Raw genomic sequence first — 72,089 nt, 5'->3', positions numbered from 1 at the left:
TTGTGCTCTATCTTCCGGAGAATTCAATAGAGTATCAAATTTGAATTCGGCTAAGGAAATTTGGGACACTTTAGAAGTCACCCATGAGGGAACCAATCAAGTAAAAGAATCTAAAATGAACCATCTTTTTCGGCAATACGAACTCTTTCAAATGACACCCGATGAAACAATTGCCGACATGTACACTAGATTCACCAATCTTATAAATGGATTAAGGGGTCTTGGAAAACAATTTTCCAATAGAGATTTAGTGACTAAAATCCTTAGGTCCTTACCTTTGTCTTGGGAATCCAAAACCTCCGCAATCACCGAAGCCAAGGACATGAACACATTGAACCTAGATGAACTAATAGGGTCCTTGATCACCCATGAAATGATTTTCAAAACAAAAGCACCCGAAATCGAAACTAAAATCAAAAAAGGAAAAGGAATTGCTTTTGCTTGTAATGTAGGTGAAAATGAAGATGCAAAGGAAGACATGGAAGATGAAGTTGCCCTCCTAACAAGAAGGATCAAATTCTTGCAAAGGAACATGGGAGGCATGAGAAATAGAAGGACAAATCCCCCATTCAAGAAGAAAGAAGAACTTGGTGATGGGTCTTCTCAACCCCGATGCTACGGTTGCAAGAAGCTTGGACACATTCGCCCGGATTGTCCACTCAACAATGAATCCACTTCAAACAACCGCTTCAAGAGAAGAGAAGGCAAGAAAGGAATGACCGCCACGTGGGATGAAGAAATTGAAAGCGAAGGCGAACAAAATGATGGCGAAGATTGCTTGATAGCAAGGAACGTATGCTTCATGGCCTCAACAAACGACAACAATGAGGTAAACACTTTAAATGATGTTATTGTCTTAAAAGAAGTTCTAGATTCCTTACAAAATGCAAATGATGAACTTGAAATTCAATTTGATAAAATTGCATCACTTGAAAATTCTCTTGCTAACATGACAAAAGAATTTGGTTGGTTAAAAAAGGATCATGAATTTTTAGATGATGAAAATGAAAAATGCAAAGTAAAAATTCATGAGCTAAATGCTACCATTAAGACTTTGAATGAAAATCGACAAAATCTTTCTGTTGAAAATAACAAACTAAAGCATGAAAACGGTAAACTATCTTTTGAATATGATGAACTCAAGAAACTCTTTGAAAAATTTGAAAATAGTTCATTAAAATTGGATAGGCTTGTTAATATTCAAAGAATGTCAAGTGATAAAAGTGGACTTGGACACAAATGGAATACTACCATATCTAACTATAAAAACAAACTTGAAAAGGCTTCTTCTAGTGGTACCAAAATTTATTTTTATTGTGGTCTAGAAGGTCATTACAAGGTTGCTTGCTTACATGCTAAACAAGATAAAATCAAATTGAACTCTAAAGTAAAAACAAATGAACATAGCAAGATTAGGAAGATTTGGGTACCCAAAGGATCTCACTTGCCTATTCATATGTAGGTATACCTTAAAAGCCATAACAAGAAGAACACATGGTACCTTGATAGTGGATGCTCTAGACATATGACCGGAGACCTTACTCAATTCGCATCCCTATCACTCAAGGATGGTGGAGACGTTACCTTTGGAGATGACAAGAAAGAAAAAGTCAAAGGTGAAGGCACCATAGGTAACTCTACCTCTCACATACATGATGTACTCTTTGTTGATGGTTTGTCCCATAATCTTATTAGCATTAGTCAATTATGTGATAATGGTTTTGAAGTTGTCTTCAATCCCGATAAATGCATTGTTAAAAATAAGATAGATGGAGTAGTCAAATTCATAGATTCTAGAGACAATAACATTTACACAATTGGACTAGATGATCTTAGACTCCAAAATGTAACTTGTCTTAATGCCATTAGTGAGGATTCTTGGCTATGGCATAGGAGGTTGGGTCACGCCGGAATGGATCTCATTTCGACCCTCTCCTCAAAAGAAAGTGTTAGAGGATTGCCTAAGTTCAAATACATCAAAGATCACATTTGTAGAACTTGTCAATTAGGAAAACAATTGAAAAGCTCATTTGCACCTAAAAATATGATTTCAACTTCCTACCCCTTGGAGCTACTTCATATGGATCTTTTTGGACCAATGAAGACAAGTAGCCTAGGTGGAAAGAGGTACGTGTTCGTAGTTGTGGATGACTACTCACGGTTTACTTGAGTCATATTTCTAGCACACAAAGATGAAACTTATGAAAACTTCCTTATATTGTGCAATCAAATACAAAATGAAAAAGGAGTGGCTATCTCTTACATTAGAAGTGATCATGGAACGGAATTTGAAAATGTACATTTTGACACTTACTGTAATGAACATGGCATAAAATATAATTTTTCCGCACCTAGAACACCACAACAAAATGGAGTAGTAGAAAGAAAGAATCGAACTCTCCAAGAAATGGCTAGAACTATGTTGCATGAAAATGATCTCCCTAGATATTTTTGGGCGGAAGCGGTTAGCACCGCTTGCTATATCATAAACAGGGTATATCTAAGGCCAATTTCTAAGAAAACACCTTATGAGCTTTGGAAAAACTTGAAACCAAATATAAGCTATTTTAAAGTGTTTGGATGTAAATGCTTCATTTTGAACATTAAAGAAAATTTACACAAATTTGATAAGAAGTCGGATGATGGAGTATTCTTAGGGTATTCGTCACATAGCAAGGCATATAGAGTATTTAATCGAAGAACCCTAGTTGTAGAAGAATCCATGCATGTGACATTTGATGAAAGAGAGCCAACATCTCAAGAAATGCCACATGATGAGGATGAACCCATTGAACATCTTTTTCCTAAAGTGAGTGCTCCTCCTCATGCATCTACAAGTCATACACTACCTAGTGAGGAAGTAGAAAATGAAAATGATGACTCATTGCCTAGGGATAGGAGAACATTGGTAGATCATCGTGAATCCCAAATTTTAGGTGATGCCACATTGCCAGTAAGAACTAGATCATACTATCGTAGTGTGAGTAACAATTTGGCGTTCCTATCCGAATTAGAACCAAAATCCATCAAGGAAGCTGAAAATGATGAATATTGGTTGATGGCCATGCAAGAAGAGCTAAGTCAATTCGAAAGGAACAAAGTGTGGAGGCTAGTGCCTAGACCTAGTGATCATCCAGTCATTGGCACGAGATGGGTGTATAGAAATAAATTGGATGAAAATGGAATTATCACTAGGAATAAAGCTAGGCTTGTAGCCCAAGGGTACAATCAGGAGGAAGGGATAGATTATGATGAGACATTTGCTCCTGTTGCCCGTATGGAGGCTATTAGGATACTTTTGGCATATGCATCTCATAAAGGATTTAAACTATATCAAATGGATGTCAAAAGTGCCTTCCTAAATGGCTATATCCAAGAGGAAGTGTATGTTGAGCAACCTCCATGTTTTGAAGACTTCAAACATCCAAATCATGTCTTCAGGCTTGATAAAGCTTTATATGGATTAAAGCAAGCTCCTAGAGCTTGGTATGAGAGGCTTTGCACTTTCTTAGTTGAAAAGGGATTCGAGATGGGAAAGGTGGATAAAACCTTATTTATCAAAAGAGAAAATCATGATATCCTCCTTGTCCAAATCTATGTGGATGATACCATATGTGGCTCAACTAATCAAAAATTGTGTGATGAATTTGCAACCTTAATGAAAAATGAATTTGAAATGAGCATGATGGGAGAGTTAACCTACTTCTTAGGACTCCAAATTAAACAATACAAAAATGGAATATTTTTAAATCAAGAAAAATATACAAAGGAGTTATTAAAGAAGTATGGCATGGATAGCAGTAAGACATCAAGAATTCCCATGAGTACTATTGCTAAGCTAGAAAAAGATGAATTTGGCAAATCTGTGGATCAGAAATTGTATAGGGGTATGATAGGTAGTTTGCTCTATTTGACAGCCAGCAGACCAGACATTATGTTTACTGTCTGTCTCTGTGCTCGATTTCAATCGGATCCTAAAGAATCTCACCTATCAGCAGTTAAGAAGATCTTCAAGTACTTAAGAGGAACCCAAAGTCTAGGACTGTGGTATGAAAGATCATCTTCCTTCACTCTCATCGGATATTCAGATGCAGACTTTGCTGGATGTAGAGTAGATAGGAAAAGCACTAGTGGGACTTGCCAATTCTTGGGTAAATCACTTATTTCATGGTTTAGCAAGAAGCAAAATTCAGTAGCTCTGTCCACAACAGAAGCAGAATATGTGGCAGCTGGAGCTTGCTGTGCTCAAGTCCTATGGATGAAAAGCACATTGATGGACTATGCAATCAAAATGGAAAATATTCTCATCCAATGTGACAATACTAGTGCTATAAGCTTAACAAAGAACCCCATACAACACTCAAGAACAAAACACATTGAGATTAGGCACCACTTCATCAGAGATCACTCACAAAAAGGGGATATTTGCTTAAAATATATCAACACTGAAGATCAATTAGCGGATATCTTTACAAAACTCCTTAGTGATGATGGAATTTGTTATATCCGAAGTGCCTTAAACATTTGGAGTACGGATCAAATTAAAGAAATTGCCAAATAAATACTTTGTGCCTTTAACCAGCTTATCTATATAGTATTTATATATATAATCTTTGTTTGGTAGTATCTGCATGAATGAGATGTCAAATTTTTAATCTTAAAAATCACTCAATTGATATTCTTAGCCTTCTTAGTTTTCCAAGTTGGAGAGGTATCTTCACTTTAATTAAAATACCTAACATCTTGACATATGTCAACATCTCGATCATGAACAGGTATATGTGCATTACTTGGTTATATATTTTTATACCATAAGCATTGATTTATGGGAAGTTATCTACTCCTAAATTTTTTTTTACACCCTTTCTGTCGATGACAAAAGGGGGAGAATGTTTGAAATTGATTATCTATTCAAATTTACTATATGCACCACATGCTTATAACTTGTATCATTTATATGTGTGCATATATTGAGGGGGAGTTCTAGTATTCACTTGCCTACTATGTCACTCCACACACACCTCATAATCAATTTTGTTTGTCATCATAAAAAAGGGGGAGATTGTAAGCCCAAGGGTCTACTCTCCAATCTTGTTTTGATGATTCTAAACATAATTGATTGTGTCTTTGAATACTAATCAATTTGCTTTAAAGTGTTGTGTTTAAGATATGATTGATCGTTGAAGAAACCAACACTCAACTTGGTCATGCTTAAAGGTGTACCAAACAAGAGCCAAATGAGCTAAGTGTAGCTCACATCATCACTCAAGCAAGCATCCAAAGATGGAAGATCATTTGAAGACCAAAGCTAAAGAGGGATCGAAGATTGCATAGGTATCATTGTACATCCTTTCTCTTTAGAGTTTCAAGTCAAGGCAAAGTATTTTCAAAGTGTTTTCAAAATTGTTTTTCAAATAACACTTAAAGATCTTCAACGGTTTAGTGAATGCTTATGTGGTGGACCAACATGTTGGGACCCTCATAAACATTCCAAAATTATCATAGGAGTCAAGTTCCAAAAGCCAAAAATCACACATCAAAATATCAGATTTTTTAGGCTTCTCGGAACTCCGAGATTTTTCTCGGAGCTCCGAGACTGGAGCTCGGAACTCCGAGAGTTCCCTCGGAACTCCGAGAAAAGGTCCAGTAGCGTCTGGACATTTTCTCGGAACTCCGAGAAATGGTCCAGTAGAAATTTTATTTCTTCTGGCCGTTGTCTCGGAACTCCGAGAATGATTCTCGGAACTCCGAGAACCTTGCGACAGCTCAAAAAAGAGCCGTTGGGTTTTGATTTAAAAGTTGATTTTTGTTATCTACACCCCCAAACGGTCATATTTTGAGGAGAGACTATTTATACAACATCTAGAGGATTATTTCCTCTCTCTTGATCATTTGAAAAACCCTCTTAAGCACTCAAGCTAACTTGCAACCCTTTCAAGCTTAAGATTTTTGGTTTTTCCAAACTTGCCTTTCACTTGTGAACCTATTGAGTTTGGATATTTTAGAGCTATCACTTGCAAATCTTTGTTGAAGAGCAATCAAGGAACTACAAAGGGCATCAAGCTTTCAAGAAGAAGCCAAGCTATCAATCTTTCATATCTTGTATAGGTGGCTAGGGCATTCCGTTTTTTAATTCCCTAGAGAGCAACCGCTTAGAACTCGGCGGAGAAGGAGAGTCTTTGTAAAGGTGTAAGGGCATCCTTGTTTAATATCCCTTGGAATTGTAACCGCCTCGGAGCCGGGCATCGTGGAGGTCTCCAATAGTGGAATCCCTCAAGTACGACCTTGAGTAGAGTGGAGTAGGCCGTTGGCCGAACCACTATATATCGGTGTGTCATTTCTCACTCTTGCATTTCCATTATTGCTTGGTTTGGCATTTCATTTTGTTCTTCAATTATATTTGCACTAACCAAATATTTAATTAAGTGAAGAAAAATTCCAATTAGGGTTCATAGGTAATTTTCAAAAGGCCTAATATTGAGTTAAATTCAATTCACCCCCCCTCTTGTATATTTCAGGTGAAACCTCACAAAGTCATAGTGCACCTACAAGAGTCGGGTTTCAGGTTTCGGGTTTTTTTTTTTTGTTTAAACCCTATCCGACCTGGATTGAGTTGGGTTTTTCAACCTAAAACCCTACGCAACCCAAGACCCATGATTTCTAAACCCGACCCGGGTTATTTTTGGGTCGGGTCGGGTCAGGTAAAACCCGACCCAAGTTGCACTCTCGCTTTAATGCATAAGGGTATTGTCGTCATTTTCTGAGCTTTGTCACATCTGAGAAATTCCTGACAATTTTCATTTTAAAACAGGCAAGGTTTCCGTAATCTGGCCAAAAAGTTCTTCCAAGTGGGAAAAAGGAAAAAAAAAGGAAGAAAAAGCCAACCTAGGGTTTTCAAACAGCGGCCCTCATCTGACGCCGTTAATGACGGACATCTATAAATACCCCAGAGAGATAGAGAGAGAGAGAGAGGTGGGCTTGATGACTCTGTAACCACAAGGAGACACTCGAGATTTTCCTCTTTCGTAGATCGGGAAAAAATGTAAGAGATTTTCGACATTTTCTCGACCTTTTCCCTGTTTATTGTTCACGATCTAGATGATATATCTATGATTTGATGATGAACGAGTTGTTTCTCGATTAGGTTGCTTCCATTTTGATTGTTTTTTGTCGATCGATCTGTGGTGCATGGGGGATTTTGCTTGCATTTTTATGTAGATTATGATTGCTATGTGAATCAAGCTGAAATGGAGATTGTGCTATTTCTTGTTTGCATTTGATCTGCATTCTGTATTTTGCATTAGACACTGAGTGATTTTAGGTTTTTTTTTTTTTTTTTTTTTGAAATGGTGATTTTATGCTTTCTGTATTTCTTGTTTTTTCGCGTTCTTTCTTATGAATGAACTGAAATTGGTGTCCTTTTCTCTTCCATTTGATGCATGCTGTTTTTTTGTGTTTGTCTAAATCGGTTTCAAAACAAGGAAATTACTGTGCTTTTTTTTCACTCCTACAATTATTTGCTTTTTTAAAACTCTGCTAGTAATTTAGTGACCTTTTTCTTGCCTGCTGTCATTTTTATTCTGCTTTTTTGTTTTTAAACAAACGGGGAAATTGATTAAATTTCGCCCTTGCTTCATTTCCTTTCTGTTGTTATCTTTGGCAGAAGGGCAGACGAGTGAGTGATTCTTTGGTCTCAATTTTTTATTCTAGTTTTTTTTTTATTTTCTTCAAATCAAAATGAAAACAGTGATGATTTTTTTATTCCATTTTGTTTGATTTAGGTTAGTTTACTTGCCTCTTCGGCAAATGATGAGTAATTTCATAGTTCATGTGCCTCAATTTATTTTTTATCCTTTTCTTCTGCATATCATGAGTAGTTTTTGGTCAAATCTGTGCTCTGAAAATTGGCATGAAAATTTTCAATTTTGATCATCAGTTACTGTTCTTTTTAGAGCTCTTTTTGCTATCATTTGTGTTTTTTCTTCAGCCCTTTTATGTTTCCCTCTATGTGTATCTGCTGTATAAGAAACATCCTTATATCACATTTAATTCAATTAAAAATGGGTTTTGTTAACGAGTGCCCTAATTGGGAAAGGAATTTTCCAATCATTTTTCACGTCGTTTGAGAATTTTACAAATGTTTTGAGTCATTTTTATCAAAACATGTGTAGAATTCCTTTCCCAATGCACCTTAACGACTGCCCTTAGGGCACTCGTTAACAAAACCCATTAAACATTGAGTAATGCTAGGGAAACCGAGAATAGGACCCAAAACGGGACCGAACCAATTGATTCTTTCCACAACATGCTAAGTGACGTGAGCAAGCCCTTAGATTTAGGAAAATCTTCAAAAAAGCAATTTTTTTGGGACACATGGCATATTCTCATTGCAGGTCCCATGCTCGGTGGTACTCTCGGTCTCTATATCAATTTCCGTAAACATTATATGTCCATGATCTATCTTTAAATCATTTTTCCACTGTTTATTGCTTTACATTTTTTTTTTTTTGAAAATTGACAAATATATTCATACTAGCAAAATTACAATGGGGACTAGTAGTCCCACTAGATTTACACAGTATGAATTGCCCAAGAGCATTCTCCTTGGCCCAAAAGAAAAACTTATTACCCCTTACATTACCCAATAGCCTCAATTGAATCGAATCCAGCAAAAATTGCCATATTTGTGAGACCCTCAAAGTCAAGATCGTGACCTGCCCCGTCACACCGATTTCTCCACTACAATCTACTGGCAAATTCGATTTTCAAAAATCCCACTCGAAGGCCCAGAGCTATTGTGCGCCCTCAATCCTGCACGATAGCCAACCACCCAACATCATCATCCGATCTCCGGCGACCTCCACCTCGAACCACCACCAAACACCGACAGCTCCCTATTAAAAATATATCAAATCCTTCCACCATCGTCTCCAAAACCTACTTCTACTAACCCAAAAATCATCCCATCCAAAAGTATACTCCAAGCCCTAACCCTAAACCGTAACCCTAAAGACTATAATACTCCCCACCTCCTTCCCCATTCAACCATAACCCTAACAACCCTAATACTTCCCTCCCACTGAGTCAAACCTTATCCCTACAAGGTTCATTGCCGCTATCCACAACCTCCCCCACCTCCACATCCAACCTCCTCCTTTTCCCCTGAATCTGGACACCCTTTTCCTTACATCAGCACCTTCCACAACCTCTAATGACTCCCTCACCCACTTTCTCCATCAACCCTAACTAGATCCGGCCCTTTCACCATTAAATTTGGCCTTCTTGAGCTCAACTCTGGCCATTCCGCCCCTCCAGCCACCATCTTTGCAATTCCTGCGAGATCGGCCCATCTCCGGGCAACATTCGGCCACCATATATTCATATATATGGCCCTCGGCTTTCCATGACCCCCGGATCCGATAATCCACATCCTCTACGGCCTCGCACCGCCTATAGTTGGCCTTCCACGGCTCCAGGTCTAGCACCCCACGGCCTTTCACGGCGTGTATGGTCTCAAATCTATTGGGATAGCAAATTCTGCATTTTCATTTAATTGTTTTAATGCGTTCAAGCACTACGCCCGTGACCCGTCTTTATTTTGTTTCCCTACCTATTCCAATGGTTTTCATTTGAGTGTGGGGTTAGCAAGTGCTGCATTTTCATCTAGTTGTGCAAATAAAACGTTCAGTGGGTCATAACAGTTTATTTGATTATGCCGATGCCTTTTTCTTTTATTTTTTTTATCTGGCAATATTAATCTGTTAATATTTTTGTTAGATCATTTATATATGAATAATCCTTGGATCCACTTGGAAGTTTTTGTGAGCGTTAGATAAGCTTTAGTACATAATGCTGTGTACCTTAGGTTTTTCTTGTTCGTTCTTTCACTCCTTACATCTTTTAATTGGTGTTTACTAAAATTTAGTTTCAAATATTGAGGCCTATGTCATTTTAAAAGTTCTATTCTTAATTGATGCCTTAGGAGTTAGGAGATCGTGGCTGTTTTAGACATGCTAGTGTTGCTTCTATCAGTTTTAGATAAAGTTTTTCAATTGAATGGTTTGTTCTCTTACTCTTATTTGTGTTTTTAACTATTTTGAGGAGCAAAGAGCTTCCGTTTCAATACGTATCTTAAGTAAGCATGACGTTCTGTTTACTCGAAGGCCATTGACTGTCAATGCTAATTCTGCTCCAATTTCGAATATATGGAATATATGGTCTGGAGGACCCCATGTTGATTTTTTAAAATCCTTACAAATTTTCTTTTACATTTTGTCTATTAATGCACTTTTCTATTTGATTGAAAAAAAATATTTGCCTCCGTTTTTTTTGTTGCCGTTCGTTTGATGATAAGTGGACAAGCCAGTATCATAAATTTAGATTTAATTTATTTATTAATTAACTGAAATTGGCCATTTATGGCTTCTTGTGGAGAAATAAGAAGTATGAAAGACTGAGTAGTGGCAGTTTCAAGCGAATTCTAAGATCAAATATTAAACTCCAACTATGTAATAATTGATTGAGGATGAGTACTCTGGCAAAAATTTTGTAATTTGAATAGAGGCTTAGCACTGCATATTATTTTAGACTTTTAGGGAGTTTGGTACATTTAAATTACAACAGCTTTACTAGCCATTCAAAAAAAAAATTACAAAAAAAAAATTACAACAGCTTTACTAGATAAGAAGGAAAAAATACTTCATTCTTGAACGATTCTTTCTCCCAATTCAGATTGCTATGAACACAATCCCATACATATAAGACTTCTAGCAAGTAGCAACGTAAGTTCTTTCTCTAAGAAATTATCACAAATAGCATAAGAGTTGATGGTTTGGATCTGTACAATGGGAGAGTATTCATGTACAATCTGTCTTAATTCAATTCATTCTTGACTGACTGCAGATATCCTATTTATTGCAGTGCAATGGGGAGGGAAGTTACAGACATTTGTGTGGACCAGGATCATGGTGTAATCTATTCAAACGTTGATACCAAAGAGCCACTTAATGAAATTGCTCCTGGACATTGTCCACTTGCAGATTCAGATGAACATATTCAGGGGGATTCAGACCCTCAAACACTGGCAGGAAACACAGAAGCAAAGGAATATGAAGTGAAAGAATGCACTACAGACAATTCAGTTGAGGTTGATGATGTCTGTCCAGATGAAAATTATGATAAAGAGCAAGATGTAGCTTGTGTGAAAAATAATTTTGACAGTGGCATTCCTGGGGAGAAAACGGTAAAATGTGATACTCAGAAACCAATCAAGGACAAGAAGTTAAACTCTCCTGCAAAGTTGGCAGCAAGATCTGTGGCTGTTGGAAATGTTAGATCTAACTATACTGTTCCAAAGCCATTTGCTCTGGCCACTGAAAAGCGTGCCTTGTGTGGAGCTCGACTTACTGGAGCCGAAGTTGCTGCTGGCTGCGTAAACAAACCTGCTAATACGTCAAATTTGCAATCCCCAAACATAAAGAAGACTCAGGTGATATATTTTAGAGTTTAATTTTATGATACACTTCTCATATATTTTGTATTATATCTAGTACTATAATTTATTCGGATATGAGAACAATGAGGTGTTCTTGTAGTGGGTGTGAAACAATCACGCAATGGGTTTTTTCCTAATGATTATGTATATTTTGTACTGCTCAAGACTAATAATTAACATTTGAAATATTTGATTTCTTACATATCATATTACCACAAGCTCTCTGGTTGTAGAAGCCTATTTGGGTTATCCATCAAATAAAAGTCAAAGAAATAATTTTACAAGTTATATTCTTTTTAGGGTACTGTAACTGTAATTAACATTTTTCATCTATAATCTTATAATAGAACTCATATTTGTATTAAACTTTTCTATTTTTTTTGAATGGTTTGTATTAAACTTTTATGTTTTCTTTCCTCTAGAACCTAGGAGCTTGTTCACAGAATTTTTGGAACATTTCAGCAGTGAATTCTCTGAAGGTCCCTTGAAAAAAATTGGCCTTTGTTTTGGAAATGCACATTTTGAAGCACATATTGTTGGAATCTGTGAGCTGTTTTTAAAAACTTCCTACTTAGACAAGAACTTGCCCTAGGTAAAACTGAATCAACTCAGATGATTCAATGATTCTTGCAGCAAGAATTTTATTCACTCAGGTGGGCCAAAGAAGTTTTTTATTTATTCAGTAGGGGGCCAAAGAAATTTTGACTGCTTCAGTGGGGCCAAAACCAAGTAGACCAATGCAGCCCTAAGGTGGATTCTTTTACACCTTACCTCATGCATAGCTTGGTTGGGGCCTATCATTTTACAACACATGTTTTGATAAGGTGAGACCCACCATATTACACTCATCCATAGCATGGGTCGGGCCCAATATGTTACAAAACGTGTTTTGATATGGTAGGGCCCACCATCTCTACCCAAACACATGCATATGGTGGGACCCATGAGTGGGCCCACCATTTTATGGAATGTTTTGATAGGGTGGGTCCTACCATTTATACTCAAACCCATGCATCGTGTGGCACCCACCGTCTACCTCATGTTTTGATGGGGTGGGTCCTAGCATCTCCACCCAAACCCATGCATAGGATGGAGGCCGCCATTTTTCACCTCATGTTTTGATGGCGTGAGGACCATATTTTACACTAGTAGTCCTGGCCATTCTGAGGATGAAGTGGGAGAATTGGAGAAGATGAAAGTGGTTTAGGGTTTTGGGGAGAGCAAAGTCCAGCGAAGAAGATGAAGATCTTGATTAGGGTTTTGGGTTTTGCTCTATTGCGCAAAATGTGGGGTTCCTCTGAAGAAGAGAAGTCGATGGGTGTGTTTCTCGCGTTGACGAAGATGAAGAAGATGGGTTTCTGTGTTTCACGAGAAGAAGACGGGTTTCTCTACTTGTGTTAGGGAAAGTGTTTTACGCTATTTGCTTTTGCACAAAAACCAAATCGGCAGGACCCACTACTACACAACCTATGGGAAAGTGAATCTCGTTGATCGACCAGATCGAGCAGAAACATTTTCCCATGTGTGTGTGTGTGTGTGTGTTTTGGTAACTTGGTATGTAGCATCTAAGCATTTTCTCGAAATAGGTTTGGGAGTGCCACCTATGCATTGATTTGAAGGGTAAAACTTACGGTCAGTGCACAGGTGGCATTTCTCTCCTGAAAAAAGAGGGTCTGTGAAATCGGTTTTGCTAGGTGGCCTAAACACTAAATTATAGGAGTTAGTTTTCCATGATGTTTTTATATGTGAAATTTCTTGCAGCCAAACTCAGCTCTTATATCGAGGAAGCCACTGCAACCTGATAATACAAAGCATCCGGATGAAGAAGATGCTTGCTCTGTTGTTTCTTCGTATCCTTTGTTGACTCTGAGCCTAAATTCATTGTACTATTTCCTCTTATCTTATGTTCAGCAATTTCATTGCTATTCAAAAAAAAAAAAAAAAAGGTTCAGCAATTTCATTGTCATTTTCCTCAACTAGCATAGAATTGCGGCATCAGTACGAACATTAAAAATGAGGTCTAGTGTGACATCTGCACCTACCTTTAGATGCAATGAGCGTGCAGAGAAGCGGAAGGAGGTACCTTCTTTGGTAGACAAGCATATGTGAAGTTCTATATTGTACTTATTTGCCTCAAAAGCTTCATTGTTGATGTTTTTGCCTTTCTAGTTTTACTCAAAGTTAGAGGAGAAGCACCAAGCTTTGGAAGCAGAGAAAAACCAGTCTGAAGCTAGGACTAAGGTACTTGGCGACATTACACTTTCTTCTTCTTCTCTCTGATGTTTCTTTGTTAATATTTTGTTGAAAAGATTGTTCCCTTTACTAGGACTCCCCTCATGTATTGTCATAGGTCCCAGCCTCATGTATTGTCATAGGTCCCAACCATAGTTAGCAAAACGTGATTCGGCAATAAAACGGGACGGCAAAAATTCAAGTTTAATACGATTTTGGTTCAAAAAAATTATATAGTAAAAAAAATGAAACGCAAAAAAAGGAATGCATTTAAAGTTTTGTAATTTACAAAATATAATAGGGGTAAAGTTGGAAAGTTGGCCAAAGAAACTTGTTTAATACGTTTTAAATGCGTTTTAAACGTGTTTAAAATGTTTTCGTAAAAAGACGGAGTTTTTTTTATTGTAAAAGTTTTAAACGGCAAACAATTAAAACGACTTTTAAACTGCATTTTTTGGAAATGCAAATGCTGTTTTTGCTAACTATGGTTCCAACTATATGACACTTATACGAAGATTTGGAAGATCTTTCTGGGCCTCCTGCAACTGAAGCGCGCAGGCCTATATTAGTTTGTTACAAAATGTCACTTTTTCTCTTCACTGGCATGGGTGTGACAATCTGGGGGCAAACACATTTCGGTTATTTTACTCTACTTTTTTGTTAACCAATGTTCCTTTCTCAGGAAGAGCGAGATGCTGCTATAAAACAGCTTAGGAAGAGCTTGACGTTTAAAGCAAAACCAATACCAAGCTTCTACCATGAAGGACCACCTCCGAAAATTGAACTTAAAAAGGTATTCTGTTATCTTTCCCTGGAATCTGTATAGCGTTCGTTGTTGTCTCCAGAAATATTACTGTAAGTGACATAGAATCCAAATTTGAAAATACTCTCAATTCCTGTTTGAGATGAAATAATGCGGAAAAAAAGAGTTAAAAGTTAAAACCCATTTCTCCAATTTCCCATAATTAGCTGCTGTTGTTTGAAATGACTTTCTTTCTCAAATCTGATGCCACTGAAAACACTGCTCATTTAAACCAGGCATCACATTTCAAACCACATAAAATGAAACTTTTTTTTTCTGCAATGAGAAAGAAAAGACTGGCTTCCGTAGTTGTTTTACTTGGGTTTTGGGTGACACATCATCAAAAACCTCTGTTTAGTTGCCATTAGATGAATGAAATCCCTAGAGACTACCAGTGATGTCTCGTTGTCTGGAGACATGTCATCCTTGTCTCCTCCCAACAAAATCCAAGCAAAAAACTACAAATAAGTGGTTTTTTGCTTCGATTTCTTGGAAATGATGTTTTTCTCTCTCTTTTCTCTCTGTTTGTTGATGACACTTCCTACCACTACTCTACGAGGTTGACAAGTGACAACCAAACACTACTATATCACTATTCTACGAGATAAGTTCCAAGTAAATCGAAGGCTTGTCTACTCCCTGTTAGACTACTTACACCACCACTCTACGAGTTAAATACCTGCAACTAAACATGAGTGTTCTTGACTTGCTTTTATTCTTCAGCTGCCACCAACTCGTCCAAAATCGCCAAAGCTGGGTCGGAGGAAGAGTTGCAATGATGCAATCAATCCATCTCAAGGGGATAACAACAAGGTAACTTCTGTTTGGGTTAATCGTCACAGTCTGGGTAGTTACAAAGAAGATAACCATAAGAAGGATCAAAGCAATGCCATTTTCAAGGATACAGATGGCCCTAAATCTGTTAGGGTTCCTCTTAAGATAGCAAGGCAGAGAAATGTGGATATCCCCGTGCTGTCGTGAATTGTGAGTTAATTATTATTAATTTTTCTCCATTTTCTGTCTTGTTCTGAAATTTGCTTTTTCTTGCAAAAACTTGATGCAGTGGTTTGTGTGGTATATTTTGTAAATTTTTGTAAGTTATATAATATGAACAATTGATAGCTCACTGAATGTATGTTTATTGAAAGATTTTATATGATGCGACCATTGTGAAGTCTAGTGTATTTCGGAAAGTGCAGTGAGGCCCAATTCTTAGGATGATCCAAACCCTTCATTTTAATGATCCTTACCACATGGACACTGTAATTGTAAAATTTGAATGGTCAATATTCCTTCAACCGTTTTACTGAAACCCTAAAAAGCCTTCTATGTTCATAGTTATTATTGTAAAATTAATGTGACTTCAGGGCTATGGATCATTAAACTCAACATCTAAATGCGTGACCCAATTCTTTGGTACATGAGTTGGCTAGGCATCCTAATTTCTAGGGCTATTTTTATAAAAATTTCAACGCCCCCTTGGGCAGCAACGCCCTTTTCCAATTTCCATTGCTATTTTTTTAGAAAAAGATTTTTGCAAAAAGAAGCCTTATATTTTGCTTTATTTGCAAAAACCGTCCTCCAGTTTGACAATTTACAAATAGTAATCAAATTTGAGTGAATTTTGGTCATGCCATCAATTTGTGACCGAAATGCGTGGTAGAATTTTTTTTGGCTCATGAAAAAGGGCTGCCCTATTGCACGAGGCTCCTGCCATTGCGGGTCTGGGAGGGCTATATGTACACAGCCTTTACCCCTGTTTTGCAGAGAGGCTGTTTCTGTGACTCGAACCCATGACCAACAATTCACAATGGAGCAACCTTGCCATTGCACTCAGGCTCGCTCATGAAAAGACCAAAATGTCCTTTTACACCCATGGCTAGCATGCACTATGACCACGAAGATGGCAGGGCAGATGAATTGGGTGGAGTATAATAATGGCCCCAACAATCAAAACATGAGGTGTCCAATGGTGGGTCCCACCCTATGTAAGGGCTTGGTGGAGATTGTGGGACCTACCCATCAACACATGGGGTAAAATGGTGGGCCCCGCCCAATGCATGGGTTTGAGTTGAGTTGGTGGGACCCACCCTATCAAAACATATCATTGTGCGGTATTCTGGTCTTTTCAAGGTAATTTTTGACTTTTTCACATATAAGGACATTTTGGTCTTTTATAAGTCAATATATATATATATATATATATATATATATATATATAGAGAGAGAGAGAGAGAGAGAGAGAGAGAAAGAGAGAGAGAGAGAGAGAGAGTAAAGTGTTCTTGGGCAGCTGCTCAGATAGCTTATCTGAGCAGCTACTTCAAAAACTCATGTGGCCCCACATTGGATGATCCAAAGCATTCATTTGGAAGACCCTTCCATGGATAGGGTGTGTACAAAAAATGAGTCATTTAGGATCATCCTAACCCTGCCATTTGTGGAGGGAAAAAAATGGTCAGAAACAGTGTTTGTCTATTTTCCCCTCCACCTTTGATTGGGTTAGGATGAACCTATAGGGCTGATTTTTGGTACACACCCTATCCATAGAAGGGCCTTTCAAATGAATGCTTTGGATCACCCCAAAAATGTGGGCCACATGAGTTTTTGAAGCAGCTGCTCAAATAAGCTATCTAAGCAGTTGCGCAGGAACACTATTCTCATATATATATATATATATATATATATATATATATATATATATATATATATAGCAGAAGAGAAAATGAGAGAATTTTGAAAAATCTGTGAGAATTACACATCACCTTTTTTTGCTTTTGTTAACAAAGGCACCCATTAAAGGCCATATTTTCAATCCTACCCCCATCACAATACCTATCTTATCCTTCTTTATGATTTTTTTTATTATAGATTTTGTCCACAAAGTTAACATATGTGATGTTTTTTCTATGCAAAATTACGGATTTGGTGCATATGTTACATATTACTACGCATTTTTGTGAACATATTACATAATACTATGGATTCGGACACCATTAAAAATATTGACGAATTCTGGGCACCTTAAGAGGAACAACAATTATGGAGAAACCTCCATAGATTGGAGGGCTAGGATCAACCTATGGAAATGATTTTACGTGCACAACTTATTTATGTTGTGTTCCATCACATGGACGGTTTGGATCAACCTATGATGTGGTCCGTATAGTTCTTTGTCGGCCCATGCGTCGCACGGGGTTTTTTACTAGTATACTATATAGCGAGAGAAAATGAAACATTTATTTGAATTTCTTCCAAAATTCTAATAGAATTACGCATCACTTTATTTTGCTTTTTTTTTTTTTTTGGTAACAAAGGGTGTCCCCACCTCCTTCTGGGGTAGGACTATTTCCCTACGGATGCGCGCAATCACCCGGAAACCACGCGCATCGGGTAAGCAAGGGGGGTTCGAACGCTCGTCACTGGGGAGCAAACCCATGACTTTACGCCAAAGAGCCACACCCTTCCGGGTTAACAAAGGCCCTCATTAAAGTCAACATAGTGGCATTTTTTCTTTGCAAAATTACGGATTGGGTGCATATGTTACATAATACTACGGATTTTTGTGAACATATTACATAATAGTACGGATTCAGGACACCTTTAAAAATATTAACGAATTCCGGGCACCTTAAGAGGAACAACAATTATGGAGACCTCTATAGATTGGAGGACTAGGATCAGCCTATGGAAATGATTTAACAAGCACAAACTATTTATGTTGTGTTCCATCACATGGATGGTTTGGATCAACCTAAGATGTGGTCCGTATAGTTCTTTGTCGGCCCAATGCACTTTTTACTAGTATATATATATATATGAGGAAATGGTTTGTGTGTGCACAGATAAGCTTATCTGTGCATGGCTCACAAACCATAGGGGGGCCACATTTTTTGGGGATCCAAAGCATTCATTTGGAAGGCCCTTCCATGGATAGGGTGTGTACCAAAAATAAGCCCTATAGGATCATCCTAACCCTGCCATTTGTGGAGGGAAAAAATGGGCAGAAACAGTCCATTTTCCCCTCCACTTTTGATTGGGTTAGGATGATCCTATGGGGCTGTTTTTTGGTACACACCCTATCCATGGAAGCACCTTCCAAATGAATGCTTTGGATCCCCCAAAAAATGTGGCCCCCTATGGTTTGTGAGCCATGCACAGATAACTTATCTGTGCAGCACACAAACCATTTCCTCTCTCTCTCTCTCTCTCTCTCTCTATATATATATATATATATATATATATATATAGAGAGAGAGAGAGAGAGAGAGGAATAAGATTGTGCGGTCGACTGCACCAAGCTTAGGTGCGGTCGAGGGCCCCAAACTCATGTGGGCACACTTTGTTAGGATGATCCAAAGCATTCATTTGAAAGGCCCTTACATAGATGGGGTATGTACAAAAAATCAGCTCCATAGGATCATCCTAACCCATCCATTTGTGGAGGTCAAAATGGACAAACACCGTTTGCCACAAATCTGCCCATTTTTGCCCTCCACTTTTGGAGGGGTTAAGATGATCCAATGGACCTGATTTTATGTACACACCTTATCTATGATGGGGCCTTGAAAATGAATGGTTTCGATCAGCACAAAAAATGTGGGACCCATGTGTTTGGGCCCTCGACCGCACCTAAGCTTAGGTGCGCTCGACCGCACAGTCCTTTTCCTCATATATATATATGAGGAAAAGGATTGTACGCTCGAGCGTACCAAGCTTATGGTACGCTCGAGTGCCCAATCACATGTGGGCTCACTTTGTTAGGATGATCCAAAGCATTCATTTGAAAGACCCTTACATAGATGGGGTGTGTACCAAAAATCAGCTCCATAGGATCATCCTAACCCATCCATTTGTGGAGGGCAAAATGGACGGACCACAAATCTGCCTATTTTTGCCCTCCACTTTTGGAGGGGTTAGGATGATTCAATGGAGCTGATTTTTAGTACACACCCTATCTATGATAGAGCCTTGCAAATGAATGCTTTGGATGAACACAAAAAATGTGGGACCCATGTGATTGGGCACTCGAGCGTACAATCATTTTCCTCATATATATATATATATATATATATATATATATAGGGAAAGTGATTGTGAGCGGCCCCTCATATAAGCTTATATGAGGTGATCGCTAAAAACATGGTGGGCCCACATTTTTGGGGTGATCCTAACCGGTCATTTGATAGGCCCTGACTTAGATAGGGGGTGCCCAAAAAATCAGCTACATAGGATCATCCCAACCCTTCAAACTGTGGAGGTGAAAGAGGGGAAAATGGGCGGGTACAAATTTGCCCACTTACCCGTCCATTTTCCCCCTCTTTCACCTCCACAGTACGAAGGGTTGGGATGATTCTATGGAGCTGATTTTTTGGGCACCCCTTATCTACGTCAGGGCCTATCAAATGACCGGCTCGGATCACCCCAAAAATGTGGGCCCACCATGTTTTTAGCGGTCACCTCATATAAGCTTATATGAGGGGCCGCTCACAATCACTTTCCCCTATATATATATATATATATATATATATGAGAAAACGGTTCATACACATATGTGTAGATAAGTTATCTACACACTAGCTTAAAATACAGTGGGGGCCACATTATTTGGGTGATCCAAACCATTCATTTTTAAGGCCCTCACATAGATAGGGTGTCCACAAAAAATCAGATCCATAGGATCATCCTAACCATTCGAACTGTGGAGGCAAAAAATGGACTAATTTGTAAAGGTTTAAAGACATCCATTTTACCTCCACAAATCGTAGGGTTGGGATGATCCTATGGATCTGATTTTTTGTAAACACCCTATCTATGTGAGGGCCTTTAAAATGGATGGCTTGGATCACCGTGGGCTTCCACTGTATTTTAAGCTAGTGTGTAGAGAACTCTCTACACATATGTGTAGGAACCGTTTTCTCTCTCTCTCTCTCTCTCTCTCTCTCTCTCTCTCTATATATATATATATATATATATATATATGAGGAAAATGATTGTGAGCTTGAAGCTCATATAGCTTATATGAGCTTGAGGACCCAAACACATGTGGGCCCACATTGTTAGAATGATCCAAACCATTCATTTGAAAGGCCCTTACATAGATAGGATGTGTACAAAAAATCAGCTTCATAGGATCATCCTAACCCATCCAAATGTAGAGGGCAAAATGGACAGACACCATTTGCCACAAATTTGCCCATTTTTTCCCTCCACTTTTGGAAGGGTTATGATGATCCAATGGATCTGATTTTTGGTACACACCCTATCTATGATGGGGCCTTACAAATGAATGGTTTGGATCACCACAAAAAATGTGGGACCCATGTGTTTGGGCCTTCAAGCTCATATAAGCTATATGAGCTTCAAGCTCACAATCATTTTCCTCTATATATATATATATATATATATATATATATATATATGAGGAATAAGATTGTGCGGTCGACCGCACCAAGCTTAGGTGCGGTCGAGGGCCCCAAACTCATGTAGGCCCACTTTGTTAGGATGATCCAAATCATTCATTTGAAAGGCCCTTACATAGATGGGGTATGTACAAAAATCAGCTCTATAGGATCATCCTAACCCATCCATTTGTGGAGGTCAAAATGGACGGACACTGTTTGCCACATAATTTGTTCAGTTTTTCCCTCCACTTCTGGAGGAGATAGGATGATCCAATGGACCTGATTTTTTGTACACACCATATCTATGATGGGGCCTTGCAAATGAATGGTTTTGATCAACACAAAAAATGTGGGACCCATGTGTTTGGACCCTCGACCGCACCTAATCTTAGGTGCGGTCGAGCGAGCGCACCTAAGCTTAGGTGCGCTCGCTCGACCGCACACTCTTTTTCCTCTCTCTCTCTCTCTCTCTATATATATATATATATATATATATATATATATATATATATATATATGGCTATTTCTGTCACAAATTGATGGCATGACCCGATTTGCAAAATTCACTCAAATGTGATGACTATTTGTAAATTGTCAAAGTAGAGGATTGCTTTTGCAAATAAAGCATAGTAGAAGACTTCCTTTGCAAAATCCCCATATTTCAAGCTTATAATTTCTCAAATAGGATTACCAAAGTGAGGCATGCACCTTTTTCCCAATTACAGCTGCTCTTTTGAAAATTTCATGCTGAGAATTTGTATCACCAAAGCACCCATGAACGGCAACGCCCACGCCCTTTCCAATTTCTACTGTTATTTTAGTCGTGTTAAACTGAGGAATAGCATTACCAAGGTGTGGTACATGAGACCTAGCCTCTTACAACAACACTCTTTTCTAACTTCTAATGCTATTTAGGAATTTCAAATGGATGAATAACATTACCAAAATGTGGCACCTTTGTATCTATGGATTCTTAGGACCCAAGACTTGAGATAAAGGCTGTAGGTCGAAAAATGATTCACGAGTAACTGTTCATGGAGTTGAAGTTACCAAATTTTGAGAAGTCATATCAATTTATGCATGATTGCTCCTCTTAGCTCGTCGAACCATATTTTTTAAATGAACAAGACCCAATCTGAATTTATCTTGTAACATTTTAACATTTGAATGAATTTATCTTAAGAGATTCATATAGTCAAGGGTGTCCATTCCAAATTTCATTCCAATCAAATGATCCAACATCCGGCAGAAAAATAGTATAAATAAAAACGATAAAAACTTTCCATGAAGTTTTTTTAATCAGTCAACAATAATTTGCCTCTTTTTATAAATTGATGGATCTGTGAATTTACAAATTCATTTTGGACAATTGAACTTTCTCAAACTGTTTCTTTTGGCACCTACCCTCCGGTAGTGAAGCTATTTTTTCTAATTTTTGCTTTGTTTTTTAGAATTTCAATCTGAAGAATAGCAATAATAAGATGTGGCACGTAGTACCCATGCTCGAGCAATAACACCCTTTCTCAATTTCCATTTCTATTTTAGAAAGTTCAACCCGAGGAATGACATTACAAAAGTGTAGCACGTGGAACCCACTATTGGTTTTGTACAACGATATATTCATCCCGATTTATCTCCCCCACCCCAAATCCCAGTTTTTTTACTTGGGACAGCCCTCTCTAAGGTAAAAGAGTAATCATACATACACCAGAGGAGGGCTGTCCCAAGTAAAAAAGAGGGGTGAATATATTATTTCCCTTTTGTAATTTACTCAAGAATTTTATAATTCTCAAGATGCTCTCAATAGCCAATCATAAAAGTGGTTAGCAAAGTGAGAAATGCCATTATCAAAATAGGAAGTGTGGATATCCTGTTCAAGTAATTATGCAAGTGTGGTTATCGGGGTTGGGCCTATAGCTCAATGGTTGAGGCTTTGTTTCTTAAACTTAAGGTCGCATGGCGTTTCTAAACTTGATAAAATCCCTAAAAGACAAAGATTGCTATGCTTAAGCTTGCTAATTTGAGTGTAGCCTTGCATGTTTAGAAACCTTTCATGTTCATAGCGTTATATCTTAACTTTGGAAACGTTTGGTGAAGGAAACTAAGCTCAAATATCACTTTCTATTTAGAGTTTAATTGCCAAATGAATTTGGACATTTTAGGAAAGCTTTATGGGAACTTTTGCTAGTAAAAGAGACCCTGGGTCCCTCTTGCCACACACCACAACACTAGAACTCATTGAGAGAGAGAGAGAGGGAGAGAGAGAATTCACTTTTGAGAGGTTTCCCATAGACCTATTGGTGTGCAAGGTAAGAGAAGAACAAAAGGCATTTCTAGGCCTTCATTGTGGTTAGAAAATATCGAAGACTCGTTGGATTTCAACCTTCAAAGTGGCGGCCATGGTGAAAGGTACATCAAACCCATCTCGTTAAATTCAAGTTTTTCTTGGATTTTCATTGCCCAAGATCCAAAGGGATTATTAAGTTAATGTTTAGAATAACATTTGGTCAGAGCTAAGGTTATAGGATTTGAATTTCAAAGAAAATTGGTTTTGTACAATGATATATTCATCCCGATTCATCTCCCTCCTCCCCGCCCCCCCCCCCCCTCCCCCAAACCCAGTTTTTTTACTTGGGACAACCCTCTCTAAGGTAAAAGAGTAATCATACATACACTAGAGGAGGGCTGTCCCAAGTAAAAAAGAGGGCTGAATATATTATTTCCCTTTTGTAATTTACTCAAGAATTTTATAATTCTCAAGATGCTCTCAATAGCCAATCATAAAAGTGGTTAGCAAAGTGAGAAATGCCATTATCAAAACAGAAAGTGTGGATATCCTGTTCAAGTAATTCTGCAAGTGTGGTTATCGGGGTTGGGCCTATAGCACAATGGTTGAGGCTTTGTTTCTTAGACTTAAGGTCGCATGGCGTTTCTAAACTTGATAAAATCCCTAAAAGACAAAGATTGATATGTTTAAGCTTGCTAATTTGAGTGTGGCCTTGCATGTTTAGAAACCTTTCATGTTCATAGGGTTATATCTTAACTTTGGAAACGTTTGGTGAAGCAAACTAAGCTCAAATATCACTTTCTATTTAGAGTTTAATTGCCAAACAAATTTGGACACTTTAGGAAAGCTCTATGGGAACTTTTGCTTATAAAAGAGACCCTGGTCCCTCTTGCCACACACCACAACACTAGAACTCATTGAGAGATAGAGAGAGAATTCACTTTTGAGAGGTTTCCCATAGACCTATTGGTGTGCAAGGTAAGAGAAGAACAAAAGGCGTTTCTAGGCCTTCATTGTGGTTAGAAAATATCGAAGACTCGTTGGATTTCAACCTTCAAAGTGGAGGCCATGGTGAAAGGTACATCAAACCCATCTCGTTAAATTCAAGTGTTTCTTTGATTTTCATTGCCCAAGATCCAAAGGGATTATTAAGTTAATGTTTAGAATAACATTTGGTCAGAGCTAAGGTTATAGGCTTTGAATTTCAAAGAAAATTGGGTTTTTTTATTTTTTGTGCAAAAGCTAATTTTCGAAAAAAGCTAATTTCTGCTAGTAACCGGCGATATTTCCAGCGGACTGGTGATACCGGCGTGTTCCCCTTTGTCTGCCGAGCATACCCTTAAATTTTCACCATGTTTTGACGATCGGATTACCAGATATATTACTCCAAAGTCCAATGGCATTTCTGTAATTTAAAATACATGCCACTGGTTTTGGAAACCAGTCCCGTGAGGCGTGGAGAAGACGATCAATTTTTAAAAAAAAACTGGTTGTTTAAAATATAAGTCTCATCCATTGGTAAGTTTTCAACTTCGTAAATCTTATAGAACCGCCATTAGTTGGTAGATTTATAAAAAGTTATATGAATTCGCAATTTTACAAAAGTTGAGAATTATTTTTTTTAAAAATACCCACGACACCCTTAGTGTGACACAAATAGAGGGGGGTGAAAATATCCAAGAAAGGGGGATGGTTTTATCCTGAACAAATTTGGGCTGAACCGGTCCGATCTTTCACCGGCTAGCTCGACTCTTTTCTGGCTGTTTCTTGGCGAACTGAGACATGTTCCTGGACCCTTTAGCTCCCTTCTACCTTATGTAAAAAAATTTCAGGGCCACCGTCTTCTGTTTTCTACGAAATCAGAATTTTTTTTCCATATTTGAGTTCCCCTACTACTAACCTTTTGGACTCATTTTTGGGATAATTTTTACAAGAAAGACTGTTTCCTAAAGTTTTCCTGTGTTCCGGATCCATTGGCATAGGTTTCGAAGCCATCTAAGGATCGGATCTTATAGCTCCTGTGTAATAGTGCTTGTAGGCCTCCCTTTGTGAGTGATTTTTGACCCTTTAACGTTTTAGTTTTCGGTTTCTCACAACTGATACTTATTTTATCTTGCTTAGATGCATTAATTGCACAAATTAGTTTTTGTTGTGTGCATGCTTAGTTTACTTTTTATGCACCTAAACACATATTGTGGATCTTCTGTATGACCCTACTTTATCTTTTAACCCTTTTGATTCCTCGTTCTTGAGGTCTTATGGCGTACTATTAATTGGGTACATCTTAATTTTATTATTGGACATGAATCTAATATGAAGAGGTATTTTTAGGCTCTTTTTAAATATCCAACTATATTTTACGTGTACTTTTGTGTTTGGATTTAGTTAGATTACTCATGAAATATTTGTGCAAGCTTTGTGAAGGAACTTTGGATTCATGAAAAAAGGTTTTCAAAGTATTCCTACTATCTTTGAAGCACAAATTATAAGCCTAGTATTTGTAAACATATAGGGATTGAAATCTTGTGAGTAGCATTATTAGTTGGTCATGGATAAGCATCATTGTTGCACTTGTATCTATTTAGTTTCCCTTGTGCACCCAACTACAGTTTCTAGATACTCATTGTTCACATAAAAGGTTTTTGTGATTATATGTGAATGATTATTTGGATTCAAGCAACAAAGTTTCCAAAGGATCCATATTGGTCGTGAGGCACAAATTGAGAGGCTTACATATGTATGCACACTGTGTGAGTTTGCAATCTTGAAAATTACATAAGGGCTTTGATCGGCCCAATGGAAGGTCATTGCTCCTATGTAATTTTGTGTATGTGATTGCAAAATTTCATAATTGCAGCCTGTATGAATGTGATTTATGTTGCATTTTCTAAGATAAATACTTCGTTGCATTTTATCTTCTATGGCCAACTTTAATGATGCAATCTCCTTAAATTATTGTGTGTATTACAATCTATTTTATGAGATCGTGTTCAACTGGCTACCACACAAGCATGAAAAGGTTTAACCCAACCAAGAATGCTTGTTCGCGTTGTTTGGGTGGTATAAGGAAGTTGCAAATGAATAACCAGGTTTGAATTCTATTCTGCCCAACAGTGATGGAATTCCTAGTGCTAAGTTGTTTATTTTCACTTGTCTCGTTGCGAGAGCCCACTGTGTGTCGTGGTTCGGCCCAACGGAAGGGCCATGATAACACGACGGGTGTCTCTACAGGATGACATAAGGATATTTTGAGTGATCTTGTAAAGATCTAACAAATCATGGAAAATAATAGGTTTTAAAAGTAGTGAGCTTATTAGGAAATTTAGGTCTGTGACATTGAACCTTAAAATGTATCTATTTTGGATACCTGATTGTAGGAAATTGGTTGAAGAAAACTTTAGTGGCTGATATAACGGATTGATAAAGTTCCAAGCTACATGGATAGACAGCACATTCCTAAAAGACAAGCCCACTGAATTCACGTATGAAGAAAACTTGTGAATAGTGGGAGTGCACTAATTGTATTAGTCTAAGAACTCCATCTTGACTGCAATCCGAGCTATTTATTCTGACTTAAAATGCAAAGGAGGTTATGAATGCAGCCGATGAACTTTTCAGATGATCGTTCAGGAGACTCATAAGTACCCTCAGGATGAGATTGGATAACTCTAAGGTGAATTGACCAAAGAGGTCTATAAGAGCATATTTTGAAGTCATGGAGTTTGCACTCTTGATAATGCTCACTCAGAGGTCATTTCAAAGGAAACATATCGAGTCTGATAGATATAATGACCTAACAGGGTCAATTGGTAAGAGACTAAGATTTGGTATTTAGTGTCGCTTTATGCTAGATGAATGACACATTAAGTATCTATACCTTGGGTATGAGATGGCTGTAAAAATGTTATAGGACCCTATTTTTCCAAGTAATCCAAGAAATAAATCGATGGATAGATTCAGATCTTACTATCCATATTTAAAATTTCATGTGAGGATTCTTATGAGTAGATTCTATGTAGAGGAAAACTGTATCAATACATTAGGGAATGAGAATAAAGTATAGATTGAGGCCGTTATTATTTTTTGTTAATTTCTGAATATGAGTTTCATTAGTTAAAGAAATTTAGTTTCAGGAAACTTGGTTATTTCAGTTATGAATTATAGTTCGGAAACATGGCGGGTTCTTTTTAATCTTTCATTCTCATTCAGTATGTAAGTGATTCTTTTTCAAGACAATCCATGAAGATTCGGATTGATTTCTTCTTATGACCAGACTCGAATTACCTTGTATGATAATGAGATAGTCAGTAATGCTGAAAATAAGCATATCAAGTGGATAAGAGCTTATTAAATCAGTAGCTCAAACATTAGGCCACATGTCTGTTTGATGGTTGGTTGAAAGGAAAGTTCCAAATTCATTTGATTAAACTGATTCCAGTGTTTGTATGGGGTATATTAAAGGAAAACATATAAGGGTCTAAGGGTGTCACTTAGAGTATCGGTCCACTAAGGATCATTTATGATAAGATCAATAGACCTTTTCTCACTATTAAGGTTAGTGAAAGAGATAATTAATCTCTAACCCTTATAGTTTAATTATTTTAGCTGTTGTTGTTTGTCTCTTTAAATGATGACTAGAAGCTATGGTCTAAGGGTTTTTGTCTTATATCTGTGAGAGAACAGTATTGCTGAAAAGCGAGACCGTACTTTTATGTACAAGATGATGAGCATGTTGTGCAAATCATCTTTACTTGAGAGAAGATGCCTTAAAGACGGCGGTGCAAATCCCAGCTCGAATTTCCTAGTATAGTTACACTTGAGACCATTTTAACCTCAGTATGAAACCAGTGTTAGGGTATTTGGACATATGAGGATTTATTGGCCGAGGCTAAATTCTACACTTTTCAAATAAGGAAAATTGAACCCTAAAATAAGGAGTTGATATTTAAGTGGTTATCTTAAGAGGTTTAAGGGGTTTTGATTTTCTTGTCCTACAGATAGTACTTGTATCTTAAAGATTAGATATGCCGAGCTTGGAATAATGACGACCTTTGTGGGAGTGCCATGATCCCCTCTTTTTCCATCCAGCCATAATTGGTGATCATTCGGCTCAGTGGCTTGACGCCATGAAAGAAGAGCTGCTCTCGATAAATGGAACCAAATTTGGAAATTCAACGAGTTGCCAAATGGAGTCAAGACAGTTAGTTATAGGTGGATCTTTAAGATCAATGTTTGACTCCAAGGGTGACATTGAGATGCATAAAGTAAGATAGTGAAAGGCTACACTGAGGATGGGGGTAGACTTCGAAGAGACTTTCTTTCTAGTTTCAAAGAAAGACTCTCTATGGAAAGGCATGTCTTTGGTGGCTCCTTTTGTTCTGAAATTGCACCAGGTGCCTTAGTAGTGGTACTTAAAGTTTTCACATTTTAATAATAGGATTTGGGTTCAATAAAGATGTCATGGATAAATGAATATATCTTAGGGACAGTGGAAGTAATATCATCACTTTAGTATTTGTGAGTTAATGGTGTACTACACTCTACTAGTATTATTTTATCCATGTTGTATTGAGACCAAGCAAGCGCAGGCTCTTGGCCTGGGTAATTCTTCTGCCCAAAGGTGATGAATTATTCTAGTGCCATGTTGACTGTGTCTTGGAAGGAAACTTGGTATAAAAGATCTAGGTGGAACATTTTAGTCTATGTTCACCTAATTATGATTCAAAGATTACTGATATTATCTCAGAAAGCCTATAATGAGAAGGTCCTTGAATTATCAACATGGATAAGTGCCACACTAGTGGTTCCTCTTGTGGTTAATGATGATATATTTAGTCAAGTTTGTAGGTCCCAAGATCAGGCATGAGCAAATAAAAGAGAATTATATATAGTTCCGCATTTGGGAATCTCATAAATGCTTGAGTTTGCACCTGTCTCTACATAACTTATATGGTGGGCCAACTTAGAAGGTACCAATATAATCCTACGAATGGATTATTGGAAAGCTGCAAAGAAAGTTGTGTAAAAGGGACTGAAGACTCACATACGGTAGTTCTGATGACCCTAAGGAAATTGTTTGATCTAATTCCGACCTTGTAATTGTCGGACACCTAGAATTCAGTTTAAGGATATTTTGGCAGAAATTTTCGAATCGTGGAAGAATGTAAGATATACACCATTAATTGCTTCCACATTGGGTTTAGAATTCATGGTGTATTACAAGGCCTTAAGCTATGCCTTGTAGTTTCAGAATTTTGGCTCATGTTGTTACCTTGTTGATAATCAACAAGTTAGTGTGAGTGTGTTGTGATAATTCCGTTGCGGTTTTTTCTTTTCCAAGAACGACAAATAAAGTAAGGAGTCAATGTGTTAACCTATTGTCGTGAGGAAGATAATTCATGACAAGTTAATGTCTATTGAGTACACAAGTACCACGCTTATGTTAGCAGATCCAATAAAGAAAGGCTTACCATTTGATGACATCAATGACCATAAAGCGCGCATAAGGTTGGTGGGTAAGGCCGATTACATTGATTGGTGGGAGTCTGCATAAAGGTTATAGACATTGTAATGTGATCACTTTTGAGATTTTGATGCTGATAAATAGAGTTGTCTGCACCATTATTTGTTTTGTGCACATTGAATGGATATTTTGTAAGCAGAATGTCGGTAATGACATAAAGTGGATCAAGCTTAATTCATGTTGGTAAGTTTGCTAGCATTGTGACCGTGGGGAGGTCATTAGATAATTTAACTTTCCAATGATTACATGATCCATTGTTCGTACACTTATTGAACGGAATATAAGGTTGTTGATATGAAAGGTGTAAGCCCAAGGGTTCCCATGGGTTCAATCATTCACCTTACCTTCTTGTTTTGATGCTAGCAAACACAAATTGATTAGCATTGTCAAACTAATGTGTTGCTTTGAGATATTGTGCTCTACACAGGAATTTGATATGTTATATTGCCATTACACAACTCAACACAACACATGGCTTGCGGATCCACACTCACATTAATCAAGAGCCTGCACCTACAATTGAGACATCCTCATTTGAAGATGTTCAAGTCATAAAGCTCATCATGAAGATCCTACAAGTTCCCAACAAGTGTCAAAAAAGAAGCTTGGAGATGTACATGCCTTGATGACTCCTCATGCACCTCTCAACATGATTTGAAGATTGGAGAAAGTCACAAGAGCCATGACAAAGTTCAAGATGTTCACTCAAGCAGAAGAAGTCCAAGGAAGTGCAAAGGAGCCAAGACATTCCAAGAAAACTCAATGGTATACACTATTAGAATGTATTTGGAGTCCTCTTGATTTTATGTTTAAATGCACTCTCAAAAGGTTTTCAAAATAATTTTCGTACTTAACATTTTACATCTTTGAAAAACATCAACACATACCTAGGAATGTGTTTGAAAACCTTGGACTTAAGCCCAAAGACCATAGCCCAAAAGCCCCTGGTTTTTAAAGTTAAAAATGAAATTTTACTCAGGGCCGGTCGATCGGGCTATGGTGGGCAACCGCGGGATGCTAACTGGAATTCCAGGACATCTCAAAATTTATCGGGCCGGTTGACTGGGGTAAGCCGGGCGACAGCGGATATGTTCTGTTTTAGACAGAAATAATCTAGTATGGTGTGGGCGGTCGACCTCCATGGGTCCGCTTGACCACGATAGTGTTTTTTAGCCGAATTTTTATTCAAACATATTGCCCTCGTTGGGCAACCGCCATAGGGCCGGTTGACTGCGCCGGTATGAAATTTGGAATTCAAATTGAGAGCCCGATAAGGGCGGGGGGGGGGGGGGGGGGGCGACTGCCGTGCCTCGGTTGACCGCCACGGCTTGGAAATAGATCCGTTGGGGCTTTCGCTGGTTGACTTTTTCAACCCTGTAATTTACAGTTTTATCTCCAAACGGTCAAATTTCCTTGTGGGCTATATATACACTATCTAAACCTTTCTAAACAACCTTTTGCAAGATCAAATCACATCTTCTTGAACATAAACTTTTATATGAAAGGTTAAACCTCTTTAAACTTGTATTTTTACATTCTATCAAGAGGATCTCCATAGGCTTTACATTTGTATCTATTTCTTGGAGAGTCTGTGAGCTTTAAAATTTGTAATCAACGTATCAAGAGGTATTGAGAGTTCTTTCTTTTTATTTTTTCATTCTATAATTAAGGATCTCCGATTTGGCCCGGAAAGAAAGGTAAATCATTTGTAAGAGGAAGATGTCCTCGGAAAGGCTTCGTGCAAAAGGGTGTGATCCCTTGAAAGTTGAAGGAGTTGGTGTACGGCTTTAAGATTCGCCCGTTGAAGAATCTTATTGGTTAGTGAAGAATTCCAAGGAGGAAAACTTGGAAGAGTGGAGTAGGTCAAGTCGTGACCGAATCACTATAAATCTTGTGCCTTGTGGATGCTTTCTATTCTCCTTCTCTTTGCACTTGGGTGTTTGGTAATCTTTACCTTTACTTATGTTTTATGCTTGATTGATTAAGGGTTAGATTTTTTAAGGCTTAATTAATAAATTGATTTTAATAATCCACCTAATTAAGCCTCAAATTTTTAATTGGCCAATTCACCCCCCCCCCTCTTGGGTTGTCACCTGTTATTTCAAAAGGAATAAAGCCCATGTAGGCCAAGTGGGAGACTGTTGGAAAGTTTCTAAAAAGTCTAGTGTTTCTAAACTTGATAGAATCCCTAAAAGACAAGGATTGCTATGTTTAGGCTTGCTAATTTGAGTGTGGTCTTGCATGTTTAGAAACCTTTCATGTTCATGGGATTATATCTTAACTTTGGAAACGTTTGGTGAAGAAAACTAAGCTCAAATATCACTTACAATTTAGAGTTTAATTGCCAAACGAATTTGGGCACTTTAGGAAAGCTCTGTGGGAGCTTTTGCCTATAAAAGAGACCCTCTGTCCCTCTTGCCACACACCACAACACTAGAACTCAGAGAGAGAGAGAGAGAGAGAGAGAGAGAGAGAGAGAGAGAGAGAGAGAGAGAGAGAGGTTTCCCATAGACCTATTGGTGTGCAAGGTAAGAGAAGAACAAGAGGCGTTTCTAGGCCTTCATTGTGCTTAGAAAAGATCAAAGACTTGTTGAATTTCAAGCTTCAAAGTGGCGGTCATGGTGAAAGGTACATCAAATCCATCTCATTAAATTCAAGTTTTTCTTTAAATTTTCATTGCCCAAAATCCAAAGGGATTATTAAGTTAATGTTTAGAATAACAATCACTGCCCTATGTTTAATAGGTATAAAGAAAGGGAAATGTTATCAGCACTATTGTAATTTGATGATCGCACTCCTCACTTTATTAAAAGTACGGTATGGTCTGCACCATAGGATGATCCAAACTGTCCATTAGATGGGCAACACCCTAAATAGGTTGTGCCCCAAAAATCATTTCCATAGGTTAATCCTAACCCTCCGATCTGTAGAGAGACTCAATTATCCTAACCCTCTATAGATCGGAGGGTTAGGATCAACATATGGAAATGATTATTAGGGCATAACCTATTTAGGGAGTGGCCCATCTAATGGACGGTTTGGATCATCCTATGGTGCGGGCCATACTGTAATTTTACTAAAGTGATGAGTGCGACCATCAAAATACAGCAGTGCTGAAAACATTTCCGTAAGAAATTTAAATTTACAACTACAGTGGTTGGGGGTGTAGGAAAGGGGCTCGACGCTTACATGTCCCTATCATCAATCTTGGGGAACAATTTAAGCTTCTCCCCTTGTAGAGACATTCCTTATATCGTAGCCATCGCGACTGAAATTGCTCACCAATCATACATGTGGCAAACGTGTTTGGAGAGTGGTTGGAACCATTTACAAGGTGGGCATTGACCCAATTGTAATAGCCTTTAAAAACTAACTAGAAATGCATGGAGAGTGGAGTGCCATTATCAAATAAGGAGTGTCCATATCATTTCATTTATCCTTTTTTTTTGTAGACCTTGACTGAAGAAATAGGAGTGTCTTTTGGGGAGGGGCTAGGGCCCAATATGTTGCTCATTGTTGGCCCACGGGACCAAGACCAGTCTCATAATGCTCTACATGATCAACGGCCTTGAATGGTCTTGATTTCACAACCCATCTGTAGGACCTAAAATTTGTCGTTTTTTCATTGATTGTAAAAACGACTGTCTGGGTTGTGGTTCTATTCGTATAAAATTCAAGAAAAATCTCAATTTCTCTACATCATAAAAACTAGATTTTATATGATGAGTGCATGATGAAGTCCCATATTTTACAGAATGTACAGTGGGCCCACTTCTTAAGATGATCCATACTGTTCATTTGATGGGTCACAAAATAAATACTTTAAATAGGCTGTACCTCACAAAACATCTCCACAGATTCATCTAACCCTCCAATTTATAGGGGTCTCTATAGCCTATAATGTACAGTCCCATTACAGATTTGATGGAAAGGATTATCCTATGGAAATGATTTGTAAAGTAATCTATTTGCTTTGTGGCCTATCAAATGGAGATTTTGTATGATGTGAGCCCTTATGAACCTGTGTTTTTTTTTAAAATTATGGTACGGCGCTCACCATATGATGATCCAAACGGTCCATTTGTTGGGCCACAGTGTGAATAGGTTGTGTCCCAAAAATCATTTCCATATAAGTTTTCATAATGTGCAGCATCTCTGTAGATAAGAGGTTAAAGATCATCCTATGGAAATGATTTTTGGGGCACAACCTATTTACATCGTTGCCCGGCAAATATGCGGTTTGGATCATCCTATGGTGTCAGCCATACCATACTTCTTGAAAAATATTGGTTTATATAGCTGCCAATCATATAATTTCTCATATGATAGATAGATAGATATGATCTGTGCGCTTGAAGTCCAGTACTTTAAAGGGACGATCAAAGCCGTTCATTTGACGGGCCACAACGTAAACAGGTTCGCCCTCACAAATCATCTGTTAGGGTGATACTAACCCATCCCATGGAGATGATTTGTGAGTTACATCCTGTTTAAGTTGTGTTCCATCAAATAAATCGTTTAGATTATCCAAACAAGCGGGCCCCACTGCAACTCTAACCCATCCTATGGAGATGATTTGTGAGGTACAACCTATTTAAGTTATGGCCCATCAAATGAACAGTGGACCAGCCTAAGAATTGGGCCCCACTGGATCTTATCTCATATTTTTATCCATTTAATCAATAAATAGTACAAAATCAATTTTACCCATTACAAGTACAAAATTTTCTCATCAAGTATCTCTTCTCCTCTCTCGCTATCTCTCTCTCTCTTTCCATCCATACCTTTTGTTTCAGGCTCCCTACCTCTTGGATCTCCCATTCTTTTTCCCCTCAGAGAGATCCATGTCGTCCGATTGCCCAATCAAACCCTAGCTCGTAAAACCCAAAAAAAATTCAAAAAACCCCAAAAATGGATGAAACCTATAACGATCTGATGGAATTCTTCAAAAAACCAGCAATCATAGAAACATTCGTCGACATATTACTCTGTGCGGTCCCAATTTGGGTGGCTGTGATGATCGGACTGGTGATCGGATGGTCATGGCGGCCCCGCTGGACCGGACTCGTCTACTTAGGCCTCCGTAGCCGGTTCCGCCTCCTGTGGGCCCCGCCAGGCTTCGGGGCCCGCCGGATTTGGTTCGCCTTTACGGCCTTATCGGCATTTTCGGTTTGTCGGAAGCTTTGGTCTAATTTCAAAGGGAAAGATGATGAATCGAAGGTTAATAATTCGGTTGGGATTCAGTCAGGGGAACGGTGTGCTGGAATTGGGTGAGTGTTTAGGGTTTTTTGGTATTCTCATATTACTTTTATAGTATGGAGAAATTAATTGAAATTTTGTTGTTATTTTTGGTTAGTATGAGTTAATTATAATAAAAGTATGAGTTTTGCGCGGTTTTCACATTGTTAGGTATGATTTATTTATGAATTTATGATCACTGCACAAGGTTAGGGATGGATTGTATGAGTTTTTAGGGTTTCTGGGATTCTCACACGAGTCTCACACGAGTTTCTTGTCGTATGGTGAAATTAATTGAAATTTTGTTGTTATTTTTGGTAAAATTATGATAAAAGTGTGGAGTTTTTTTATTTTATTTTTTGCAATGTTAGGTATGATTTATTATTTATGAATTTATGATCACTGCACAAGGTTAGGGATGGATTGGATTGCTTTCAAGATTTTGATTGAGTTCTTGCAATGGAAGTTCACATTTGAGCCAACGTTTCCGATGAATTAATTGATTTTTTTTTTTTGACATTCTGTTGTTATTTTTGGTAAGTATGAGTTAATTACGATAAAAGTATGAAGTTCTTCGCATTGTTACCTATGACTTATTTATGAATTTATGATCGCTGCACTAGGTTAGGGATGGATTGGATAACTGTGAATATCTTGTTAGAGTTTTTGCAATGTAAGTTCAAATTTATGGGCAACATTTCCGATGACATTTAGGAGGATTATACAAAATGACACATTGATTTTCTTAGAGTCTCTTGTATCCTCGAATGCGTTTTTACAGAATCACGTAATTAATTGAAATTTTATTTGAAATTCTGTTGTTATTTTTTGTTAGTATGAGTTAATTATGATAAAAGTGTGGAATTTTGGGTTTTTTTTCACACTTTTAAGTATGTTTTCTTTATGAATTTATGATCGCTGCACAAGGTTAGTGATAGATTGGATAACTGTCAAGATTTTGTTAGAGTTCTCGCAATGGAAGTTCAAAATTAGGGGCAACATTTCTGATGACATTTAGGAGGATTATACAAAATGACATGTGGATTTTCGTATTGGGAATTCGGATGTTTGTTGATGCTTGAGGATTGGTTGAATTCTCTGGAAACCCAAATTATGCAAGGACTTGCAGATTTTTATAGCAATCTTAAGCTCTCCATTCCTTTTAGATTAATGTAATGACTTGATGATGTAGTTGAATTGTTTCTTAATTTTGAGAGTCTGTGAAGAGTATCTTTTGAGCGATTGATGTTTTTTTTAGGTCCAGGAATTTGAAAATATTTTGGATTTTATTTCTGCCCCAGTTTCAAATATGATGAAACTGGGGCAGAAATAAAATCCAAAGAAGAAACAGAGCAATGTCGGAGCTTGCTGAATTTTCACCCAAACAAAGTCCCTTGGTTTCTGGACACACTTGCTAACGTCAACACAACATCATGATTATATCCTTCGTTGCATCCTCTTTTAGCTTTCATTCCTTGTCTCTTTGATGGGTTTGGCTTGGCAGCTTGAGAGATTGGGAAGCCTTTTTTCTATCAAAGCTGCCTATATTTCATATTTGGAGGACCGTTTTTCTCTTTAGTTTTTTGAAAGTGAAAATAATGGAGTGGAACACAAAAAAAGTTTGTCAAGTATAGCACGAAGGAAGTATTTATTCTTCAATAGATTATTTGGCTTGAGAAAATGGAAGATGGTTTTCGGCAATACAACAATGGAGAAGGAAAGAGTTGCAGTGTGAATACGAGAGAATCATTATATGGGAAGAAATTAGTTGGAGGCTTAGTTGTCAATTATGTTTTGTTTGGCATTTCATTATGGTCAGTGGGATGGGACATTTTGGTGTTTGTCCATTTCAATATTTTGTTTCGGAAAAGACGCTACTACGACAACAGAATTTTTTTAATAGTTATAATTTTAAAAAAATAAAAATTTGTTAGAAAAGACTCCTTACATTATTTTAGAATTCTTTGGTAGTAGAAGAAATAAAGAAAAATTGAGAAAAGTATTGTGCACATGTCTTACTTCTCTAGGGGTATTTCGGAAATTATCGACATAGAAGGAACTAGGAAGTTCATGTGTTTTAACTGTTCCATATCTTTGAGGGGGTAAAAAGACGTAAAATTCCCTTAGAACTACTAAAACTAGGTTGAAGACAGGCTAAAATAGGAAAAAACCTTAATTTAAAAAATGCAATTTCAGGCGAGACAGTAAATATTGCCCAGTTTCGTCCGAAATAGACCAAAATGGACATAACCGAATGAATGAACCAGGGCATAATGATGTTTTGACCGGTATGTTTATTCCGAAAAAAAAAGCTCTCTACAAACACCCTCTAGGTAACGTATCCACAATCTCATTAGCACATCTAAGAACATGATATATCTTCTTTCATTTACATAGGGCAATGATCAAATCCTCAGTATGAGCCAAATGTCTAGGTCCTGGGCCATTAGCATTTGCTCAAGTAATTACATTGGAGCAATCACTCTCCACCCAGTGTACCAACAAAGTTATCTAAGAATTCCTATGAGCCGTTGAGGAGGCCCTCACGTTACCCTTGTTTAAATCCTTGACATCATTTGGCTTGAAAATGCTATACCATTGTCGTCCTTGCATTCTAAGTGAACCCCCATGCTGACCAGCCTCATATTGTCTGAGCAAGACCCATCAAAGTTTAACATTGAAGAAAGGAACACAGAACAAATTGTTGTACAAGATGTACTGACCCTCTGATGCCAGAATAATACTGAGATACACTCCCAAATACGCTCATAACAATCATAAGTCCGTAACTAAAACAAGAGCACTATGTTCCAGAAATAAATCATGGCTGAATAACATGAATTATGCATCCAATACCACACCTATCCTCTGTGACTGTACTTGAAAGATGGGAACATAAAAGGGCTCTTACTACAGTTTTTACTGCTCAACAATCATTCTAATAAATTAAGATAGAATAGTATTATGCAGTTACAGCCGCTGCCTATGAGTGGCAATGCACATATAAAAGATGGCATCTTTGAGTAGAGTTCTTCATAAGGACAAAGACGACTCTAGTTTCATATGCTCCAAACCCTTATTTTTGTATTAACACGAGCTACAAGGAGTGAAACTAACATAGGAACCTAGCCTTCACAAAAATTGAAACCTGTGTCTATGCTGCACCCTCTGGCTCCTCTAGTAGGTTGTGCAAAATGGCATGACCTCTTAATAGAACACCATACTGTTCTTAGTATGGGGCTTTGTCCATATGCAGAAATGATATCCACACTCCCTTATTTTTATAATGACAATCTTCACTTTATTAAATTTTTTTAGTTGGCTCTTTATAGCCTTTTGGGACTTGTAACATAACAGCCTTTAACAGATAGAAAAATGTCAAAATAAAGAGAGAAGTTTTCTTATTAACATAAGGGAGTGCAAATATCATTTTCCTATCTATATTATATCTTAATTGTCATTTATTATGACATCATCATTTTCAAAACCTACGCTGTTTGTAATTGCATTATGGGTTCCATACAAGGTTTTAAATTTCGGTTTCGGTCACCATGTAAACGGAAACGATTTAGTTTTGGTTGGGAATTTTGGTGGAAATCCTGTAAAATCACGGAACATATGCAAATGATAGAATTCAAAGATAAACTTCAGGAAATGCTAGAATAAGCACAAATACACGCATAGAAACCATCACATAAGCAAGCAACTATCTATACTGGTTTACAAACATCAAACACCTTGTCACATGCATTGTCGCACATATTTGATAATTTAATACGTACCAAATCTCACCTGTAATTCACACACACACACACACACACATATATATATATATATATATATATATATATATATATATATATATATATATGAGAAAATGGTTTCTACACACAAGTGTAGATAACTTATCTACACACTAGCTTAAAATACAGTGGGGCCCACATTGTTTGGGTGATCCAAAGCATTCATTTGATGGGCCCTCACATAGATAGGGTGTGCCCAAAAAATCAGCTTCATAAGATCATCCTAACCCTTCTAACTGTGGAGGCAAAAAATGGACAGATTTGTGAAGGTTTATACACGTCCATTTTATCTCCAGAAATCGTAGAGTTGGGATGATCCTGTAGAGCTGATTTTTTGTGGACATGTGAGGGCCAATCAAATGAATGGTTTGGATCACCCAAACAATATGCCCTCCACTGTATTTTAAGCTAGTGTGTAGATAACTTATCTACGCTAGTGTGTAGAAACCGTTCTCTCTCTCTCTCTCTCTCTCTCTATATATATATATATATATATATATATATATATATATATTACATGCACCACATTTTGCTTGCAGTTCATATGAATATGTAATACATACTCATATAGTGTATGACCATTGCACTTATGATTTTGGTTTATGCAATTCGGTTCTTTCGGTTTCGGTGGAGAAGAAAGCATACATTTCGGTCTTTTTGTGTCTGTTTTGGTGGAAATTCAAAAGTCAAAACTATGGTTCCATCCAGTTTGGGTTTGAAGTTACAAGTCATCTGTTTGCAGCCCATCAATTGGACAACGACGATTATTTTTTCAGTTTGATTTTTCAGGATGATACATTCATCGTGGCACCAACCTGATGGATGACTAGATTAATGGTCTGGCCACCCATGTGTCCAATACACCTCATTCTCACCATAACACAGCACCCATCATGTGCACCTGATCATTCCTCAACAGTACAACATAGAGATCTTTTAACATAGGTTTAGACTTAGATATTGAGTTGTTGAATTGTTTTATTGAACCATATGTTTATTGCTAGCGATGTTCAGGCTACATTGTATTCTCTCCAATTCCATGAGAAAATATAGTATCACAAAGTTATGATCTTTATCACTTTGTCATTTATATTAATAATTGAACATATATCAGCATTGTAGTGCCACCTGCCTAGTGTCTTTCAGAAACATTGGATCTTTGAGACTGCAATTTTAGTGGGTATTTGCTAGCAACCTATGTTGCATGGATTCTTTGCCCTCCTAGGGTGAATCCGTGTCGACACGTCTCCGCATCCGAATCGGACATGGATTCACATGGGACACACCCGGATTCTTGTCGTAGCCGTGTCCCACACGAATCCTGTTTTTTTTTCGGGCGAATCCGATTCACAGTCTCTTTTGAAATGCGAATCTTGTATATTTTCCCTTTAAACATATTTTCTTCTTAACTTTTTTTATATGAAAGCACAACCTGTACTCTTTTAATAAAAACCCTAGCGCCTCGATCTTCGAACATCGACCCCCAACTCTCTTATTACAAGACTCACCTCAACCCTCTACCCTCAAATTTTTCATGAATATATATGCATAGACATATATATATATATATAATTTTTTTTTTGAAAATTCTATTTTATTTAAAAATTATTGAATCCGAATCCTACTTTTGGGGGTTTGCCGAATCCGACACCTCGAATCCGTGGCGGATCCAGACACTTGAACTCGAATCCATGCAACACTTCTAGCAACCTAGCGCAGCTTTTTTTTCCTGTTAACTTGACATCTCTGAGAGAGATTGAACTGCCACTGGGTTCTATCATACTACTCTTTCATGCCAGTTTGTGATCCTTTAGGGGCCGTTTGGATACGTGGATTTTAGAAACCAGGTTTTTAGTTTCAAAACAGTGTAAAAGAGGGTTAGAGACAAGAGAAGAAGCGGACCAGCCGTTGTTTTTGACTCATTTTTGACTTCTCTCCCTTCTTTCTATCAGCAAGAGAGTAGAAGATCCTCCCATTTTTCTGGTTTTAGAAATCTCATGTTGCAGGAGAGATTTTTAAAACCTGATTTTCTTGCTTAAAATCCAAGAAATGCTGCCAGGACAGGACACAGCAGCCTGATCATGAACCCTCTTTTACGCTGATTTCAAACTAAAAACCTGGTTTCTAAAATCTGCGAATCCAAACGGCCCCTTAGTGTTCTGAATAGCCTTTTTTAGTGTTCTTAATAGTTAACAAGTAAGATTTTGTCATCTGAATCATTTGTGCAGCCCCAGCAGTGGAAGTTCTGAGGCGGAGCAGGACATTGTGACAGAGAAGGATTTAGAACATCTGGTGCATCTTCTAGAGGGTAAGATTGGAGATGCAGCATGGCAAAATTTCATGGACCGCTCCACACCAAACATGACATACCAAGCTTGGCGTTATGAACCTGAGGTAGATTTTGGTCATGCTTATAACATGAATGCCCACATTTTCCTTTTGGTTTCATATCTATGTGACTTACAGTGATTGCATTTATACACCGGGGATTGTTCAGAATTTGTTCCGCTTTAACTCTGTTAAAGTAGGCAGGGTACAAGGAGAACAAGTCTGGGAAAAGATCAACCAAAACGTGGAATAGGAAGAAGAGTAGAAGACAAAAGAACGAAAGAATAAAAAAGATGAGAGAATTCGTGGGGTTGGAAGTTAAGCCCCACAAATCTCAAGACTTGTATGTATTCCACTAATCACTAATTACAATAATGTCGTTATGTTTAATGTGCCCTACAATAGTACACTATAAAATTAAAAAACATGTTCTATTCATAATATTCCCCGTCAAGCTGGAGTGTGGATATCATCCATGCCTAGCTTGGAACAAATTATACTTAACAAAAACCAAAAGCCTTCATTAATATGTCCGCAAACTGTCCTCACACATGGAGTAGATATCAGCTTGCTAGCAACATTCTCACTCATAAAATGAGTATCTATGTCAAAGCGTTAGGTTCTCTCATGAAACATTGGATTATTAGCTATGTAAATTTCTGCCTAATTATCACAAAACAATGTACTTAACTAAGACCATGAGCCTTCATAAATATGTCTGCAAACTGACCTCACATATGGAGTAGATATTAGCTTTCTAGAAACATTCTCACCAATAAAATGACTATCTACGTCAACGTGTTTGGTTCTCTAATGAAACATTGGATTAATAGCTATGTAAGTTTCTGCCTAATTATCACAAAACATCGTCCTGGCTTTTCAAATATAAAACCCATTTCTTCCATATGACTCTTCAACCACATCAACTTACATGCAGTGTGAGACATCCCGAGATACTTGTCCTCCCACTGAAAATGTATCATATGCATTAGTCGACTCGAGCGTATTGAGAGAGAGAGAGAGAGAGAGAGAGAGAGAGAGAGAGAGAGAGAGAGAGAGAGAGAGAGATTTCTACTTTTAAGTAACTATCTTTCTTAAAGATAATCCCTCAGCTTGATGCTCCTTTTAGATATCTCAGGATATGACATATTGCATTCCAATGAACAACAATAAGAGCATTCATAAATTGGCTACAACACTTACTGGAAATGGGATATTAGGACGAGTAACAGTCAAATAAATAATCCTTCAAATAGGGCGATGCCTACCTACTAGCATAGTTTTTTTTTTTGATGGACATAGTTATCAACTCGTGACTCGATTTCTTAATTTTGTGACTCGTGACTCGACTCGTAAAATTAAGAAATTTAGTTGAAAAAATATAATTATATATATCAAAAGATGAAGCATGTAAAAAATATAACCCAATAGTACATAAATAAAGCGCTAAGCCAAAAAATGTAAATAACTATATGCTTGTAGCACAAAAATAATTAAGTTCTGGTTGGAACTTAATAACAGGTGAAAACCCTTCCTTGCTTTAGTTTTGTATTCACCCATGATTTATGATATGGTTGGCAAGAGATTTGTGGTGGTTCAGGCCAAGAACCCAAGATTGTCCAAGACTTGAAGCCTCCTGCATATGGCTTTTTGAAGCTAAACTTTAACGGGTCTAGAATGGGGAACCCTGGTCCTGCCAGAATTGGGTGAGTCTTGAGGGATGAATTTGGAGCTTTGAAAAGGGCTTTTGTTGGTCCCATTGGAATCACAGACGCTAATGAACCCGAAGTGCATGCTATCTACCAAGGAAGAAGTTATCTTGAGAATGAAGATTTGAATAAGGTAGTAGTAAGGAGACTCGCTCAATGTGATAAGGTGGCTTAGTGGCTCTCATTCCTTCCCTTGGAGATTTGCCTCTTTCTTCGATGAGATCCAAGACAGGGTGGGGGATACATCGATTTCTTCCCGTCATATTTGTCTGTCAGCTAATAGTGTAGCGGGCACTTTAGCTAGAGATGATGTCTCTAGGGAGAGAGTTGAGCTATTTGATTTCCTTCCTCGTTGACCCTTACAGCAGGGTATGTTCTTGTCTTCCTTTTTTCCTTTTCTGTCTCTTTATTTGTATAGTCCTCCTCGGTCTTTTTTTCCCCGCATTTAATGCAATTGCCTACCATTCAAAAAAATAATAATTAAGTTCTAAGTTCCTACTTCCAATTTTACAACCATCAAAACAAGAAAGCCCAGGCCCAATGACTCGACTTGACTCGTAAGAGTTATTTTTTTTCGAGTCGACTAGCAACAACTTGTAAGAGTCTTCAATAGCGGCGAGTTACCCACGCAACTCGATTCAATTTGAGAGTTGACTCGTACGGCTTGTAGGAGTTTGACAACTATGCCTACTAGGGTCCTAAATATATATTCCTAAACTTTCAATCTCAGTACTTGGATTCATGGAAGTGTCAATATGTTTCGTCCTAGCATACATCTCTCTGGTAATAAGTCATTAACATACTTTATCAGTGATAGTTCGATACTATTTAAATACTTCGACATTGCGAGTTGAATCCCAAGCAAGTATCTAACTATTCTAAATCTTTGGTTTGAATATGTTTTCGCAAATATTTCCTCAAAGCTTTCAATACATTGTCAATAATTGTTTCTAATGACACTATTATAAACATAAACAGCTAGAATCACAATGTTAGTACACTATCTCCAAAAAAGTAATGAATAATCTACATATCTTCGAAAAAAGCATAATTTTTAATGATCGAGCTAAATTTATTAAACCAATTACTAAGAGATTGTTTGAAACTGTATATTGTCTTCTTCAACTTACAATATGGATATCTTTATTTGTAGCAAAATAAATAACGACTCCGAAAAAGTTAAGCTTTGGCAACATGTGCAAAAGTCTCTACAATTAAAAAAAAAACAGTGCAAAAGCCTCTGAATAATCAACATTGAAAGTTCGCATGTAATCAGTATTGGTTCCACCAAGGAGATATTTAACAACATATACCCACTTACAATCATTCAAAAAGAAGAATATCCACCTACAATCATTCAAAAAGAAAAATATCCACCTACAACCAACTGTAGGTTTCTCCCCATTTAAGTCATTTAGTTCCCATGTTTTAGTCTATCCAAGTGCCAAATGTGTGGTGATGAAAGAATGAATAGCAACTCCAACAGGGATAAGATCCAAGTAATATCAACCTGACTCAAGTTCGCCACCGGTCTTCATTTTTGTCCTTAGATTTTGAAAAACACAATTAGGGGAAAAAGGTTACTAAACATTGTAGGGACTTGTAAACTTACTCACAGATAGTAAATTGAAAGGGAACTTTGAAAAATGTAAAAGAGAAGAAAAAGAAAGAGACTTGGTACGACAAACTGTACCCCAATCGGTCACAATAACTAAAGAGCCACTGGTTAAAATAACAGGCGGCTTTAGGTTATTCTTAGCAAATGAAGAAAACACAAAAGACTCATGTCTTGTGGTTAGAGGCTCTCGAGTCAATAACTCCGGGAGAACAGTGATTTGGAAACTAAAAGAGAGCCATCACCTAAATGATTCAATGTAGAAGTGGACGAGAAAGAAATTTTCACTTATTGGGAATTCTTCATAAGCTTCTCATATTCTTCATAACCTATGATTTGTGGACACGGACTCGAGTGTCGCGTGTCGACATGGACATGGAGTGTCGGACACCAAAATTTAGAAACGGGGACACAACTAAAATAGAAAGTTTATATAATCTTTATTTGTGGATATAGATTTGTGTGCCGAGTTTCGATGTGAATATGGGGTGTCTGGCATGGCAACCCGTAAAAATCTAGAAATAGTGGCACGCCCATACACATACATACATATAATGTTACCGGCACTTCTAGCAGACAAAGTGTCGAAAAGAGTGTCGACACGTGCGGACACGAGTATCGTGTCAGACACGACACGACACGACACGTGTGTCAACAATAAATTCAAAGTGTCGGCCATATCATAGTTCATATTGCCTGTGCCTGCTGAAGGTGTCAAGGCAAGTGTATCTCCAACTTTGAGATGGGACACTTTGAAATCCCATCACAATGAATTCTAGAATATTTGTTGTTCAGGGGCCATTAGTGGGTAGAATATGCCCACATGCTAAATGAAACTTTGGAGTAAGCACATAAAGGAATTTTGCAACCTTAGACTCTTCCCACTTAATATATCTAGGTCAGATTTCCAGGGTTGGTATACATTCAATTCTTCCCATATACCACTAAGAGTCCTATAATACTCATTAAAGCTCTTGATTCGTTGTTTTCGTCTAAAGAGTAAGTTTCATACATTGTTTCGTACACTTCTTTGACCGTATCAAGAATATCACATTCACACTAACTTGGGGTTCCATAGTGTTCCACCAGGTCATAATTTGGTAATTTTCTCTTAGTCACTCTTCATTTTTACCATCAGACTTACTAGGTCCGCTTTTAGTCAAATACTTCAACTTACCCTTTGCACCAAGGGCTATTTTACTGATTGAACCTATAGGCAAGGTTTAAAATTTCGGTTTCAGTTTCGGACATAGCCGAAGCCGAAATTTCAGTTGAAAAAAAAAAAAAATTTCAAACTTGTGCCGAAATTACTGAAATTTTGGAAAAAAAAGGTAGAAAAATTTAAAAAATTACATTTTCCTGAAATTTTGGCCAAAATTTTGGATTTTGGCCGAAATTTCGGATTTAGGTGATTTCGGTGTCGGTCCCAACCGAAATCCGAAATTTTGATCGAAATTTCGGTATTTCGGCTGAAATTTAAAACCATGCCTATACGATATAATTTGACCCATTCAATTGAACAAGTTTCATCCCTGATATCTCCATGATGCTGGAAAAACTAGGCTTGTTCTAACTCATTATGGAGATTCACAAACATCTTCGCGAGTAAGTTGATTACAAATAGGGCAACTGATTTACACCTACTTATAAATCCTTGACTAACAAACATGGCAACCAGGACCAACTCACTGAAGGCAGCAACTCTCTCAAATATTTTGTGAATAGGACAGCAACCACTCAACATAAACAATAGAACGACATGAACAAGAAAGAAAGAATGTACAATCCACAAAGAAAACACACTTATCTTTGAGTCCACCTGAGGCCTGGGGGTTGATAGGAATGCACATCCTTCGCCCCTGTCAAATAGAGTCGAGGAGAGAACTGCCCATGACCTTTCACCTTGCATTTAGGGCTAAACTTAGGAGGATTTGTGTATGTAACTTCTTGCCAAAACCCTCCATCATCCGAACATCAATTCAAATCTTGAATCTTCTAATTGAGAGAGATATTGAGAGAGATTCTATCTTCCGGTCTTGCCTGCGAATTTTATCTCTCTTTAGGGCGCTTTCCCTTTATTCTCATACAGTACTTGTACCACTCTTTCCTACTATCTATAGAGCACTGCCCTTACTGTAAAGGACAAGAGTGAGAGAATGAGAAAGACAACCTTAAGCATGTGTTTTACTCCAGGAATATTAACACCGTGAGGTCACTTCGTCTCAAGAATGAGCTTGAACCTAATTTCTCATATCTCCATTACTCTAGGAGGGATCCGCCCCAGATAAACTACCCAACCCGCAGTGTCCCCCCCCCCTCGCCCGAATGATCAATGCGGCTGTTAGGCATCCTTAGACGATGCCTAGATGACGGATCCTGATGTAGGTGCCTCTGCATGAGCTTCGAGTGACCAAACATGAACTGGTACCATAGGCACTTTGACGAAGAAAGAGGCGAAAGAAACAATCCACAGAAAGATTTGGCACTACTCACTAAGGTCTGTGGTTAATACCATGCAAAGGAAGTACTCTCACCAATCCATGAAGAAAGCAACACAAGTATCAACCCACGAATAGGGCAGCACACTTGCCTCTTCACAAATAAGGCAGCACAACACTCAAGAGTGAACATTCACTGAATAGTATAGGCCACGTGAACTAAGTAATTTTTCTTACCTTTTTATGCGTAGAATCTGCACATAATCGTCCTTTTTGTTAACATTCCTCCTTGATTTATCACAGAAGGAGGAACGCCTTAAAAAGCACTCATTAGGGCACAAAAACATAAAGAATCCCATGCATTCACAAAATTGAGGAGAAAACCTAAGACTTGCTCATCACAATGCAAATCTAACAAAAACAAGAGAGGATAATTTAGGGAAATGTTATCAGCACTAATGTATTTTGATGATCACACTCCTTATTAAAAGTACGGTATGGCCCGCACCATAGGATGATCCAAACCATCCATTAGATGGGCCACAGCACTACTGTATTTTGATGATCACACTCCTCACTTTATTAAAAGTATGGTATGGCCCGCACCATAGGACGATCCAAACCGTCCATTAGATGGGCCACAGCCTAAATAGGTTGTGCGTCAAAAATCATTTCCATAGGTTGATCCTAACCCTCCGATCTGTAGAGGGACTGAATGTTAGAGGGTTGATTCTAAACCTCTATAGATCAGAGGGTTAGGATTACACCTGGCAAACGAGTAACCCGCGCGGGTACGGGTACGACCCGTGCGGGTACGGGTAAAAAATACCCGTGATTCTGCGGGTAGCCATTTCATGTACCCAGACCCCACCTGGGTGGGTACGGGTAAACCCGCGGGTAACCCGGCAAATTTTGGAATACTGGACAATCTGAAAATTGCCTCATTTACAGAATAAGATCACATGTCCTTGAACAAATAATTATACTCAAAGATCTCCTCATCACACCCAACGTCAAAACCAAAACAAGAAAAACAAACCAACAACAAATTAAGCACACGGACACAAGGCACATCGTTTTTCTTTTTATCTCAAAAACCCTTTCTTTAATTTATAAACTCTACAACAGAGAATATTTCTACAAAACCCACGAAGTAGGGAGTGCGATTTATCAGCTCCATTTAAAAAAAACAAGAGATTAGAAAATAATCTCTTAAAACCCTAACATTTCATCAAACAAGAGATTAGAAAATAATCATAGCCCCTAAGGCCCTAACCCTATTAAGAGAGAGAGAGAGAGAGCCAGAGTGAATTACTGAAAACTAGGTTCCCTAAAATCTTAAAGCTAAATACTGTAAAAAACTAGGGTTTTCCACAATCTATTGTATGTAGAGAGAGAGAGAGAGAGGGAGAGTTCGAAATACCCTTTCCACAATCTTTCGTTGCTGCAAAAACGAGGGTTTGTGAGATGCAAAAACCCTACACATTGAGGGAGAATATAAAAGTCTGATGCTTTTCATTTTTTGGGAGAATATATATCGTGGGCATTTTGGTCTTTAAAAGCCCTTTGGCTTAAAAGTTAAAACCTCTAAAAATCTGATGTTTTTCATTTTTTGTTTTTTGACTTTTTTGATGCTACAGGCACCCGCGGATTTACCCGGCCCGGCCCAGTTTTGACGGGCCGGGTGGACCCGCGGGTCCACTTCAAACGGGTCACTAGTTAGATACCCACACCCGCAAATTTGCGGGTGGGCCGGGTGGACCCACGGGTGCGGGTCACTTTTTGCCATGTCTAGTTAGGATCAACCTATGGAAATGATATTTAGGGCACAACCTATTTAGGCTGTGGCCCATCTAATGGACGGTTTGGATTAGAGGCCGAAGGGTTAGGATCAACCTATGAAAATGATTTTTGGGGCACAACCTATTTAGGCTGTGGCCCATCTAATGGATGGTTTGGATCATCCTATGGTGCGGGCCTTACCGTACATTTAATAAAGTGAGGAGTGCGATCATCAAAATACGGTAGTGCTGATAACATTTCCCATAATTTAATTTAGGGTTTCAAGAAGATAAAAATGGAAACCAGACCAAGGCAGTCGTAGATCTTGGCTCTGATACCATGGTACAGTAAACGGAAAGAGTTTCAACCAAGATGTGGAATAGGAAGAAGAGGAGACAAGAAAGAAGAAAAGAAAAAGAAAAGGGGGAGGAGAGAATTCGTGGCGTTGGAAGTTAATTAGTTAAACCTCCATAACTCCCAAGACGTACATATATTTCCACCAAGTAATTACAACAATGTCATTATCTATGATGGACCCTATCATAACACACATGTAAGAAAAAACTTATTCTACCATTTCAAAAAAAAAATAAAAAACTTATTCTATTCTTACCAACATCGATTCATCTAAACTGTTTTATTGATCAAAATCTTTCTTGGTTTTGCTAATATTTAATTTTTTTACACATTCATATCAAAGCTCTAATATGATGTGAGGATCTAATTATCTTATTCTTTAAACTTCTATGCCTGAGGGTATATTCAAACACCTCATTTATTTATGCTTCCTGTTCTCACCTGATCCTATATCTTATTTCGCAGATAGGACCCACAGTTTATCGCAGTAGAACCGTTTTTGAGGATGCAACCCCTGATCTGGTTAGAGATTTTTTCTGGGATGATGATTTTCGACCTAAATGGGATCCCATGCTTGCGTACTTCAAAGTTTTGGAGGAGTTCCCTCTTTCAGGAACAATGATTGTCCACTGGATAAAAAAGGTTTGAGGACATTGTTAAGTGCATTTTTTATTTCCTTTCATATGTATCTTATTTTTTGTTACACAATATTGGTTTCTGATTTGATTTAATTTTTGTCATTTGCAGTTCCCATTCTTCTGCAGTGATCGGGAATACATCATTGGTCGGCGTATATGGGAGTCTGCAAAGACGTACTATTGTGTTACAAAGGTATTTATGCGGACAGAATATTTCTCTAGTTGAAATAATATAATGATTCAATCAAGACATAGAGTACCGCAAATCACGATCGCCACTTTAAGCAATTCCCATTTATTTGGTGAGCCACCACTTAATGGGTGTAGTCCAAAAACTGTGGAAATCAGTCCTTCCTACCCAATTGGTGTAAGTTTTCTCTCTTCAATGCAGACTATTGTTCATTTTCTTGTCAACTTTTTAACCATTTGTTTGCAGGCCACTGATCATATGGCCTTAGTCTAATTGCCTCGACTTTTGAGCTATGGGGCATCCATGTGGTGGCTAGCCAGATCACCAATCTTGATCACCATATACAACGGAGGTGGTGAGATGGCGAATCATGGTGTGCCATAACTCAATTAAGTCATAGTAACACAGATCATTTCTCTAAACGACTATTCAATTCAGTTTTTTGTATATTTATTGGTCTCTTTTATAATTTGTGCTTTTGTGGTTTTTTTTCCCTTTCTTTTGCTTCTTTAAAGACTTCTTTCATGGTGCTGTAACCACAAACCACTCTTCTGGTCAATTATTTAGTTTTTTCAGCTCAATAGTTTGTCAAAATATCTTTGGTTGATCAGTGACTTAAAGATGCATATAGAAAGAAGTCAAAGAAAAATTAATTGAAGCGAGGGTCGCAAAACAAACTCAACTAGATTCCACAACATAAACAATGTAATAGAAGGCGATTGTTGAAAACCGAGATATCTCTAATCTCTCAAAATAGGATCAAACACGATGTACAACAAGCGTCAATATGAGATGCAAGAAAATCAAGAACACGAACATGAAACATGATATATGCGGTTTGGAAGCGTGCATACGCCACGAGGTGTTTTCAATATCTTAATTAGGCTTACAAACACTTTATTTCTCTCATCCAAGAATACGCCCTAAAAGAAAAATCACAGCGATGGTGCTGAATCACTGCCAAAATCATAGTTTTAAATTTCGGCCGAAATCCAAAACTTCGGCCAAAATATTTCGGTGTCAGTTTGGACCGACACCGAAAGTACATGGAATTGGTGTCGTACAAGATTTTGGCAAAATTCGCAAAAATTGTGGTGAAATTCTGTTTTTAATCCGTTTGTACAAAATTTCTGCCAAAATTTTACAAAATTCTACCAAAATTTGTACAATTTCCACCGAAATTTTAGAAATTTCAGTGGAAAAATTTTAAAAACCGAAATTGTATTGAATTTTTACATGATTTCGGCTGAAATTTCGGCCTTTGGTAGAATTTGTACATGGAATTGGTGTTGGCTGAAATTTCGGCCTTTGGGAAACAGAAATGGGAAACAATATAATCCTTAACTAATCCCTAAGATTATGATGTCTATCCCATGATAGATGATAGCATGACTATGCACTTTGTTTCAAAAAGAGGGCCTTCAAAAAACAAGAAAAGATGCTTTATTTAATAGTGAAATGACTATCTCACTATTTTCCGATAAGATCTAAATTTTGAAAAGAGGAGCTTCAAAAAACAAGAAAAGATGGTGTTTTTAAAGTGAAATGACTAATTCTCACTGTTCACTATTTCACATTCTCTAAATAAACAGATCTTTCCTATTTCTTGCACTTCCTAGGGGATTATCAACATGTAAAATAAATTAGCTTCAGTATAACCTGAAAGGGAAATGAAACATTCAAGAAATGATTATGAAAGCATCTAAGTACCTTCAGATATGGTTTGGTTTAAACATGGGATTCTGTAGCATAGCATGGCTCCATTTCTGCTTCTGTTAACTCATCTGAGTCCAGAATGGCCCATGGCTTTGTCTCAACAAAAGTTTTATGGATACAAAGCTTCTTTGTTTCATGTCGCAAGCCCATATGAATTGCACGTGAATGGTGCTCTATTTATTATGTATAATTATTTATATGAATCATATGTGAAATGTGGTGGTATGTACTGAGTTATCAGACTGCGCGACAATGCATGTTGCTTGGGGTGTTCGATTTTATTAAACCATTATGGATTATGGATGGCTTCCTTCCTTATGTGAAGGTTTCCAAAAGTATTTTAGTGTTTATTCTAGCATTTCCTAAAGTTTCATCTTAAAATTCTATCATTCGAATATGTTTCCATTCATTTCCAAGATTTAACAAGATGCCCATCATAATTTTCAACCGAAAATGAAATGTTTTCGTTCCCATGGTGACCGAAACTGAAACTGAAACCAAAATTTAAAACCTTGCCTCCGACTTACCAATTGCTGTCTGTGGAGAGAACGATTCCTATACTCGTTATCCAATTAATAATTTTGTTTTCTATCACTCCTTGTCTACCTTTAGCGTGTACCACGCATTTGTTTCCTCTGTTTCTATTAACACTAAACTTGCATATGCTCTGGCTCATCTTAAGTAGAAGGAGGTGATGATAAATGTGATGGCATCCCTTGAGAAGTAGAAAACTTGTGATCTACTTAAACTTCCTAAGGCTCTATTTAATTGCTTCACTTGGTTGAGAAAGGAATTGGAAATGAGGTGGCAATTGGAAAAAAAAATGGAAAGGAAAACTTATTAGATGCGTGTTTAGTTGTCAGGAAACTGGATATAAAATGAACAAAAAATAGAAATAATTTCTTAATAAAGTGACATTATGCGATTAAAAATTAAATAAATAAAGTGGCATTGATGATCTCAGATACACCATTAAATACACACAGGATTTAATATTTGTTCAGGTCTAATTGTTGGATTAAAATGCCAAGAATTATACTTTCATCAAACCCAAAGAATTTCATAATGAAATGGACACCAATGAAACTCCATTTGTCTACAAATGACTATAGAACAAGCAACAAAGAAATCCATTAAGCAGAGAAATTCACATATAAAAAAGAACCGCTTTAAGCAAAGAAACAGGTGAAATAAGAATTGAAAACATAGACATGGGATCTAAAATAACAGAAAGCATATGAAAAAAATAAACATATGCAAAAGCATATGCAACAACAAAACGTATGCAACAGAAAACAAAGAAATAAATAAGAGCTAAATTTAAGACATTGGTTTGTATCGAGAAACTCTAGCAATGGATATTGCTCAAGTAGACTAGAAGCATAGACAATATGTAACAACCCGCCTTCCATTGCCTGAGGTCGCTACAATAAACAACTGAAATTTTTTTTTACCTCAAGTCGACATAAGCAGAAGCGATATAATAAAATTAAATCCATTCAAAGCACTTCTTTAACTATTTATCTCAGCAATTAAATAACTTTGTTCCCTAAATAATGAAATTAAATATTTCAAACCATAAGAATTTAAAACCAACTAAACTAGAGTCTTTAAACCCAATTGATAAAAAAGAAATCAAACTCCTCTAACAATGACTCTTGGTTATGACAAACTATGTCATTCCGAACTCTCGACACCGACTCTTCTCATTCCCGCATGCGTTTCATCAGATGTTTTCGTTGGCGAAGGCTCCTTCACTTACATTTCATGTAGGGTAGGTGGGTTAGAGAAAATATTGGAAGGGCTCAAATACTAAATCTAAACAAATAATATGATATTTATCAATCTAATTATTACAACAACGAAGCAATAAAATGATAATCAAAATTTTGCAATAATTGAAACAACATTTAAGGTAATTATTGACTTAAATAAATGCAATGCATGACAGAATGCTTCTCTCTTTCCCCAATGATCATGCGGCAACCCCAATATTCTTTCTCACGTATAATAGTGGCTTATAGCCTGGCCGTCGATAGTTGACCATAAAGGACCCTCCGTTCCTTAATGGAACGTGATCCACGTTAGGATTTCTATCGGTTGACCACAAGAGTTCCTCCCAAATGCATCACCTACCAGCTGTCGTACGCTCTCGAACTGGTCGGCTTTTGGCTTTTCACCCAAGGTTGGATCCAAGGGTTCTCCTTAGTCCTCCCTCCCATTTTCCCAATCCTAAGTATGAAATTTTTTTCTCGATAACAATATTGTCTCCTTATAAATCTAAAATTTTCTTTTATGAAATCTCATAACATGCAACCTACACATAATAAGTCTTGTCTCATCTTATAAAATAGTTCATAAAAAACAGTTCTTTAAAACAAATCTTCCTCCAATCAGGTGACAATTTTATAAACAACAATCATCATGGTAATAATTTGGAGGATAAATTCAAGAAATTTGAATAGCCTTAATAATTGAGTCAACCCAATACTTGCCTTGATATTTCAAATTCGAGAAATAGAGATTTCTAAGCGAGAAGCCAAAGTATTCAACCTGACAATAACATACACATATAGAGTCATGTAATTTTTTTCCTACCATTCAGTGTTCACCGTAGTTAATTTGGCACTTTTGTTCTTTTCGGATTCTACTATTTATTGTTTTAAAAGTCTTTTTTGGAGAGTCATTTGACCTCCTAACCAAAAATGTACTTACCAATTAATTCACTTATCAAGATTAGAAGACTGATTTACAAAAGAAGTAAACGCACGAGTACACACACACACACACATATATATATATATATATATATATATATATATATATATATATATATATATATATATATATATATGAGAGAACATTTCCTACACACTTGTGTAGGTAAGTTACCTACACACTACCTTAAAATACAGTGGGGGCCCACATTGTTTGGGTGATCCAAACCATTCATTTGAATGATCCTCACATAGATAAGGTGTCCACAAAAAATCAGATCCATAGGATCATCCTAACCATTCAAACTATGGAGGCAAAAAATGGACTAATTTGTGAAGGTTTATACAGGTCCATTTTACCTCCACAAATCGTAGGGTTGGGATGATCCTATGGATCTGATTTTTTGTGGACACCCTATCTATTTGAGGACCATTCAAATGAATTATTTGGATCACCCAAACAATGTGGGCCCCCACTGTATTTTAAGGTAGTGTGTAGGTAACTTACCTACACAAGTGTGTAGGAAATGTTCTCTCTCTCTCTCTCTCTATATATATATATATATATATATATATATATATATATATATATATATATATATATAAGGACCCATATACAAATATGAAAATCATTGGCTTATTTACAAGTATCTAATCGATAAAATAATGAACTATCTAAATATGTACATACACATAAGTGAAAATTATTTAATTTATATACATGCTACGTTCGTACTGATTTCCTAGAAAGTCAGTACTTTAAGACTTTAATATATCATAATTATATTTTATACTTTATGTAAACAACACTCATATAAGTTAGATAATATGATTTTGAGAAGATCTTTACAAAACAGCTCATGAACCGCACTGTTTTGTGCTGATTTTTTATAGTAACTACACTAGTCTCATATATATCAAACTCTTTTTGAAAAACGATTTATATAGTTTATATGGCAAACCTATAGTGAAATCTTCGCAAAATAGCACGTAATATGCTGATTTTGTTAATTAAACGACTTAAAAACCATATTAGGATCGCACCTTTCAAGAAAACAACCTTCGTAAAATAAATAACAACCACTTATCGTAAATTTGACAAAACAATCAATATTAGATGCTGATTTTTGTTAAGAAAATAGTGATAAATCCTGACACCTATCACATGTATGGCTTTACTTGCCTAAAACAAGTCCCTTGAAAACTTTAGAGTATAAGTAATTGGATTTAAAAAAAAAAGTGTGCTAGATACATATATTCAGTACACAAAACCTATAAAGAAAATTAATTTAATGTTCTTGATTCAAAAGAAAACAATAAAATCAAGAAAACATAAATTCAACACCTCTTTTTACCTAATTCGAGTTCCAAAAAGAACAACATACACTTATTCGAATGAAAAATAAGAACTAAATTATTCGGGCACTTGAAGACAAAAATCAAATTGAATCAAAGTCCCCAACTTCTCTTCTCCTTTTCTTCCTTTCTTTTTCTCTTTCTTTCTTTTTCTCTTTCTTTCTTTTCTTTTATTTTTCTTTCTCTCTTGGCCGTACACCTCTCTATCTTTTTAACGTAAATTTTAAGAGAGGTGTTGAATCAAATGAATTTTTTATAAAGAGTGAAGAAGTTGGTTTCCAATTTGAGTGAAATTCTTTCCTACTATCATAGATCATGAGTTGTGCTATTTTCCTCCCATATTATTTCTTTATATATAGAATTAGATACGTTTCTAATCCTTTTTATGTATATATTTATATATATATATATGTATATATAATATATATAAATGATTTTTTGGGCCCACAAGTGACGCCCCTGGGAGAGGAATTAATTGCCGTACCCACTCCAATTTGGAGTGGGCGGCTAATTTTTAGGGGAGGATGGGTATACGACTATATTTTAGGAGATTTGGGAGTAGGTTGCAAATTTGGGGAATATGGGAATACGGCAAAATTTTAGGGATTGAGAATACGACTAATTTTTTGGAGTTATTGGTCACGACAAAAATTTGGAGGCTTCTAAGGATTGAAACTTTAATTCTTTACTGACTTTTACAATGCCAAAAATACCCTCAAATTTCTTTTTGGTGAGATATACTAACTGGGGTTAGTATAGTCTATCATATTTTATTAAAATTAGGGTACCTTTAATAAAATTTTAAATTTCAAAGCCCTAATTAAATTTTCGGTCGTTACATTCTACCCCCAACTAGTTTGGGACAAAGGCTTTGTTGAGTTGAGTTGAGTACATATTGTCTCCTTATAAATCTAAAATTTTCTTTTATGAACTCTTTTATAAGATGAGACGAGACTTATTATGAGTATGAGTGACGCTATTGAATGTTTAAATCTCAATGTACCAAAAGAGTGACCGTATTAGAAAGAAATTTTTTGATATTGATTGCTATGTGATTATAAAGGCTGTTGATGAGAAATATATAAGTATGTATATGAGATTTGATGATGATAAGAATGAAAATGCACTAAGACCTAAACAATGATAAAATTCTTGGCTTTTGAAGATTTCCTCTACATATATGGTTGTTATTCTTGAGATAGTAAATTTCTAGATCTAACAATTTTGTCATGAAATTGTTGAAAATTTAGGATGGTTCACACAAAGATCACCGCCAGATAGTCCATCAACAAGACACTTATGGGATAGGTAGGCAGATAATGAAATAAGAGCAAGAGCTTGGTAAAGGATGTTTGCAACAATAGATTTCTCATCAGAAGAGACAGAACCCAAGGAAGAAATGCCAACACCAGTTAGAGCTGAATCCTTATAAAGGAAATATGAGGACAATTCATTTGATTCCAAAGAGTTAGAACCAGAAGAGGAAATTTCTGAAGAAGTTCCCGAACCTGTAAGGGAAGCATCACTAAAAAAATTATTCATATTATTTCATCTGACTCCGAGAATTCATGGAGTATGGAAGATCAACTATTACTTCATTCGGAAGATGAAGTCACTAGTGCAGTGAGAAAAAGACCAAGGATCGAGGTTGTTGAAGTAGAGAAAAAATAACGAAGGAGACAATATTGCTATCGAGAAAATTTCTTCATACTTAGGATTGGGAAAATGAGAGGGAGGAGAAAGGAAAACTCTTGGATCCAACCTTGGGCGAAAAGCCAAAAGCCGACCAGTCCGAGAGCGTACGACAACTGGTAGGCGATGCATTTGAGAGGAACTCTTGTGGTGAACCGGTAGAAATCCTGAAGTGGATCACGTTCCATTAGGGAATGGAGGGTCCTTGATGGTCAATGATCGCTGGCGAGGCTATAAGCCACTGTTATACGTGAGAAAGAATATCGGGGTTGCCGCATGATCATTAGGAAAAGAGAGACGCATTCATGCATTGCATTTATTTAAGTTCATAATTACCTTAAATGTTTCGATTATTGCAAAATTTTGATTATCATTTTATTGCTTCGTTGTTATAATAATTAGATTGATAAATATCATGTTATTTGTTTAGATTTAGTATTTGAGCCCTTCCAATATTTGCTTTAACCCACCTACCCTACAAGGAATGTAGGTGTAGAAGAAGGAGCCTTCGCCAATAAGAACATCTGATGAAACGCATGCAGGAATGGGAAGAGTCGGTGTCGAGAGTTCGGAATGACATAGTTTGTCATGACCTGAGTCATTATTAGAGGAATTTGATTTCTTTTTATCAATTGGGTTTAAAGACTCTAGTTTAGTTGGTTTTAAATTCTTATGGGTGGAAATATTTAATTTCATTGTTTAAGAAACAAAGTTATATTATTGATGTGATAAATAGTTAAAGAACTGTTTTGATTGGATTTATTTTTATTATGTCGCTTCCGCTTATGTTTGACTTGCTTTTTTTCTTTTTAAAATGTCTGTGGTTTTTCGTAGTGACCTCAGGCAATGGAAGTCGGGTCGTTACAGTTGTGGTATCATAGTGAAGGTGGTGAAGTAGAGAGAAGGATTTTAACATACTTCCATTGTCCTCCAACACTGTCTAGCATCACGCTTTCCACCAGTTGGACATAAGGTCACCGTACCATTTCCCTCAACCTTCTGCTTCTTTTGGGGCGGTGCTAGATTCTTACTTCCAGATGAAGATATCCTCGAAGCATTCTTACTTCCAGATGAAGATATCCTCGAAGCTTGAACGATTTTCTCGCTTCGCTCAGCTACTTCAGTCTTCTCACATGCCTCAGCAAGGGTTTGCTGATCAAAATTTATTCTGCTCGCCATGATCGTAGGACAGAGTCCATCGATAAACTTACGCACCTTGTCTGCCTCGGTTGATGCGTAGCCCAGCGCATAACAAGACGAGGTTCTAAATCTTCTCCCATATTGAGATACCGTCATATTCCCTTGCTTTAAAGATGCAAACCATTTTATTGAACCGGCCATACTGAGATAACGCGGCCAACTCTTTTGACGTGGGTTGGAAAATGTTGGTTATTGAACCGCGTTTTGAATTGAGCCAACGTATCATTTCTAGCTCTCGGATAGCTTTGCTTCACTGACCTCCACCAAGTTCCTGCCTCCTTCGTCAATAAGAATGAGGCCAACTGAATCTTTTGCGTGTCATTGCAGCCCATAACGACAATGATTCGCTCAACTTCGATGATCCATCTATCGGCCGCCATCGGATCTCCACCTCCTTTGAAGTCTGGGGGATGATAATCTCTAAATTGGCAGTGTAGCCGAGATCATTCCCCGACTGGTGACCAGCAAGATTTGCAGCAATATTCTGAACAACGGTTTGACTCGTCGCTTGGGTTTGCGCCTGACCCCTCAATAAGTTCGTGATCATTCGCAGAGGATCTTGGTCATCCCCTTCTTGCTCCGGCAGCGCCTCCCCTCCTTTGATATGTGTTCATCTGCTGAATGAATTTAAATTTGTTACAAAAAAGTCTTTTTCTTACTGCATCAAACAACAATTTAGGGGTAGGTTGGTACATTTTACTTACATTTATCCTAGTAATCTATGTTGGTGTGTGTTTTCTTAAACATGAGGGAGGTGTACATATTCAGTTTAATTGTGATTCTAGCCCATTCATAGGACCTACCCAAGACTCAATCTAGGTTCCTCATTGACTTAACCTGGCTTAGCTCTGATACCACAATTGTAACGACCCGGCTTCCATTGCCTGAGTCGTTACGAAAAACCACTGAATTTTTTATACCACAAGTCAAAATAAGCGGAAGCGATATAATAAAAAAAATCCAATCAAAGCACTTCTTTAACTATTTATCTCAACAATTAAATAACTTTGTTCCCTAAACAATGAAATTAAATATTTCAAACCATAAGAATTTAAAACCAACTAAACTAGAGTCTTTAAACCCAATTGATAAAAAAAAAATCAAACTTCTCTAACAGTGACTCTCGGTCATGACAAACTATTTCATTCCAAACTCTCAACACCGACTCTTCCCATTCCTGCATGCGTTTCATTAGATGTTCTCGTTGACAAAGGCTCCTTCTTCTTCACTTACATTTCCTATAGGGTAGGTGGGCTAGAGCAAATATTGGAATGGCTTTAATACTAAATCTAAACAAATAATATGATATTTATCAATCTAATTATTACAAAAATGAAGCAATAAAATGATAATCAAAATTTTGCAATAATTGAAATAACATTTAAGGTAATTATGAACTTAAATAAATGCAATGCATGACAGAATGCTTCTCTCTTTCCCCAATGATCATTCGGCAACCCCAATATTCTTTCTCACGTATAACAGTGGCTTATAGCCCGGCCGGCGATCATTGACCATCAAGGACCCTCCGTTCCCTGATGGAACATGATCCACTTTAGGATTTCTATCGGTTCACCACAAGGGTTCCTCTCAAATGCATCGCCTACCAGCTGTCGTACGCTCTCGGACTGGTCTTCTTTTGGCTTTTTGCCCAATGTTGGATTCAAGAGTTTTCCTTTCTCCTCCCTCCCATTTTCCCAATCCTAAATATGAAGAAATTTTCTCGATAGCAATATTGTCTCCTTCCTTATAAATCTAAAATTTTCTTTTAGGAAATCTCATAACATGCAACCTACTTATAATAAGTCTCGTCTCATTTTATAAAAAGAGTTCATAAAAAAACAATTATTTAAAACAAATCTTCCACAAATCAGTTGACAATTTTATAAACAACAATCATCATGATAATAATTTGGAGGATAAATTCAAGAAATTTTAATAGCCTTCATAATTGAGTCAACCCAACACTTCCCTTTATATTCCGAATTCGAGAAATAGAGATCTCCAAGTAAGAAGTCAAAGTATTCAACCTGACAATAACATACACATAGAGTCATGTAATTTTTTTCCTAACATTCATTGTTCATCCTAGCTAATTGGGCACTTTTGTTCGTTTTGGATTCTACTATTTATTGTTTTAAAAGTCTCTTTTGGAGAGTCCTTTGACCTCATAACCATAAATTCTACTTACTAATTAATTTACTTCTCAAGATTAGAAGACTGATTTACAAAAGAAGTAAACGCACGAGTAAGTATATTTATAAGCATATAGACTCATATACATATACGAAAATCATTGGTTTATTTAAAAGTATCTAACCGATAAAATAAGGAACTATTTAAATATGTACATACACATAAGTGAAAATTATTTAATTTATATACACCCTACGTTCGTACTGATTTCCTAGAAAGTCAGCACAATAAGACTTTAATATATCATAATTATATTCTATATTTTATGTAAACAACACTCATATAAGTTAAATAATATGATTTTGAGAAGATCTTTACAAAACAGCCCATGAACCGCACTGTTTTGTGCTGGTTTTTTTTATAAACACTACACTGTTAAATATTACACCAGTCTCATATATATCATACTCTTCTTGAAAAACGATTTATATAGTTTATATGGCAAACCTATAGTGAAATCTTCACAAAACAACACCGTAATATGTTGATTTTGTTAATTAAAGGACTTAAAAACCATACTAGGATCACACCTTTCAAGAAAACAACCTTCGTAAAATAAATAAAAATATATTACACCAGTCTCATATATATCATACTCTTCTTGAAAAACGATTTATATAGTTTATATGGCAAACCTATAGTGAAATCTTCACAAAACAACACCGTAATATGTTGATTTTGTTAATTAAAGGACTTAAAAACCATACTAGGATCACACCTTTCAAGAAAACAACCTTCGTAAAATAAATAAAAATAAATAACAAACACTCATCGGAAATTTCACAATACAATCAATATTAGAGGAGAGGATGGGTATACGACTATATTTAAGGAGATTTGGGAGTAGTTTGCAAATTTGAGGAATATGGGAATATGGCAAAAATTTAAGGATTGGGAATACGACCAACTTTTTGGAGTTATTGGTTACGACAAAAATTTGGAGGCCTCTAAGAATCGAAACTTTATTTCTCTACTGACTTTACAATGCCAAAAATACCTTCAAATCTCTTTTTTGTGAAATATACTAACTGGGGTTAGTATAGTCTAATATATTTTATTAAAGTTAGGGTACCTTTAATAAAATTTTAAATTACAAAGCCTTAATTAAATTTTCAGTTGTTACACAATAGATGGGCTGAAACCTCCTGGGAATATTTACAGAAATTTTCATGAAATTGTAGTTGAAATATACTAACCCCAGTTAGTATATTTCACCAGTAAATTTCCATAGAAAGAACCATCTACAAATTATATGAGGGATATAGCCGAAAGAATAACTTCTATGATAGATGAAAGTAAAAACAGAAATTGTGGCTGTTCACAAAGTAAGAAATTTCAACAAATTAAGAACCATATACAAATTAGGTGAAGGATTAAGTGCTTTAAGATTATGCTTGACACTACCTACAGAAATCAATGACAATGTAAAAACAGAAATCGTGAGGTTTTTTTTTTTTAAGATGAAGACGATGGAAGGTTTTTTTTTTTTTCTGAAAGGATGCATAAGGTTTAGAATGTCAATGCCATTTTTTTGTCGGGTTTTTCCGGAGAGAGGGCTTCTTGCCCAATCAGGGGTTTTTCTGTAGTTCATAATTTCTTACAGCAGTCCTCGAAAGCTCATCTTTTTTTTCCCCTAATCATTTCTTATTTTTTTCTGATCTGAATTATTCCCCTTATAGACTTTCTTTGGAAAATAAAGAGATGCAAGAATAAGAGAGATAAATGTCTGTTGGAAATGGAAAATGTAGCTTATGTTGAGATTCTTATGGTGCATCGTTGAGGGTCCATTTGAATGTTGGGAAAGAAATTGGAAACGGAATAGGTAGGAATAAGTGACCTTGCCGACAGGGGAAGTGAATGGCGTGAAATCAGAAAATATTCCGATTCCATAAGGTGTTTGCGGAGAGGGAAAAAGAAAATTTTCTTTCTTGGTCTTTTTTTGAATGGTAATTTTGTTTCTTGAATTATCCGATAAAATGGGTTTTCATGAGAGAGATTTTGGAAGCTGCTAAAAACCGGACCAAAATATGCCAATACTCAAGGCTGAAATCTGGTTTCAGGGAGGGAGGGAGGGACTTGCTGTGAAAGCCTCCACAAACATATGACCAGAAAATGAAGGCGAAAATCTGGTTAGAGAGAGAGAGAGAGAGAGAGAGAGAGAGAGAAAGAGAGAGAGAGAGAGAGAGAGAGAGAGAGAGAGAGAGAGAGTTTTGGGCGGTGAAATTTGGGTCTCAAAGTTTCAGAGCAGAGAAATTTTCGACTCCAAATCTTGTGATCTTGTATTTCCTGCAAATGAATGGTTGCAGTCTGCGGATTCCGCCATTTTGTAGAGCTCCGAAATGGAGAAAGATCTTTAGATTTTGTTGAGGTTGGTGCTTCTGAAATGTGACAGATGTTAAAGGTCGGTGCCGGCCGAGGGAAAGCAGCGTCTTCCATCGCAATGAGAGAAAGAGAGAGATGAATATAGTCTTTTGATCGTATTTTCCGCCTAAATCCGCTCTATTTAGGCAGAAAATTTCAGAGGGTTTTTTGATGCCACGTGGTCCGACACAAACTCAACAGGGAAATTAACAATTATCGAAACAATACTTTCCTTTTAAACCAAACGCCCTTCAAACGTCGTTTAATGGAAAAAATCCGACCGTTTAGTTCTGCTTACGTCTACTTTCCGACTTTTTTGTGGCATCCAAACAGACCTTGAGACATTGGGAGATGGCATTGGCATGAAAGCATCAATGAAACTTTGTGGTAAAACGGGAAGTGTTCAGTAAGTTGTGGCTGGAACCATGTCTAGATCAGGAGTGCAAGAGAGAGAGAGAGATGCTAGAGACTTTCCCAACTATCCAAAACAGGGATTATGTGATGGGGCATGACCGTTTAGCCAGCTAGGATTAGTCAAGGGTGTGGATGGCGAAGAAAAGCTTGTTAATCCCAGCTAGCAACTTGCAGTTAGTTACAGTTGGTGAAATGAAGAGCTGTGATGGAATCCAATTCCCGGAGGGACTTATTTCATTTCTCCTCTCAATTTTCCTCTTAGTTTGGGGGTGAGTAAAAAATATGCAGATAGTGTATGGTCTAATGAGGGCTGATGGATTAAGCAAAATGGAGATGCATCGTGAACTAGCATTTTCTCTTTGTTAAATCCTCTATTAAATTGGTTATCAATTTTAAACTAGAAAGGAAACAAATACTACCTTTGAAGATTTTGATTGAGATGTCTATCGTATGTCGAAACACCCTTTGTTGATTTGTATTTAAAAATGGTTTTAAGAACTTAGAAAAGTAACATTTTCAAGCCTCCAATTAGTCCGCTATTCCTAAATAGCAGGCAGGCAGAGTGTTGGCTTGCTTGTTACATATATATTCTCCTCTATGCCGAGAAGAAAGCATTTTAATTTTGATGAATTTGTGAGCAGTTGGTTTGAATGCTGAAACATAAGCATCCTTGGTTTTGAACACTTGTTCTTAGTATTGTGCCATAGAGCGGCACTACCTCCCTCACCCTAGTGAAGGATGAGGACCGTTCCATTTGGCAATCTCGACTGTGCAAATGAGAACCGTGCTAGACATTGTGCACTTTTTTCCACACCTCTACATGAATCAAGAAATTAGTCCTTGACTAGTTGCAGACTCGTGCGATGCACAGGGCGAGAAAAAAAATGCTTTAAAACTGTTTTAAATAAAGATGCATTTTAAAAGAGATCCATGAGGATAAATGTTGATAACCCTATAAAAAAAGAAAGAAAAGCTAAATGTACAAACAAATTAGGAATTAATGGGCGAGAAAAATTATAAATCAATTTTTATAAAGTCGTAGAAGCATAAACTAATATATAAATTAATTGCAAGAAAATGCCTTTTCTTTAAGGAATAAGAAATAGCACAATAAAAAAGAGTACCTGGTGTGTGATATAGTGGTGGATTTTGAGCAGAAGATAGGGAAAATTGCAGAAATGGGATGGATGAAGGGTAGAGGCAAGGAAACTATATTTAAATAGGTGGAGTTCAGGAGGCATTTCTGAAAAGACATAACGTATGGGTGGGTATTTAGAAATTATGGATGGAAGGGTTGTGATCCTTCATAGGGTTTGATTGGAGAGAGAGAGAGAGAGAGAGAGAGAGAGAGAGAGAGAGAGAGAGAGAGAGTAAAACGGTTAGAAAAGCTTGTGAATAGATGCGTTAAAAAAAAGGGCTGAAATTATGGATTGAAGGGTTGTGATCCTTCATAGGGTTTGATTGGAGAGAGAGAGAGAGAGAGAGAGAGAGAGAGAGAGAGAGAGAGAGAATAAAACGGTTAGAAATGTGTTAAAAAAAGGGCTGAAGTTAAAAAAAAAGAAGGATGAATGCGTTATGCAGAGGGGGTGCCACGTGGCACACCCTCAGCGTACCACATCCAGCTTTATATATATAGAATAGATTTATAAACTGAACCCATGGACATAAGAATTGTGAGGCATGTCAATTTACAACTTTAACATTTGCAGGCTGTGCCATACCCAGCATTACACAAGCATGACAAGCCAAGGCGTGTGGAGCTTTATTATTCAAGCTGGCGCATCAGGGCTGGTATGAATTTGGACCTCTCGCCTACTAATTTATATTTGCATTTATTTAGCTGACTCCAATTGATTAAGGAGCAAATTTCTCCCGTACCTTACTGCCATGTCTGGCTGGTGGAATTTTTTTTTCATGATAAATTAGTGTCTCCAAGTGGTGAGAGAAGGTCAGGGAGCGTGGGAAAAGGAGAGAGATCTCAGAGGGCACGATTGGGATGAGGGTGAGGAGTGGCTAAATATCAGGAAAAAGTCGATCCTATTTTGAGTAGAGTTTTTTGTTTCCTGATATTTAGCTACTTCTCACCACTTGGAGACACTAGTTTCCTGATTTTTTGTTTCCTTTTTCTAGCCACTTCACCCGCCCTACGCCTCTCTCACCACTTGGAGGCACTAGTTTATCCTTTAAAAAACAAAATTCAAGGTAGCCAAACGTGCCCCTAAATGATATGTATTTGCATGAGTACAGTGGAATCTCGTAAAGGAGATGGGCAGCCATCAGCGTGCGAGGTGTCCCTCGTCCATTATGAAGACATGGGGATCCCCAAGGACGTAGCAAAGGTTGGTGTTCGGCATGGGATGTGGGGTGCTCTGAAAAAATTACACTCTGGCATGAGAGCTTACCAAAATGCTAGGAAATCGGAAGCTTCCCTGTCCCGATGTGCACTGATGGCGCGCATAACCACGAAAATTCCTGTCGGTCTCACCAATTCTCTAGACCCAGTATCTGGCACTGAAGGGAAGATTCAATCCATAGATTTACGCAAACTAGATCAAGGCGTTCAATGGAAATGGGTGCTTATTGGCGGGACTGTGGCTCTTGCTTGTGGACTTCATACAGGCATCATAGGTAAGGCCTTGTTATTTGGAGCAGCCAGGAGGCTCTCAAAACAATAATAAAGTTTTCTTGTATTCAATTATGTTTGAAGTGAAAGATCTCTGATTCATCTGTACTGGATGGTTTGTCATGAATGGCAGATCAACCTCTACATAAGAATTTTTGTGGAGAGTTTGATCTGCTAAATTAATTGTTGCTCTTGCTTGTGTTCCCTAAGCATATATTGTCCTTACTATAGCTATGTATCGTCAAATCGTTTCAATGATTCACATTTCTACTATCATATTTCATAGATTTGGGACATTTCATAATATTCCTAGGACCTTTTCAGATGAACAAATGTAAACACATTATTACTGTTTGGTCAATGCATCTTTTATGTTTTTATGTTTTAACACATTTTCTTTTGTTCATTTTCTTTCTCAGTTCTCCATTCTCTTCTACCCATATCTGTTGTTGAAGAATCATCTTGATTCATGATTATTATTATTCATCTTTTATATTTTCTATGGTTTAGTAGTGCACATTAATTCCATGTACTTTGTGGGGGCTTCTTGCAAATTTGTTTAGTCATATAAGAACTGTTCCTTGGGAATGTGCAAATAATTCAGTGGAATTTATGGGGCTTTTAGCAATTTTGATTACTCTGTTAACAACCTGCGCCCAATAATTCATTTGGTTGACGTGAGGGTCCCAAGTTAAAGTGACTTATCCAGATTTGTGAATCTTTTCTAGGGGTGTAAATGAGCCGAGCCGAGCTTGGCCCAGCTCGGCTCGGCTTGGCTCGTTAAGCTCTAGAGCTCGGCTCGGGCTCAAACTCGAACCACGCTCGAGCTCGGCTCGGCCAGGCTCGCGAGCCTTACCGAGCTCGGGTTATATTAAGGGCAATGATATATTCACACCTCTCATCTTCCCTGGACAGCCCTATCTAGTGTAATTTGACTACTCTTTTTACACCACGGGGGAGGTCCAAGTAACAAATGGGGTTCCAAAAAAGAAGTGACATATTTTGCCTCCCCCTTTCACTCCCTGGACAAACCTTAGGGGTGCAGCTCGGGTCAGGTTCAACCCGAACTCGACAGGTTCAACCCGAATTTGGGTTTGGTCGGGTTAAGCTTTTCGCAAATCAGGTTTGGTTAGGGTTGCGAAAAATCAACCCGAATTCGAAATCGGGTCGGGTCGGGTTGGGGTGTCGGGCAACCCGACCCGACACGACCCAACCCGAATTGGAAATTTCAAATTCCCATTTAGTAGTGATGTTAATTCCAACATATACATATGATCCTAGTTTATATTAATATTACTGTATTCCATCTTAAGAAGTTCTGGCCGTGTTTTTCTTTTTTAACATTGAAATAGTCTTCACATTCCACAATGGACGGTTTGGATAATCCTACGGTGCGGGCCATACCGTACTTTAACAAAGTGAGTAGTGTGATCATCAAAATATAGTAGTCCGGATAACATTTCCCTTTGTCAATTGTTAGTCCTTGTTTGTTTTGGATTTTGAGAACCGATTGTGAGTCAAAAATTGATTATTGGTGACTCACTATTTGTTCTCAAAATCCAAAACAACCCGGCTTGAGTTGAGGTGGTCAACTGTTGGTACCATATCAAATCGGGTCAACCTGACCCAACCCAACCCGAATTGCAAATCGGGTTGGGTGGGGTTGTGGAAATTGCAAATCGGGTTGGGGTTGAACCCAGCCGGGTTGGAAATCGGGTTGGGTTTGAAAAATGGTTCCTCGGGTTGGCCTCAACCTGACCCAACCCGACCCGAGTTGCACCCCTAACAACCCTTTTAGTGTGTGTATATTAAATCATTAACGAGCCTTAACGACCCGAGCCGAGCTTGGCCTAGCTCGGGCTCGGGCTCGTTAAGCTTAACGAGCTTGGCTAGCCGGCTCGGCTCGGCTCGTTAAGGATTCGAGCTGAGCTCGAGCCGAGCTTTTACCGAGCCGAGCTCGAGCGAGCTTCCGAGCCCGAGCCAAAATTGATACCCTTAATCTCTTTAAGTTTCAAAGAAAGACTTTGTCCAAATGCTACTAGTTCGGTGATACTTTTTTTTCTACGAACACTCAACCACTGCATGATGTTTGCTAGGCTTCACCTTTGATGTGAGCTGGAGTGAACTAAAGGATACGCAAGAAAGCAACCAAATTCTTTCTTGTTTTCTAGGAAAATTATTACCCTGCTTGAGCTTTGAATACTTTTTCAAAGAATTTTTATTTATGAAACATTTTCCCTGCATACAAGCAAGCCGTTCAAAATTAAAGGAGTCAACTACAAATATAATTAGTATATGAAAATATTGCTATAACAATAAGACATCGTCAAAGAAATGACAAATTTGAGCCCAGCTACCAATCAGTACCGATAAAGTGAATAAAAATTTGCATTAAGGCCATGTTTAGCACCCATGAGATTTTTTTCAATAGAATATTAGTTTATCAAGTGGTGGGGGAGAGACATGGAGGGAGAGAATTGAGAGGGCATGAGGAGAGGGGGACAGGTATCTTAGAAACAGGGGAAAGAAAAACTGTACTCAAAATAGAGTTTTTGTTTTCCTTATTTCTCAGTCACTTTGCACCATCTCTTCATTCATGCCCTTTCAAGTATCTACCTCTCCCAGTCTCCCTACCGATATAAAACACTTGGTTGACTAATATTCCATGCAAAAGATATCATGGTTGGCCTAAATGTTGGAATTTTGGCTTGATAACACAGTAAAAAGTCGTAAATGAATCAGTAATTGAAGGGAGGATATTCTATATTTTTTTTGGAAAATGCTAAAAAGAAAGTCAGGAATATGTTGTCCAGTACTTCTGCCTCGTTTACGTTATCAGATCCATTGAACTTAAACAGCAGCCATAATTCTGGCCAAATGCCATTTTTGAACTCTCAGATTGGATATTTCTAGCCCATTGATCCATTAAACCTCGTTTAGTTTCTGTAAACCGTCTTCTCGGACCACTAGTCCAGCTAATTAACCATGATCTGATCGTAATTGGATGATCCTAAGGGCATTTTTGGCAAACCGTGAAAAATTATTCCATGGAATATTCGTGAGCCCAATTGTGAGAGATGGGCAGAGGAGAGTAATGAGACTATGAGAGGGCAGAGTGGAGAGGGCAATAGAAATTCCTAAAAATAGTTGAAAAAAAAACACTATTAAAATTAAAATTGGGTTTTCTTTTACCTGATTTTAGGGGTTTTTTCTTGCTCCCCTCACACATACTAGACCTGGCAAACGGGTGGGTTGGGCCAGGTTTCACCCAACCAGTACGGGTCTGGGTGGTATGGGCTGGGTCACAAGTGACCAGGAATCTTACAACTCACAAATGACCTGCCCCGGACCCACCCATATGGGCCGGGGGACCTGTGGGTCACCCAGTTTTTTTTCACACTATAGGATGATCCAAACCATCAAAATTGATGGTCTTTTTCCAATAATCTCGTTGATTGATGATGAGTGCAGTAATCAAAGTTGCCGTGAGATTGTCATCTCCTCTTGTTGAATCATGTGTTTGATTCCAAGGGGAGTTTCGTCGGCTTCCTCATCAGAGGGAGAGTCTTGATTGTCATTATTAGTTTTTTTATCAGGTTTAGAAACATGATCAGAATATGAAATAGAAGCAGAGACAGGAATGTACACACAAGAGCCCTTTATTTCATTAGTAGAATCAATGATTACATCTGATGGACTGCCCACATCAGACATTACAATGGACTCTGGGACTGTATTTATAGACTTGATGAAAACATCAACATCAATTGACTCGAAATGATTATTTACAGATGGATAACCTGACTAGCTAGATGACGCCTTGCTAGACTCCGTATTATTCAGAGAAGACTCATCACTGACTCCAGAAACCGACTCGACTTCTACAATACCTGCATCAAAAGAAAAGTTAGAAATAACAGACTCTGGGTCAATCTCAGAAACTGACTCATATTTTGAAATGACTGACTCTTTTGAAGGAATCTGACTATACTGAAGGACTACCCGGGGAACATCTTGTGAGGTCCAATTATCCAAAGGTCCCTCGGCTGGGGTAATGCAGTCTTTTGTGTTCATGAAGTGTGCTTCTTCTCCAATCATCGCAATGACTGAGTGATCCAGAGTGACTTCTTCTGTGAAGATTGCGTAAACATCTGGCGGTGAAACTGCATGTGTCGGCAAGGGATTGCGAGTAACGTTAGGATTTTTAACAACAATATCCTTCGCCTCAATCATATCTTGGATCTTGTGCTTCAATGCCATGCACCTATCAGTAAGATGCCCAATGCTCTGATGGTATTCACAATAATGGTCTTTCCTCCAGTATCTTGGGAGAGGGTTTGGAACCTCTCTAGGTTCTAGCAATTTGATCTTCTTATCTCTCAACAATTTCTTCAATGCCACTGAAAGGGAATATGGCAAAGGGTCAAATCGTCTCGGTTCTTTCCTCTCTGGGCGACCTTCACCAAAGTTTACCCTCCTTGCTGGCGGGGCAGTATTCACGTTATGAACCTCTTTAGGTGCTATCATAGGTCTTTTTCCTTCTCTTGAATCAGAAGAAGTTCTTGACCTTAGGCCCTTGGACAATGCATCCTCTATTTGGGTTCCCGTCTTAATGAGATGATTGAAATCAAGAAATTATTGGATGGCCATGTGATGATAATATTGTGGGGACAAATTCTTGACAACAATTTTTATCTGGTCTTCATCGGCAATCAGTGGGTCATCTAAGCTGCCTTCCTTCTCCACCTGCGGATGAAGGAAGTAAAGGTTTCGTTGTGTCCTTGCTTCAGCACTTTTAGATCTCTCTTTGTTACATCGATTCCCTCCTCCATGGAGAACTGCTCGACGAACCTATTAGCAATATTCTCTAAGGTTCTGATCTCTTCTGATTTCAAACTCAGGAACCACTTCTTAGCGGTTCCAACAAGGGATCTAGGAAAGAGAAGAGCAACCTGCTCTGGAGATAAACCGTGCTGTTGTAGAAGCAGAAGAACAGACATTAAATGGCTTCTAGGACACCTCGTCTCATTGTACTTATCCATATCTGGTACTTTGAATCTCGGAGGCAGTGTGACCCCTGGGTATATCATGAAATCAGCCATATTCAACTTCTTCGGTCCCTGAAATTTTATATTTTCCATCTCTTGAGTGAGCTTGTCCAGTCTGTCAGCTAGCCCTTTACCCTGTCAGTTCTATCCAGATGAGGGAGACAATTCTCTTCTGTGTACTGCTCATCATCAAAGTCCTCATACTCAGGCAGTACAGTGGGTTGAGTGACAACAGGGGGTGCAAAGGGTGCAGTATGGGGTTGTGGAGGTGCAGGTTCCTTAGAAGTGGACCATCTGTCATTTTTCAGTCGGACTATCTCCTCACTCATATTATTGATCTGTTGGAGCATAGACTCCATCAACTCATTCATCTCGGCAAGGGTATTACCAGATTCAGCCATCGGTTCTGGTGTTGGTGGAATGGGTGAAAATATTTTCTGGAAATTCGAAATAGGTAACATAGGAGAGGTAAAAGAAGTAGGTGAAGAAGAATATCGACTAAGCCTGGAATCAGTAGAATGACGGGACTAGGTTGGTTTTGAAATTGTAATTTTCTTTGGAGCAATGACTGCTTAGTCAAGAATCCTGAGAATGGAAGTATAAACACTAGATTACAACATTGATAATTGGGATAATACATCATGTACAAATAAAGACAAGAGTGATCTAAACATGCATTTCATTGATTGAATTTGGATTTTTTATTACAACAAAAAGATAATAACTAAACAAAACAAAGTTCACTAAGATCAGAATGACAGGATGATTGAATTTTCTACTTCAAGAAGACTTTTCGGGTTCTTCTTCAATCCTCGCCTTCTTAAGTTCTCTTTCCTCTTGCTCATTGACCAGATTCGGGTAAAGATGTAACATTAATTCCCTAAGAGTCTTGGAGATATTAATATGCAATCTCTGGATATCCCTTCCAT

General features: G+C 37.5%; 2 protein-coding genes across 3 annotated transcripts; both read left to right on the top strand.

Annotated features, from left to right (window-relative positions):
• Nucleotides 1–6,835: 6,835 nt before the first annotated feature.
• LOC143885313 (protein WVD2-like 3) lies at nt 6,836–15,702 on the top strand. Of its 2 annotated transcripts, none has more exons than XM_077389421.1 (7): nt 6,836–7,042; nt 10,921–11,488; nt 13,256–13,344; nt 13,480–13,573; nt 13,664–13,735; nt 14,409–14,519; nt 15,252–15,702. In XM_077389421.1, the coding sequence occupies exons 2-7, from the start codon at nt 10,925–10,927 to the stop codon at nt 15,507–15,509; spliced, it is 1,188 nt and encodes a 395-aa protein (XP_077245536.1). In that variant the 5' UTR covers nt 6,836–7,042; nt 10,921–10,924; the 3' UTR covers nt 15,510–15,702. The 2 variants fall into 2 exon arrangements, with proteins under 2 accessions (XP_077245536.1, XP_077245537.1); XM_077389422.1 differs by having other exon boundaries at nt 10,903–11,488.
• Nucleotides 15,703–34,455: 18,753 nt separating this feature from the next.
• Nucleotides 34,456–66,500, top strand: LOC143885312 (uncharacterized). Its single transcript, XM_077389420.1, has 6 exons — nt 34,456–35,009; nt 41,009–41,174; nt 49,475–49,651; nt 49,757–49,840; nt 65,199–65,280; nt 65,737–66,500. Exons 1-6 carry the CDS (start codon nt 34,651–34,653, stop codon nt 66,162–66,164), a joined length of 1,296 nt encoding a protein of 431 aa, XP_077245535.1. The 5' UTR covers nt 34,456–34,650; the 3' UTR covers nt 66,165–66,500.
• The last annotated feature ends 5,589 nt before the right edge of the window (nt 66,501–72,089 follow it).

This window comes from Tasmannia lanceolata, unplaced genomic scaffold, assembly GCF_043159265.1.
Source record: "Tasmannia lanceolata isolate RefF3 unplaced genomic scaffold, GAP_Taslan_0.1 ptg000008l, whole genome shotgun sequence".
NCBI lineage: Eukaryota > Viridiplantae > Streptophyta > Magnoliopsida > Canellales > Winteraceae > Tasmannia > Tasmannia lanceolata.
The sequence above is the reverse complement of the archived record's forward strand: the minus strand, read 5'-3'. Positions and strand labels throughout refer to the sequence as shown.

Excerpts from the sequence above, each read along its gene's own strand:
- LOC143885313 (XM_077389421.1), top strand. The coding sequence starts at position 10,925 with ATGGGGAGGGAAGTTACAGACATTTGTGTGGACCAGGATCATGGTGTA. Across the intron at positions 11,489-13,255 it reads CAAACATAAAGAAGACTCAG|CCAAACTCAGCTCTTATATC; the intron begins GTGATATATTTT and ends AATTTCTTGCAG. Across the intron at positions 13,574-13,663 it reads GTGCAGAGAAGCGGAAGGAG|TTTTACTCAAAGTTAGAGGA; the intron begins GTACCTTCTTTG and ends TTGCCTTTCTAG.
- LOC143885312 (XM_077389420.1), top strand. The coding sequence starts at position 34,651 with ATGGATGAAACCTATAACGATCTGATGGAATTCTTCAAAAAACCAGCA. Across the intron at positions 41,175-49,474 it reads CTTGGCGTTATGAACCTGAG|ATAGGACCCACAGTTTATCG; the intron begins GTAGATTTTGGT and ends CTTATTTCGCAG. Across the intron at positions 49,841-65,198 it reads CGTACTATTGTGTTACAAAG|GCTGTGCCATACCCAGCATT; the intron begins GTATTTATGCGG and ends TAACATTTGCAG.